The sequence below is a fragment of the Rhineura floridana genome, chromosome 11 (assembly GCF_030035675.1).
Source record: "Rhineura floridana isolate rRhiFlo1 chromosome 11, rRhiFlo1.hap2, whole genome shotgun sequence".
NCBI lineage: Eukaryota > Metazoa > Chordata > Lepidosauria > Squamata > Rhineuridae > Rhineura > Rhineura floridana.
In genome coordinates, this window is record NC_084490.1 from 31,163,213 (window position 1) to 31,235,301 (window position 72,089).

General features: G+C 42.5%; 1 protein-coding gene across 1 annotated transcript; it reads left to right on the forward strand.

The window, feature by feature from the left end:
* The first annotated feature begins 13,956 nt into the window (after window positions 1-13,956).
* Window positions 13,957-38,345, forward strand: LOC133367738 (vomeronasal type-2 receptor 26-like). The gene is made up of 5 exons (XM_061591838.1): window positions 13,957-14,100; window positions 26,061-26,390; window positions 27,546-27,758; window positions 28,340-28,466; window positions 37,447-38,345. Exons 1-5 carry the CDS (start codon window positions 13,957-13,959, stop codon window positions 38,343-38,345), a joined length of 1,713 nt encoding a protein of 570 aa, XP_061447822.1.
* The last annotated feature ends 33,744 nt before the right edge of the window (window positions 38,346-72,089 follow it).

The window sequence follows — 72,089 nt, forward strand, 5'->3', positions numbered from 1 at the left end:
TATAGCAAAGAAATGATTTAAACATCAATATATATATATATATATATAAATTAATGTTATGCTTTTTTAAAAATGGAAATAAATCAGTAACTGAGTGTACTATATACACCACTAGCTGACAGAGGGATTTTTCCTTAGCATGCCAGTTAGGCTCACACAGCCTGTGTTCCTCCAAGGAGGTGCTGCAGCCAGCCAGACCCTCCCCAGCATCAGCCATAGTGAAGCTCAGTCAGTGTGGCTGCCAGCCAGGCAATGGGCACCCACAACAGAGTGAGTGCTACCAGTAGTCCCATAGCTCCCCAAGGGCACCGAGATCCTGCATGTCTTGCCTCCATCCCATTCTTCCCACATGCAGGGCCCCAGACAGGAGCACAGCCAGCAGCTCTTCCAAGGCCACGGAGATGGCTGAAGCTGAGAAGGGTCTGTGAGGAATGTGACTCCCTCTGCCTGTTCTCAGGCTGTGACACTGATGGATCCCCTCAGGAGATGCATCCTCCTCCCTCATGGTATGTCTGCACTGACAACCAAGGATATCTCAAAGAGGGGGGTTGTACAGTGAGCTGGCACCATATGCCCTGAGGTGCAGTTGACCCTTTAGCAGGGCCGGTAGGTGCCAGGCCACTGTAGGAGGTGCAGAGCTTGGAATATTACTTTTAAAAAGTAATAAATTACAGTTATAATTACTTGGCACAAAAAAGTAGTAATTACCATTACAATTACAAGTGCTCTGAAAGTAAATGATTACTTTACTTTTTCTCAAAAGTAATCACTACAGTTACATTTCAGTTACTTTTTAAAAAAAAAAAACTCCTACAAAGTGCTGGCCTTGGCTGCTGCACATCTAAGTATGAGATGAGAGGAGGAGGCTGGAGGGCAGATGGAGGAAAACTCCCAGTGGATACAATTATGCTTTGGTAAGTGCCACCAATAAGTTGTATACAAAAGCGGTAAGGACAGCAAAGAAGCTTTATTTTGCTGCCTCTATTAGATCATCTTTATGCCGCCCAGCGGAGCTTTTCAAAGTCGTGCATGGGCTTTTACACTCTGGCCCCCACGATACTATCAAAACATCTGAAGCCCGCTGCAACGAAATTGCTGGACACTTTCAAGATAAGATTGCATGTATCCGCAGGGATCTTGACTCTGATGTTGTGACAGATGAATCTATTGAAGTGTCCGGAGCACAGCCTTGTCCTTCTTTATTGGATGAGTTTCAGTTGGTGCAGCTTGAGGAAGTGGACAAGGTGCTTGGAATGGTTCGGGCAACCACGTCTGTTCTGGATCCTTGCCCATCTTGGCTAGTGAAAGCTAGCAGGGCTGGGACCACCGGTTGGGCCAAGGAAGTGGTTAATGCCTCCTTGAGGGAGGGAGTGGTCCCTGGTAGCCTCAAGGAGGCAGTAGTGAGACCTCTTTTAAAGAAACCCTCCTTGGTCCCAGACAATTTGAATAACTATAGACCGGTGGCGAATGTCCCTTTTTTGGGCAAGGTTTTCGAACGGGTGGTTGCCAGCCAGCTCCAGGCGCTCTTGGATGAAACCGATTATCTAGATCCGTTTCAATCCGGTTTTAGGCCCGGTTTTGGCACCGAAACAGCCTTGGTCGCCCTGTATGATGACCTTTGTCGGGAGAGGGACAGGGGGAGTGTGACTCTGTTGATTCTCCTTGATCTCTCAGCGGTGTTTGATACCATCGACCATGGTATCCTTCTGGGGAGACTCGTGGAGTTGGGTGTCGGGGGCACTGCTTGGCAGTGGTTCCGCTCCTATTTTGCGGATCATCACCAGAAGGTAGTGCTTGGGGAACATCACTCGACACCATGGACTCTCCATTGTGGAGTCCCCCAGGGGTCGGTCTTGTCCCCCATGCTTTTCAACATCTACATGCAGCCGCTGGGTGTGGTCATCAGGAGTTTTGGAGTGCGTTGCCATCAATATGCTGATGACACGCAGCTCTATTTCTCCTTTTCATCTTCTTCAGGTGAGTCTGTTGATGTGCTGAACCGTTGCCTGACCGCGATAATGGACTGGATGAGAGCTAATAAACTGAGACTCAATCCAGACAAGACCGAGACACTGTTGGTGAGCGCCTTCCCTGCTCAGATGGTGGATGTTCACCCTGTTCTGGATGGGGTTACACTCCCCCTGAAAGAACAGGTACGTAGTTTGGGGGGTCTTTTCGACTCTTCCTTGTCTCTCGAGGCCCAAGTGGCCTCGGTGGCACGGAATGCATTTTACCATCTTCGTCTGGTAGCCCAACTACGCCCCTATCTGGACAGGGACGACCTCGCCTCCGTTGTTCATGCTCTGGTAACTTCAAGATTAGATTACTGTAATGCGCTCTACGTAGGGCTGCCCTTGAAGACAGTTCGGAAGCTTCTGCTGGTGCAGAACGCGGCTGCCAGACTATTGACAAGGACCAGTCGGTCTTCGCATATAACACCTATTCTGGCACGTCTGCACTGGTTTCCTATTTGCTTCCGGGCGAGATTCAAGGTGCTGGTTTTGACCTATAAAGCCTTACACGGCGTGGGACCTCAATACCTTGTGGAACGCCTCTCTCGCTACGAACCTACCTGTTCACTTCGTTCAGAATCTAAGGCCCTCCTCCGGGTACCAACCCATCGGGAAGCCCGGAGGGTGGTTACCAGATCTAGGGCCTTTTCTGTGGTGGCCCCTGAGTTGTGGAACAGCCTCCCCGAAGAGGTACGCCTGGCGCCTACACTCCTATCTTTTCAGCGCCAGGTAAAGACCTTTTTATGCTTCCAGGCATTTTAATCTTTTAATCTTCTTAACCTTTCTAATCTTTTAATCTGTATTTTCTTTAATTTGTGCTGTATTTCATTTTTATTGTGTTGTTTGTTGTTTGTTTGTATATGTTTTTGTGGTTTTTATTATGATATATTGTATTTTACTTTGTTTGTTCACCGCCCTGAGAGCTACTTTTGCTAAGGGCGGTATATAAATCGAAATAATAAATAAATAAATAAGTAGCCTAAAACAATATTAAAATAAACACACACACACACACAGGGGATAGTAGAATAAAAAAAATATCCATAAGATTAACAGAATGGCATAACAGAATCTTACATCCCCCCACCCTGACCTCACATTTCAGGGTAGTTGGGTTGATCCAGTGGGCTGTTACCCCAAAGCTGGAGAGAGCAGAGACAAAGATGTCTCCTCTCTCTCAGACAGTCGAAGAAGAGAAGAGGGGGAAAGGGTGGAAGGAGGAAGGACAGATAAGCTTCCCTAAGCATATCAGTCTGCAAGGGAAGGAAGTCAGGCACAGCATCACAGGTAAAGGCAGGCAAGCCTAGCCAGGAGTTTTATCAAAGAATTATGGCTTCTAAGAGCTGGTTGTTGGGAGAGCAAGAAAAGTTATCTTTTGGAAGCAAGCTTTGTTGTTGTTATTATGTGCCTTCAAGTCAATTATGACTTATGGCGACCCTATGAATCAGTGACCTCCAAGAGCATCTGTCATGAACCACCCTGTTCAGATCTTGTAAGTTCAGGTCTGTGGCTTCCTTTATGGAATCAATCCATCTCTTGTTTGGCCTTCCTCTTTTTCTACTCCCTTCTGTTTTCCCCAGCATTATTGTCTTTTTTAGTGAAACATGTCTTCTCATTATGTGTCCAAAGTATGATAACCTCAGTTTCACCATTTTAGCTTCTAGTGATAGTTCTGGTTTAATTTATTCAAACACCCAATTATTTGTCTTTTTTGCAGTCCGTGGTATGCAAAATGTGTGTGTTGTACCAATCTTTCAGTAACAGTTCCACAAAGAATTTTCTGAAGCTTGCTTTCTTTATTTTGACAGATGCTCATTCACTTGAAGTGATTTTTTTTAGTCAATAGATTCCTACAAGTCTGAACAGAAGGGAGAAATCAATACATCTTATTGTCAAATTAACATTGTCACAAGGTCTTCAGCTGCAGTTTCCCATAATAAAACCTCCATATGAGGAGGGTGTGGAATGAGTTTCTCCTATGAAATACTAATTTTATTTAGCAGAGAATAGACTTAAGCTCAAAGTTCTCTTGCTGAATAGCATCTTAGATCCAGGCAGCAGTGTGGGGGTTTGTCTCTAGCTTTGCAAAAATGCTAGTCATGGTAGTTGGAGGGAAAGAGGTGCAGGTAAGGGTAGAAACAAAGCAGAACTAATCTTAATGATTTTAAGACAGCAGGTGCTAATGACTTACACCTCAGGGTGCTGAAGGCACAGGCAGTGGAAATATCTAAACCGTTAGCAACTATATTTGAACATCTGTGGAAGACAGTATAAATCTCCGATGACTGTGAAAGAATGAACAATATATTTTTTCAAGAACAAGATTTGGTGATTTAGAAATCAATGCATATAACTCATTTGGAAAGTAGTTTGAAAAACTTTTAAGAAACCTAATCATTAGCTTATAGAGGGAAAACAGACAATCACTAGAAACTCAGGGAGGTTTGAAATAGTTACAACTTGCTTTGGAAACATTGACACATCATGTACACACTGATCTTTCCCTATATTCTTTCCTTATGACTTACATCTTTAAAAATGTATTTCTGACCAGTCTCAGGGCATGGTCTGAGATCACATGATGCAACAACCTGAACTGAAAGTAAGCCTGGGGTCTGGTCACTGCCTGAATGGGAATCGTTTGTGAGATCACTGAAAATATTTTTAAAGCTATTACAGGATAAGCTTGCTGTATATTTTAAAGACCTCTGGAACTGTTATCTAAAGTGGCACCCTTGCTTTTCCCATTTTGGTCCAGCCAAAACTCTCTGGAGATGGAGCCAGGAACTATGCCCATGAACAAAATTCTAGTTTGGGACTGAAACAACCTATTGGGCATATTGAAGATGACTTTGTTGAGTGGGTGGGAATTTGTTGATAGCTTGAGTCTTCAGACAGAGATTCTGGCTTCATACACAGACTTGCTTTGTCATGCATTACAAAAGTCTTTTTAGCTTTTGGGAGTGACAAGAGTTTTGACAGCACAATCCTGTGCATGCTACTCAGGTATAAATCCCACTGAGTCCAATCCTGTATATAAGATTCAGCCTAACTACACAAACCTTGGAAATCAGTCTTGTTTTCTCCAGTGGGTCTTACTTCCTAGTAAGTGTGTTTAGGATTGCAGCCTGAGCGTAACTATTCAAACAGCTAACTGGCCAAGTGCACAAAATTCTTCGCAACATCATCAAGCTGATCTTACTGATGAATGCGGGTGTTGCGTTGGAACCAGAAAATGTGGGGGAACACTCTTGATCTTAGCTTTCAAAGCAGACACATGAAAAGGTAAATGCAGAAAATCCTCATATTACATGTTCCCCAATTTGTCAAGTCATGGAATTTGCCAACAAGAATGGAAGCCACTTGAGTGTCTTTAGAAGGTATTTGCCCAGTTCATGGGTGTGTGTATGGATAATATCCAATGCTGATGACACTCTGGTAGACCTATTGAATTCAGTGGACTTAAGGAACTTACATCTATTCATTTTAACTCCTCTGACACACACAAACACACACGTGTATGTAACATCCAACATACAAACACACATACCCTGATTAAAAGTCTGCCTTCCTTATCAACAAAGGTCAACTTGGGTCAAGTTGTGTCACTAAAAGAATATGATTCCGCTTCCACACACACAGAGCCACCCACCCACATCAGTAAAATAAAAAATCTAGGATGAAGCCGACTCCTTGGCACACCCACAGCCCGACCACCTGCCTTGCGGCGGAGACTGCGCAGGGTGGTGGCTGTCTGCGTGTGTTCCCTCACCTGAGAAGAGAGAAAGGCGCACTCTGGCGCAGCAGCCGTGAGGCAAGCCGCCGTGGGGAGCTCTGACTGGGCGAGCTGGGGAGTGGAGGGAAAGCACTGCCGTAGCCTGCTGTTTGCTCGGCCGGCAAAAGAGGCTCTGCGGAGGAGCGTTACGCAGCTCTACATGCCTGGGAGCCGGCTTGGGTTGTTCAAGGCGCGTGTTTCAGCGGCAGCAGAAAGTAGTCGCCGCGCACCACGAGGGGAGACGGCATGAAGGCTGGTGCTCCAGGGCACCCTCCTCAGCCTTCCTGAGAAAGAAGGGGAATGGCAGCGGTGGCTCCAAGAGGAAGTGAGGCATGGCGGCGGCGGAGGGGCGCGTGGTGGCAGGGGCAGGAGCAGGACACTCGGTGGGGACGGCAGGAGCTGCAGGGGTATGAACAGTGGGGGGTGGCAGGACACACGGGGCACATGCGCACACACCATCCTCACTCACCTCCACAGCTCTCTTACCCTCCATTCTGTTGCTGCCTTCTCCGTCCATTTTTTCTCTCTCCGGTACTCCACAACCTCCTCCCTCGTGCCTCCTAACACAGAGCACGAGGGAAGAGTGACGCTGCGGAGACCTCCAGTGTGAGGCACATGTCTTCTGTCCACCAATCACATGAACAGAAGACTTCCTCTTCCTCTCGCCCCTAGTAACATCCAAATATAACGTCAGAAACATTACAGTTACTGCTAAAAAGAAGGGAAATTGCTAGTCGTTCTATTACTAGCAAAATGTAGTGAAGTTATGTCCTCATTACTTAAAAAAGGAACGAATTACAAGTAACTCTTTATTTTTAACGAGTTATTTCCAAGCTCTGAGGAGGTGGGTGCATGGTTCCTTCATGGCTGCAGGGGCATGCACCCTCCACCCCCCGAGTAACACCATCTCCTCCTCCCCACAGTGCCAGCCACAAGTCCTGACCCAGTCTCCCCTCTTCTGCACCATCAGCCTCTGCAGCTGCAACTGTTTGACCACAACCTGCCCATTCTCCTGGTCTATGTGCTGGACCAGCAAATGCAGCGCAGGACACAGAGGGATCACAACATCGCCTTGCCCTGCCCAATTTGCAGTGCTGTCACTTCTTCCATCTGACAGGCCAGCCATCGAGGAGCTGAATGTGATGCTGGTTCCCCACCTGGAAGCTCACGGCAATGCTTGCAGCAACATCCCCATGCTGCAGAAGGTGCTCCTTGGCCTATGCTACGTCACCATGGGAAACTTCCAGTGGGATGTAGGGTGGGGCACCCAACTCATCTCCCTGACCTCAACCAACAGGCACCTTTCTGGATGGCAAGGTCGCCCATGAGCAGGAGTTCATCCACTTCCTTCAGACAGAAGAGTGTGAGCACTTGAGGGATCAGTTCTTTGCCATCACAGGCTTCCTCGCCATCCTGAGGGCCCTTGACGGCACCTTCATCCCAATACTGGAATCTGCCCAGAACTCCCACATTTACAGGAACTACCACCACCAGTATGACATCAACATGATGGGAGTGTGTGATGCCCATGACATCCTCACCTTTGTGAATACCACAATGGCTCCTCAACTGGGTGTGGCTGATGGGTAGGCGGAAGGCTCTGGCAGCCATGGGGGAGGTCTGACTTTCACCAACCACTGACAGCTCTCCTCTCCTTCCCATAGTTGACCGTGTCTACCCCTTGCAGCCCTAACTGCTGACGCCCTATCCTGCAGACCTGCCTGGCCACATAGCATGCTACAACCAGGCCCACTGCTCGACAAGTATGGCAATCACGTGTGCATTCAGGATGCTCCAGTTGCACTTCCACAGCGGTGTAGCCACAGGGGGAGGGGGCAGATGAGGGCATTATTTCCCCAAATAATAATTCTTCCCCCAGTGATGGTTTCCTTCAGTCCCCAAATCTCTAGCATTGCAGTAACATAAAACTTCACTTGAGGTTTTAGAAATACAGTTTAGGCACCTAAAGAGAGGGGCAGGGCCAAGTTACTGAGGGAATGTGAACACAGAGTTGTATTCTGTTCATAATAAGTTTGAGTTTAAGACGTTTCTCTTGAACAGGGCCCAGTAGTTGAGGGGAGGAGCTGGGAGGAGAGGAAAATGGGGCAGGAGGGATCAGGCCAAGAATGGGACCGGATGTGATCAATGAAGTTCTTCTCAAAAATTCACAGTATCTTTGTCTCATGAACCAAAGGGGATAGATACCAAACACAGCAAATGTAAGAGTTACAAATGAACAGAAATCTTGACGGATGGGGCAGCGAGTTGGCAAACCTAAGGATTTGCAATTGGAGGAAATGAAGGCAGATAGGACAGTATTATTCTGCACTGCAGAGCATGTCCCCCATGGTTGCCAATTTAATGATTTTGCCACTAAACTCTTAGTGTTCTTAGGTGCATGTCTGGTGGTGAATCTTCCTGTGAAGCGGCTAGGTTTAAACCTAGTGAATGTCGAACATTTTATGGTCAGAATCTGGTGGTTTTTACAAATACTTCAATTTAATCCCCCTCCCGCAGCCACTATAATATATTTCATGAAACTGTCTAGCCAAAACCTAACCTTTTTTATAAAAGAAATCTACTTTCAGATATTTTCTTGTATTTTTCATTGTTTGCATTTCTGTTCCTGTGTACAGACTCTAACATGCTATTTGACTATAGTTTCATTTTTGCTGTAAGCCGCAGATAGTGGATTGAAAGGATACCAGAGTAATTTACCCCACACAACACAAAGAGCCAGTGACAGAGAAGAGGATTTTAAAGTCAACTGTCCAGATTCCTTGGTGTGCTTGTTTTTAAAGCCATAAAGACAAGGAGGTTCTTGCCAATCGGCTTACTGAGAAGGAAAATGTGCAGGCAATATTCTACCCAATAAAAGTGTGATGGAGCCTAAGCACCACCAAAGGATACAGGATGATTAGGAACTATAAGCCTCAAAATAAATTGCAAGAGCATGCACAGAGTGCACCTGCTTCACCAACAAAGAACCTCTGTTTGTATTTAATAAGGTGATCCCACAATGGATACCCTATGTGTAAACAGTACATGTAATAATCATAACAAGAAGAGCCTGCTAGATCAAGCAAACGCCCATCGAGTTCAGTATCCTGTTCTTAGAGCACCCAACCAAACACACATACATTTTTTTAAATCTAAAAAAACAGGAATGCAAAACTTCCATACTTCTCTCAGATCTAAAATGCACACACACACATATTATATCTGCAGTTCCAAACTCAAATGCAACACTCCAACAGTTGCTAGTACTTTTAAATTCTATGATTCACCTTGTTAAACAATTCCTCATAACAGTGTTTCACAATAACACAAAAATGTTATCAAACACTGTGTAGTGGATTAATGTCAGATTTTGCTGGATTTGGGGTGTGGGTTTGGTGGGGGAAAATCTTGTTGGCAACACTGATGTCCCCCTCCCCTGTCATGCTCAGGAATCCTCTGTAGGTGCTGGGTGCTATTAGTGCATCTAGTGGGTGTGCCTAGGCTTTGGGGCTTAGACAGTGAAACTTCTGTTAATTTTAAAAGTGAAACTTCTGTTAATTGCTTTCCTGGCATCGCAAAGGAGACCACGGTAGTTAGTTCTGGGAAGTAGCTTCCTCAGGAGAACTAGACTCACAGTTCCTGAGCTTACTAAAACATTGTATCTGCACAAGGAAGCCTTTCCATGCATGTACAATTTGTATGCTGCAGGATTCACCTTTGGTGCATCGACAGCTGTGTGTGAAAATTAACTCTCAACTTTGATGCATGCGCTGAAAACATACAGGTGTTCAATGCTTCATCAGAGAAAAGCAAGCTTAGTAACCTTGGCTTTTAGAAGCAACATTTCTTTTTCTTTCTTTCTTTCTTTCTTTCTTTCTTTCTTTCTTTCTTTCTTTCTTTCCTTTCTTTTTCTTTCTTTCTTTCTTTCTTTCTTTCTTTCTTTCTTTCTTTCTTTCTTTCTTTCTTTCTTTCTTTCTTTCTTTCTTTCTTTCTTTCTTTCTTTCTTCCTTCCTTCCTTCCTTCCTTCCTTCCTTCCTTCCTTCTTTCCTTCCTTCCTTCCTTCCTTCCTTCCTTCCTTCCTTCCTTCCTTCCTTCCTTCCTTATTTGATTTATAGCCCACCCTTCCTCCTGCAGGAGCCCACGGTGGCAAACAAAACCACTAAAAACACTTTAAAACATCATTAAAACATTTTTTAAAAAGCTTTTAAAAAAAGGTTAGAACATATTTTTTTAAAAAAGTTTAAAAACATATTCAAAAGCAATTCCAACACAGACGCAGACTGGGATAAGGTCTCAACTTAAAATGCTTGTTAAAAGAAGAAGGTCTTCAACAGGTGCCAAAATGTTACCGATCTAATATTTGAGGGGAAGGAATTCCACAGGGTACGTGCCGCCACACTAAAGGTCAGTTTCCTATGTTGTGCAGAACGAACCTCCTGATAAGATGGTATCTGCAGGAGGCCCCCCCCTCAGAGCGCAGCGATCGACTGGGTATATAAGGAACAAGACGGTCTTTCAGGTATCCTGGTCCCAAGCTCTATAGCGCTTTGTACACCAAAATTAGAACCTTGAACTTGGCCCTGCAGCAAATGGGCAGCCACCGCAATTCTTTCAGCAGCAGGGAGACATGTTAGCGATACCCTGCCTCAGTGAGCAGTTTTGACCCCATCCCAGCAGGCAACTGGTAGTTGTAATCTTTACTTCCAACACTCATCATCACCTCCCCATAAATATAAATAGAGGAAGGGCTCCATTAGTCCCCCTGCAAAAAAAGACTTCACCAAAGCTCAACTCCAAGCTGTGTGGCAATGCGACCTTGGCTGCATCCTACCTACTACTGCACCTTTCTACAGATTTTGTAGCAGTTTCACTGAGCATCTGTTTGACAGGGGGTAAAGTCTGCTGGAGCAAGGCCACACCGATCCTATGCACATTATTTAAATGCAGGTATCCTAGAAACTCACTCAAAGGTAACTGGGTATAGAAATGCAGGTGTAGTTTCTTTTCCTAAGTTTGTGTATGTTTAAACAGAAGTTTACTCTAGCCCATGGAATTATAATGGTTTTAACTATTTCTGACATAAAGTATTCCTTTCAGGTCAGGAAGTTATAAGTAGCACTGATCTCAGTGGTAAGGACTAGTGTGGGGGTCTGGAACCTAACCCGCTGATCTTCTCCTCCTCCGGCATGATCAGCTGTAGTGCAGGGAGCTCCAGCCGCTGTGGTGCAGCTGACGGTGCTTGGCCCCTGAAGCTCCCCATGCTCCAGCTGACTGCATGCTCCAGCTGATCAGCAGTAGCACGGGGAGCTTCAGGAGCCAAGTGCTGAGCTCCCTGCGCTCCAGTTGACAATCAGCTGTAGCGCAGCGGCGGCTGCTTCCCGTGCTACAGCTGATAGGCCGCTGGTGCTACCATATTGTCGAGAGGCAGAGCTTCCTCAGGAGAACTAGACTCACAGTTCCTGAGCTTACTAAAACATTGTATCTGCACAAGGAAGCCTTTCCATGCATGTACAATTTGTATGCTGCAGGATTCACCTTTGGTGCATCGACAGCTGTGTGTGAAAATTAACTCTCAACTTTGATGCATGCGCTGAAAACATACAGGTGTTCAATGCTTCATCAGAGAAAAGCAAGCTTAGTAACCTTGGCTTTTAGAAGCAACATTTCTTTTTCTTTCTTTCTTTCTTTCTTTCTTTCTTTCTTTCTTTCTTTCTTTCTTTCTTTCTTTCTTTCTTTCTTTCTTTCTTTCTTTCTTTCTTTCTTTCTTTCTTTCTTTCTTCTCTTCCTTCCTTCCTTCCTTCCTTCCTTCCTTCCTTCCTTCCTTCCTTCCTTCCTTCCTTCCTTCCTTTCTTTCTTTCTTTCTTTCTTCCTTCCTTCCTTCCTTCCTTCCTTCCTTCCTTCCTTCCTTCCTTCCTTCCTTCCTTCCTTCCTTCCTTATTTGATTTATAGCCCACCCTTCCTCCTGCAAGAGCCCAGGGTGGCAAGCAAAACCACTAAAAACACTTTAAAACATCATTAAAACATTTTTTTAAACGCTTTTAAAAAAAGGTTAGAACATATTTTTTAAAAAAAGTTTAAAAACATATTCAAAAGCAATTCCAACACAGACGCAGACTGGGATAAGGTCTCAACTTAAAATGCTTGTTAAAAGAGGAAGGTCTTCAACAGGTGCCAAAATGTTACCGATCTAATATTTGAGGGGAAGGAATTCCACAGGGTACGTGCCGCCACACTAAAGGTCAGTTTCCTATGTTGTGCAAAACGAACCTTCTGATAAGATGGTATCTGCAGGAGCCCCCCCCCCAGAGCGCAGCGATTGACTGGGTATATAAGGAACAAGACGGTCTTTCAGGTATCCTGGTCCCAAGCTCTATAGCGCTTTGTACACCAAAATTAGAACCTTGAACTTGGCCCTGCAGCAAATGGGCAGCCAGCGTAATTCTTTCAGCAGCAGGGTGACATGTTAGCGATACCCTGCCCCAGTGAGCAGTTTTGACCCCATCCCAGCAGGCAACTGGTAGTTGTAATCTTTACTTCCAACACTCATCATCACCTCCCCATAAATATAAATAGAGGAAGGGCTCCATTAGTCTCCCCACAAAAAAAGACTTCACCAAAGCTCAACTCCAAGCTGTGTGGCAATGCGACCTTGGCTGTATCCTACATACTACTGCACCTTTCTACAGATTTTGTAGCAGTTTCACTGAGCATCTGTTTGGCAGGGGGTAAAGTCTGCTGGAGCAAGGCCACACCCATCCTATGTACATTATTTAAATGCAGGTATCTACCATATATGCTACCATATTGTCGAGAGGCAGAGCTGGGGTCCCGGGGGGTCGGCAGAAGAGGATTCAGACAGATGGCAGAGGGGAGGGGGAGGAACTTCTCCCCTTTGGAGTGAAGATGAAACAGAGGAAATGCCAGTGATAGGGTCGCCTAGCAACGGGGAGCCTGAGAGCTTTGAAGTTTCAGAATCCTCCCTGGACATTCTCACGCCTCCCCTTGTCCGAAGCTCAGAGCAAGAGGGAGGGCTGCCCACAGCAGAAAAGCGGCGAGACAGTTTACCAGGCAGTTTACCATCAACTCCTCCCCTATCCCCCATACTGGAATCGGAAACTTCAGAAGAGGAGGGGCCGATGCTTCCCCCCTCACCGCGCACACGTAGACAGCTGAAAAGATAGGAGAGAAGGGGGGGAAGGCGGGCAGTACCTGAGGAGCAGTTAAGGAGGAGCGAAAGGTTGCGTGCCCGTTTGGCCCCTTCTTAAAGAACAGGCGGGAAGCAGCCCCTTGCTCTGTCAACTCCCAATGCCGCAGGACCTTTATCCCTGTATTGCTTCATGAGAAGACACAGTCTTTGCTTGGACATTACCCTAATAAAACACGAATTACTTACAACCTCTGGTCTGGTTCCTGAATCTCATCCTGGGCCTGACACATATTAGCAGGATGCCGAAAAGCGGGGCCCTACTGTATTAGAATTTTGCAATGCAGTTCACCAACCTAAAATGTTTACAAAAATGCATATGTTAGGGGAAATTTTCATGACAATTTTTTTTAAAAAAAATACCAATTGCTGCAGAAATATGAAGAACTGAATTTAAGATTGGAAAAATGAGAAGTGGAGAGAACTGAAACTGACACATATTTCCATCTCTAGTAAAAGTTTGTGCATGTTTATCTCTGAAGTTATAGTGTGTCAAAGTACTTCACTTCCACTGTGTCATGCAACAAAATTGCAAAGACATGCCTCTCTCAGTGACTTTTCTGCTACTCAAGTGAACAAAACTAAAACCAAATGTACTGTCCCTTTATTTACAATGGTCCAATCCTCTACACATATTCTCAGAAGTAAATCTAATTGATTTCAATAGCCTTTACGCCCAAGTCAGGGAGTATATGACAGCATCGTTAATATTCCTTTCTCATTCTTTTGAGAATCAGAGCTGCAGTAACCTTTGCATACGTGGTGCTAGCAAAATGTGCTCTGATAGTCCCATGTCTCATTGTGAATTTCATTGCAGTCTCGTGCAACAATATTATCAGCATTTTTTCTCATTTCATTTTGCCATTCTGGAGATCAATAACAACCCCAGGTTGTTGCCCAATATCACTCTGGGGTACCACATCTACAACAACTTGTTTAATGGAAGGATAACAAGTGAGATTATCATGGATCTACTCTTCAAACAGCAACAGAAGATATGTAATTATAAGGATGATAGGAAAATGGAAGTGTTAGCTGTCATTGGAGGTTTTAAAGCAGACTATGCCATCCAGATGAATACCATCATGGGTCTCTACAAGTTCCCACAGGTATGCATGTATATACTTTGGAATAAATAAAGGTATGAAATTACCCCACAATGAACGCTGTCAAACCATTTTATTTCCTGGAATCATATAAGTCTCCATTTTCTACTTCTTTGTGGGTAGAATATGTTTATACCATCAATCTGCCTCACTACTCTTACAACTGTGGGTTTTGTGCAATCTCAGTCATATTCACAGTAGACCTGTTGGAAGCAATGGACATGTCTAGTTTAGGCACAATAATTGCATTCTGTCTGCTCTGAGAAAGCCTTACTTTATATTATATTATTTATTTATTATTTTAACAAAATTTATATGCTACTTAATCAAATAAATAAATGACTAAACAGTTTACATGAACTAATATAAAGTATTTATATTACTAAAACAAACACTTTAAAAACAAGGAGAAATAATATAATTATTACAACATAGATCAAATCAATACAGTTTTAAACCTATACATAATAAGGTTACATGCTTGGGTAGGTTTTCATAAACAATCTTCTTTATGAGACATTGAACATAGCAAAATGATTTTTTGCCCAATATTAATAACTACAGAGTTCCAATGAATAGGGGCTGCTACCCAAAAAATTGATTTTTTTCTAAGAGCAGAACAAAACTGATTTGGCACTTCAAAAAGCATCAGTGGCCAAATGGGCACAGATGGGTTAAGGCATTCCGTCAAGTAAACTGATCACAAGCAAAGTCAAAGTATTTTATTACGGTCATAGACCCAAACATTTTATAAACAAATTCACAATAAATGTACAGTTAAGTACATTTAGCTATTTATAAAGTTATACAGAATACAATAAAGAAACACAAATAAGCTGAGGTGGAAGAAAATAGATATGGGTAGAAAACCTTCATTCCTCAGCTAATTGTAAAAGAGAAATTAAAATAAATTGTAAAATCGTCAGTGCAAATTATGAACTTGATTTTTCCGTAGGGATTGAGCTACATAGAGAAATTTAGCTACTGATTCTGTTAGAATTTTGTTTTTGTCTGACAAAAGAAAGAGAACTATCCGATCTGGTGTACTATCAGAAAGGATAGAAATAAAAGGCAGAATAAGTTTGGCTCTTGTGTAATTGTATATCACACAGTTTAGTAGGACATGTTCCAAAGTTTCAGGTATATTCATATTACATATGCAATAGCGGCTTTCTGAGGGGATACCTTGGTAGCGACCTGTTAGAAGAGCAGATGGTAAGCAATTAAATCTTGCTCGAGAGAACAAGAATCTATAATGTGGAAGAGTTAACACTTCCAAATATGATGCTGGGGATGGGAAGCGAAAACTCAGATTGAAGTGGGTTGGAGAGCACGATGTATGTGCCATGGAGATTAGATATTGCTGATCTATGTCTTTTATTCGTTGGGTAATAACCGATTTAGCCAGGGCAAAATCCCATGATGATAAGATTTCAAGAGATAGGCCCATGCGATTTAATTTTCCACTAAAGGATTTAGTCCAAGTGCTATCAAAAGGGTCTTTCCAGATTAGATGTAATAACCCTGAAGAAGGCTCAGAATAGGCTATCTTGAGCCAAAAGGTAAAAGCCTGAATCCATGCTATACATTCGATTGATGAAATTCCCACCTCTAGGCGGAGACCAACTGGAGAGGCACATTTTGGGAGACCAAAAATGGACCGGAGGAAGCCTGAGAGTACTGACTCTATTTTTTTGTTATAATCTATGATCCAAATTGGGATGCCATATAATAATTGTGAAAGGATTTTTATTTTAAAGATTTTTAAAGCAGCAGGGATAAAACAGCCACCTTTGGTGAAGAAAAATCTGATGGTTACTCTAGTAATAGTGTATGCAGCTTGTAATGCAGCTCGAATGTGGGGGGTCTAGGAAAGAGCAAAATATAATTCCTAGATATTTATATTTATTGACCTGCTCAAACAATACGTCTTTTATTTTCCATATTAGTTTCGATCGTTTTTTGGAAAAGACCATTATCTTGGATTTATTAGAGTTGATGGTAAGGGAATTTTTTTCGCAGTAGGATATAAAAATCCGGAGGAGGCTGTGATGTTCCTCTATTAGGGTATATATGGTAAGTGCTGTTTGTATAGGAGATACATGGTAAGTGGAATGAAAGAGGAGGGGGGAGTGAATGGGCAGTAGAATGCTGGATGATTGGCTGAATGTTTAAAATGGCTGAGGGTATAAATGGAAGGATGACAGGTAAATCTGGGTGGATGTGAGGTGGATGTTAGTGGGTTGTTTTGGTGGGTTTATGAGAGGAGAGTGTGGAGTTCGGATTAATACTAAGACCAGTACCTCAGGAATAGATGAAACCATATGCTGACGTGCCTTTTAAAGTAATCTTGTTATCTTTGTTATTTAATAAATACTTTTGGTTTACCAAAGGCCTGATCCTTGGCTGGGGTTTCACAGACCAGAAGGGAGGGTAAGGTAAATACCAAGGCTGAAGGGTAACAAATGGTGGCAGCGGGGAAGGAAAGAATAACACCACAAGTATTCAGAGCAAATCAGAAATATATGTATCTGCATTGATACAAAGGGAGTGGGACTTCCGGGAAGGGTGACTTAGCCTGTGCCTGCTTTTGAGACGGGCTCCTGCCTCAAAAGAAGCTTATTCAGATATATCAGTCAGATTTTTTTTTTTTTTGACTGATTAAACTTCTCCCGGGTAGGGAGAAACGAAGAGATTAACCTCAAAGCCTATTTTTGTTGGGACGACCAGATCTCATTAATTTATGGGACGAGGTCCAGCCGACGAAGGTGGGACGGATTTTCAACAACAAGCTCTATCTGATAAAGCGAACGTTCATCTTATCTTCTAAGAGAGAACGCACTAACAGGCAAGCACCCTTCTTTCTATATTTTTCTTTTACTTGACTTAAATTGTTGCTGTTTAAAAGAGATTTGCCAGATTGATCAGTTTTTGACATCTCACTGGGGAGCCATAACTTCTCTCTGCTACTCACTAATTAATAGCTTATCTCTGTTTTTGTTGCAAAAAGCTGTCCTGGATTTGCATTCTAAAGATATACACAGAAGAGGGATTTCTATTCCAGATTTTTATTTTGAAGAATATTATATTGTCTGAGACTACTCTCTTTTTGGTCTATTTTATTTTGACGAATCTGTTTCCTGACGACCGCCATTAATTGTTTCGATCCTGGGAACTGCATTTTGTTTACTTAAGCATGGAGAGATAAGGCTGTCTGCTCTGTTTATACTGTGATGTCACCAAGTTTGGAGTATTAACCCAATTGTTGCTGAAATAAGAAGTGGTTTTCCTATATTTTTCTTTTAAAATGGCAATTAAGAAAGTGGCTGAGAATCTGGAAATAACTATGTTTCAGAAAATAATGGATGAGATTGAGATAACGAAACAAAACCTGCGACAGGGTTGTAAGGAGCTGAAAATTGAATTGAGTAAAATGAAGCAGGAGATTAAAGATATAGGGGTCCCTGTGAGAGAGGTGACCCTGGAAGGGGTCCCTGTGAGAGAGGAGACCCCGGAGATTGGAACAAACGTGGAACAGGAAAAAGATTTGGAGTCTATGGACTTTAGAAACAAAATCTATTGTTTGGAGACACAGGAGATTAAAGACATAGGGGTCCTTGTGAGAGAGGAGACCCTGGAGACTGGAACAGGGGTCCCTGTGAGAGAGGAGACCCTGGAGACTGGAACAGGGGTCCCTGTGAGAGAGGAGATCCCGGAGATTGGAACAAACGTGGAACAGGAACAAGATTTGGAGTCTATGGACTTTAGAAATAAAATCTATTGTTTGGAACTCAATGTTATCTCTGAAGAAATTAATGAAGATTTTAGAGATAAAGTTATCAATGGCATGGATAATCTTCTGGACTGGATTGATGTGATGGAGCCCAATATAGAGAAAATCTATGGAATTAACTGCAGCCATGTGACAATGGAAAAACTTTCAAGAGATGACCCAGTGTATTTTGAAAAAAAGAACAGAGATATGATTTTACAGCAGTATTTCAGCAACCTATTCAGAATGGATGGCAAGAAAATATTTGGGATAGAGGTAATTCCCATCAGACTCTTACTATATGACTATGGCTTTGACAGCAAGATTATTATGGAATACTGATAATGGAAGATTGGATACTGAAATTACTGGACTTAACAAGACTACTGAAGATGGAAGATGGAAAATGGAACTAATAGGGATAATAGAACAATGGCTACTGAAATTACTGAACCTAACAGATTCTGATGTGATGGATTAATTGAAATGTTTATTTTGACTATGGTTATGACAATAAGATTATCATAATTAGTAATGAGATGGATTAATCGATATGCTTATCTGGGAAAAAAAAATTGATAGATATATTTCTTAAAGAATTGAAACCTCTCTTTGACTTTTTGTGGAAAGAATAAAGTAATGTTTATGAGATTTGATGATTAAGTAAGATAACTACTGGAGGAAAGTGATTTTATAATATGACTTAAGAGACAGGATTGTTATATATTATAGACTTATAACTGATTTGATCTTTGACAAATGGGAAGTCAATATTTTACTCTTTATTTTTTATTTTTGTTTTTTTTTCTTTTTTTTCTTTTTGTTTAACTATTTTTGATTTTGTTTTTTGTCTTTGAATGTTTTATGATTTCGTCTTGTATGTTTTATGAAAATCTGAATAAAAATTATTGAAAAAAAAAAAAAAGATACAAAGGGAGTGGGACAGCTTAAGCACGCAGTCACAGAGGTAACCTGATTGAGAGAGACTCAGGCAGAGTCTCTAGGGATACTGGTTATAGAACATGACTGGTGGTGCTGCCTAGCAGGGGGATCTGGTGAGGTCTATGCTAGAGCGGGGAGAGAAACCATAAAAAAGGACAGTCCGGACTGGTAGAGTCCCTGGTGGTGCCTAGTGACAGGCAGTAGCCACGAGCAGGTTGGAACCTGACAGGGAGAGCCAGGGAAGGACCCTCACAGAGGCGTTTGAGTCCGATTTCTGAAAAGGACATCAAAACCATGTCATCTGCATAGAGAAGCAGAGGGCAGCTCACTCCTGCAATTTTGGGCGAGTGTAAATTCTCTTTATGGCATTCAACACTTAAATCATTAAGGAAGAGATTAAATAGCAAGGGAGCCAATACACAACCTTGGGGTACCCCTCTGTTTATGGGGATGGAGGTGGTTAGATTTCCATTTATTCCATATCTCACTCTCAGCGAAGTACGTTGGTAGAGCTGCCTTATCAAAAGAAGCAGTCGCTTGTCTATTGAAGTCATATTTAATTTTGCCCATAACAGGTCCCTGGGTACTGAATCAAAAGCCGTTTTAAGATCCATATAAGCGACAAATAAGCCTCTTTTTGTGCCACACATATATTTTTCTGCCAAGAATCTTAATATTAGGCAGTGATCAATAGTGGATCTATTTTTGCAGAAGCCTGCTTGCTCACTGCCTAAGATATGTTCCTCATCTAGCCAGGTTTGAAGTCTAACATTTAAAAGGCTTGCATATACCTTACCCACAGCAGAGAGGAGACTGATGGGTCTATAGTTTACAGGATTGCCCCTGTCTCCTTTTTTAAATATTGGTATAATCACTGCTTCAAGCCAATTTGAAGGAATTTTTTCTGTCGAATTAATTTGTGTAAAAAGAGATGTAAGCAGTGGAGCCCACCAATGGATGTTGTTTGATAGCATTTCAGGAAGAATTGCATCAATTCCTGGAGCTTTTCTTCTTTTAAGATTATTAATCAGAAGTTCTATCTCTTCTTGTTCAACTGGAGGCCAGTCAGGAAGAGTATCGATATCCACTAAGGGTGAAGGCCTATAAGGCTTGTCTTTGTAGTTTGAGAACTGTATGGAAAAGTAATGCTCCCAGATCTCAGGAGAGATATTACATTGCGGATGAGCAGTTGATCCTAAAGCATTAGTAACTAGGGCCCAAAATAACTTAGAGTCGTTATTTAGGGAGGCGTTTATTAGCGCCTCCCAACTTTTCTGTTGTGTCAACTTCTTTTTATGAGCAATTATCTTTTTATAGTTCCTTTTTGCTATATAATATTCAGAGGGAAGAGTGTTTGATTCTGCTTCTCTGTTAGTGTGGTATATTCTTCTTAGAGTTTGTTTGGCGTCCTTACATTCTTTATCAAACCATTTTGGATGATTCAAGGAATTTAGGCTACTCGAGCGATGTGGTGTCTTCAGAGAATTTTTTAAAGCTAGACACAAGGAGGAGTAATTTGATAAAGTTTCAGATATTATATTTGATTCTATTATTCGGTTCCTTAATGTAAGAGTCGCTGAGAAAGTTAGGAGTCTTTCGGTCATGGTGATAGTACTGGGATTCCAGTGGGCTCTTTTGTAGCAAAGAGAAGATGTTAAGTTTTCCCTAAGGGGGATTACAGGGAGGTTATGCTCTCCAATTAAAGTGAGGTTAAGTAATAGGGGGAGATGGTCACTTTCTACCCTGTCCCCCACTAGAAAGTTGGTGATATAAGGGAGCAAAGTAGGAGATAGCAGCACGTAATCTATCACACTGCTACCTCGCCCGGAAATGAAAGTCTACTCCGCGGAGTTATCTACTCCCTCATGCCCTTTAAGAATCTCCAGATTTAATCGAGCTGCTAGTTGGATCAGGCATATCCCAGCGTAATTTATCTTCTGGTCTTTGGAATTTCTGCTATATCGTGGTATTAGATCATCAGTGTCGACAGCACCCCATAAGGGGGATAAAGCCAAGGTGTCATTGTTTGGGCCTATTTTTGCATTTAAGTCTCCCGTGATTAAGAAATGAGCTTTTGGATGTTTTTGTTCCAAGCTTATTATATAATTTTCCAGTTGTTGCCAAATAGAGGTTGTTTTGTTCTTAAGAGTAGATGGAGGGATATATACATTTATTATTAGAATAGACATGTTATTTAGTTCTAAAAGGGCTGCTATTGCGATATTATCACAAAAATCAAGTTTCTTAATTTTTACATCTAGTCTGGATGAGATCATAATTGCTAAGCCAGCTTTGGATCTTCCTCTGTTTGATTCTGATTTAGCAAATGTCTCTATAGTTAAAAATCCGTGCAAGGCTATATTGTTTGAGCACCAGGTTTCTTGGATGCATATCACATCTAACGATCTCAAAAATTCTACACAATCAGGACAGACTAATTTTGAGATCCAGCCGGCAACATTCCAGGAAGCAATTTGAAGCTGGCTAAGCTTTTTATTTCCAATTTCCTTCTTATAAGGGAGCAATTCATCGCCAGGGGGGCATGACTTTTCCATCCTTAGGTGAGAAATGATCCCTTGTGTCTCTTTGTTTGGGATTAAGGTTGGGATTTTGGATGTTAAAGGGCAAGTATGTCAGGTTGGCTTAGGGGTCTCATGGACAATTACTTCACATATTGTGCTGGGTCTACATACATTTGAGTAGCTTTTTGGTAATTCATTTAGTGTTGTTTTTGAAGGTATAGGCAAAATGTTAGGAGGCGAGCCCAATTCATAATTCTCCAAAAATCTAGAGCCTGTCCTTTTGGCCCTAAGGTTTTTTAGAAGGTTCTGCAATTTGTTAATTACTTCGTTCTGTTCCCTGTCTGTAAAAGTACGAAAGCAGTTTATTAGTTCTTCCTCGCCCTCACATGAGAAGTCAAAATATTTTTCTTGACTGACCTTAGTAATGCCCGAATTAGCAGGTGATAATATCAAGTTAGTAGAAGGGGTAGAAAACGGGGAGGAGCTTACCGCATCTAGTGTAACAAAATCGCTGTTAATAGAACTCAATGTTTCAGTGCATGATTCTGTTTGTAATAAGGAGGACAGGTAAGATTTCTTATTCTTTGATATAGATAGTCCAGCTGATGAAGGAGTGGTATTCTAGTAAAGCAGAGTGGTTGGAGAAGTCCGGACTGGAGGTAAATCCGAGATTCCAGGAATTAATGATATATTTTCTTCTATCGGGGGGAGATCCTATTGTAAGGTAGAATTTATCAAGGGTAGAGGTTTTGCCAGATTCATAAAATGTCTTTGGACTGTTATTCCTTGTGAGCTAAAAAAAGATTTGTTTGCAATTAATCGAGTAGTTATATCAGAAGATTTCAATGTTAATAAAGCAGATGAGTTTAAAGACGGATTGTACAGAGGCTCCACTTTCAATATGTCGCTAGGCCAAAGGATTTTTAAGCCCAAAGACTGAAGAGCGTTACAGATTCTTTGTTTTCTTATATAATCCTTTTCTTTAATTCTTGGAATTAGTAAGTTCAACATAGCAATTATGTTTGGGCTGTGTTTCAGAGACCAGTTTTCAGATTCTTTAACCAGACGCAAATTATTATCTTTCATGATTTGTTTTCCGCTTTTTGTTGACAAATTAAGAGCTGGCGGTAGGTTTGACGGGTTCGAACGAGTCAAGTAATGAGGAGGAGTTTCATTTTGAGTTTTAAGAGATATCCTCTCTGTATTGAGAGTTGGCGATATTGACAGAGAGGTAGTCAATTTCCTTGTTTGTGGTTCTTTTTGTAGAGTGGCATTGGAGCGAAGAAGTTGATTAAAAAGTTTCTGAAAGTTTATCAGCTGATTTCTTAAGGGATTATAACTTTTAATATTTTTAGATTTTTCCCCTCTAGGTGCCAAGCGAGTGTTTTTGCCTTTTAGTTTTTTTGCTGTGACTTTTAAATTTTGTGAGTTTGAAGATCGGTGTAAAAGGGGGTGGAGTTTGGCTAGTTCTTCCATGAGGAGTTTTAATAATCCATTTGTTTCTGCCAAGAAGATTTTGATGTTCTCCGTCTCTTTGGCTGCAATTGCTAATTGTAACTGTAGACATTGTTGTCCTGTTAGCAAAAGTTTTTGTCCAATTTGTTCCATTTCTTTAGTGTCTGTAATCTCTCTAGGATAAGCTGGAGGAGAATAGAGGCTTGCTGAAAGCAGATTCTGATTTGTAAAATCCACAGCATGATGGTCGGGAGAGACACATGGGGTTATTTGTAAAGCTCTATCCAAGGAGAGAGGCTCTGGTGTCTGCATCGGGAAATCAGTCAGGTTAGAGGGTAAAGACTGGTCAGATGGTAAATCCGTAGTTGCTACGTACTCCAATCTTTGTAATTCCTCCACGTCATCGCTTTCAGTGATTTGTTTGGAGCTCTCGTTCAGACCAAGGTGAAGATGTTCCTTTAAGGTGGTATCAGTGGGTTTCCTTACAATGTGTGTCTCATTATTCTTTGTCTTGTCCTCTTGAATTGGTAGAAAAAAGTTTGTAAACTTAAGTTGAAAGTCCTCTTTACCGGATGTTACTGGGGGGCTGTCTGAATTTTGTTCTTGTTCGTAGCACCTTTTCCGAGTTTGAACCACTTTGGGAAAAATAAAGCTAAGTAAAACTTACAGTCTTCTTAAACTTTTGGTTAAAGTGATGAAGTTTGTTAAAAGTAATTATAAACCTCAGTGCGATGAGACAATGACTCATCAGCCGATAAGGAGTGTGTTCTTTTTCCTCTCCTATAAAAAGTCACTTATCTTTCCTGCAGAGTAAATTTGTTCCTTGATTAAAATATGCCAGTCGGGGTTAAATTTATAACAATAAACCTTGTTTTACTTCCTGCTCAAAGAATCTTCCCTCTCCCATTAGTTTATGCTCTTATCCGTGGGAGTTAGGTCACAGCTTGGAGAAAAAAAACCCAGACCTTCAGAATGTTAACTAACTGATAAACGTCTCCCGTAACTTCCAATTTAAAATGAGAAATACTGGGAGGTCTGTTTGCTGCATGACTTATTCAGAGCATAAAAGCCCCGTTCCTCGATACTTCAAAGAGAGAGATTTTAAAGAAAATATAGAGCATAAATACGGAGCCTTGTTATTCAGCGTCTTTCCTCTCGAACAGCTCACCGGATCACAAGCAGTTGCAGACTTTATTTACTATCATGTTGAATTAGGCCCTGTCACAGCTTGGCAGCCAATGCAGACCTATAAATATAATTCACTAATAGGCAAAAAACCTTGAGGTTTAAGAATGTACCTATAGCCCACAGATATTTCTATCAAACTTTAAAATGCAGGGAAATTGGGCAGCTATAGTGAATGTACCTGGGGAGCAGGAGACCTGACCTCCTCTCTGAGATATTGTACTGTCCTACAAATTTGTCAAAATGCAAACACTATTTGGGTTGGTCTTTCACAGTCCAATCCTCTTGCTGTGTAGCTTGGAAGAATTTGGTAACATGTGCCTCTGAGCATATGGTGAGTGGTGGCAACACCTGCAACCAGCCCAAAGAATAGAAAGAAGACATGTGCTATGCTGATCTTGTTTTAGCAGAGAGAAAGCAACATTATTAAGACAGTTGATGTAGTTCAGATGGTCACTTTAAATATGTCTGATTTACTTTGCAATTGTAGTGAAGTTGCCTATAGGAAATCATTTTCTTTTGTTTCTATTTCTGTGAATATGTGAAGTACAGCAACACTTGGCAAAATTTATACTAAAAAAACTCCAAACATAATAATGGCACTGACTTGTGCAGAATAGTCTCCAGTGGAGCTGAGGAGTGTCTCAATGTGCACAAGATAAAACAATGGGAGGTGAAATATACTCTAGCAAAATGGTAGGTGTGCTCTATGTTTTTAATTGACCGTGCCCACCTTGCCTTAAATGAAGCGGTTTAAACACAGCAGGCTGAAAACATGCATCCTCTTTCTTCCAACAGCTAGAGTCATTGCTGAAGTAGCAACATATTGGTTGTAATCAGTCTGATTTTTCATCAAACTGCAGTTTCAGATTCAACTTTTAATGCACCCAAAATAGAAATAGAATATAAACTCCAATTTGAAACACAAAAGGATGTCTTTGCCATCATATGACATTGACCAATAAAAAGGCTTTGAAATTAATACAAAAAAATTTGACACAGATTTTTAGGGTGAATAATGAGGGAAATAACATTTTCTAGTTTAGATTCTCTATAGAAACATTAGTAACACAGAAAAGAAGCAAAGTAAGAAGAACAAACATACAAAAATATAATTCTTTATCTTTGGAGATGGCAGGTGTTGCCATCACTCACCATATGCTCAGAGACACATGTTACCAAATTCTTCCAAGCTACACAGCAAGAGGATTGGACTGTGAAAGACCAACCCAAATAGTGTTTGCATTTTGACAAATTTGTAGGGCAGTACAATATGTCAGAGAGGAGGTCAGGTCTCCCGCTCCCCTGGTGCATTCACTAGAGCTGTAAAATTTCCCTGCTTTTAAAAGTTTGATAGAAATATCTCTTGGCTATTGGTATGTTCTTAAACTGCAAGGTTTTTTGCCTATTAGTGAATATAGATCAAAATTATTAAAGTATAGATCAAATTAATAAGTTTAAAAACTATACATAATAAGTTTACATGTCTGGGTAGGCTTGCATAAACAAATATATATTTTAGTAGACTTTGAACAAAACAAAATGAAGGTGTTTCCCTGATATTAATAAATACAGAGTTCTAATGAATAGGGACTACCACACTAAAGACTGGTTTTTTTCCCCAAGCGCAGAACAAAAAATATGTTTGCACTTATAAAAGCATCAGTGGACAAATGGGCACAGATGGGTTAAGGCAATCCTTCAAGTAATCCTGTTGCGAACATTATTTATTATCACCTTGAATTTGGCCCTGTCACAAATTGGCAGCTAATGCAGATCTTTGAATACAGATGTAATAGGATCTCCCTCTTGTCAGCAATCGTGCTGCAGCAGTCTGCACTAAATATAGTTCCTGTACCAAGCACAAGGGAAATCCTACATAGGGTGTATTGCAGTAGTCTAACCTTTAAGTTCCCAGTTCACTCTACATTTAAGTTGAGGGGGGAAATGAATCTTCAGAATATTACAAATGTCATTGAAATGTGTGTGCAACCAATCTATTATTGCAAGTTAAGGGAGGTGATCACATCACTCTGGAAAAGAGTTGTTTTTCTCCAAGTACTAATAAATCATGCTTTCTTCATTAGCTCACCTACGGTGCATACGATGCTCCACTCAGGGGGAAAACTGTATTCCCTGCTTTGTACCAAATGTCACCGAGGGAAACGGCTCTGCACTTGGGGATTGTCCAGCTACTCCTGCATTTTGAGTGGACATGGGCTGGGCTCATTGTTTCAAATGATGATGCTGGAGAAAGCTTTGCACAGATTTTGACATCTCTGCTTGCTGAGAATAACATCTGTGTTGCCTACATGCACACATTTGGAGAAAAAATAAAATATTGGCATGAAGATGGCATGAAACTTCATTCAATGGTACATCAAGACATGATATTTACTACAGTCAATGTGGTCATTGTAAGTGGGGATACTAGCTCTCTGCAGGATCTTGCATATATGTTATCAAACATTTTCCGAGGGAAATATTTCAATAAGGTTTGGCTCGCAACACCTCGGTGGGATATCAGCCAAGAATGCATGTCAGACCCCTTGTCTCCTTGTTTCCATGGTTCCTTGTCCTTCTCAGTCCACAGAAAACCAGTTCCAGGTTTTTACAACTTTCTCAAAAACCTAAAACCCGATGAATCCATGATGCACTTTATCTATACATTTTGGGAAACTTCATTCCAATGTTATGTTTTTCATGAAATGCAGGATCTTGCAAAAAAGTGTAGCGGAATGGAAAGAATTGGGATTAACCGCACACCTTTTTTTGAGCTGGATATGACTAGTGAAAGCTACGCTCTCTACAATGGTGTCTATGCCATAGCATATGCATTGCATAACATTCATATTTCAGGGCAAAACCTCATGAGAAATAGAGCAAAATTCAAACAGTTGAATGTTCAGACTTGGCAGGTAAACTCCATCCCCTCTAATTTGTTTGTATGAGTGCAATAATAATAATAATAATATGTATATCCCACCAACTAACACATAGAATTGTTGAAATTGTGTAATAATCTTTTTTATTAGGAAATCATCTGAAGACTGGTGTGTAGAGCCCTTGTATCCAGAGCACTGAGATCATCTGGAAGAGGGCTGTTAGTTGTCCCCCTTGTTACAGAGGTCCAACTGGTCTCAACCAGAAGTCTGGCTTTTCATGTAATTGGTCCTATTCTGTGGAACACTGTTCAAACAGGGATTCATCACGCATTCTTACTTTTGATGTTTAGGCGTCCCTTGAAGACTTTTTCTCTGCAGAGGTCTATGCAGCTGCTTAAAATGTTTTTTTGTCCCGAGTCATTTTAATGACTTTTGTATTGTTTTACATTGTTCTATATTATTCTACCCCACCCTGATGGCAGTATAGAAATACTTTTATAAATAAATATATAAATAAATGTGCGCATGAACTTCAGGGTCAACTATAGTGTACATGATTCAGTGGTAGATTAAGCAGAGGACAGGTCCAATTTTTGAGCTGTGTATAATGTACATTATTGAATAGAAGATAAAGCAGGGGACAAGTTCCATTTTGCAGACACTTGACTGTATTCTCTCCCAATTTAGCTCAACTCTTTCCTGGAAAACGTCCATTTTAACAATGGGGCTGGGCATGAAGTCTTGACTGAAAATGGGAGAGTCTCAGCTGGCTATGATATCATCAACTGGGTCGAAGTCCCCAATGGCACTTACCAGAAATTCCAAGTTGGGCATATTTCAGCAAGCCACGAGCTCACCATCAATGAGGATGCCATTGTGTGGAGTAAGATTTTTAACCAGGTAAGAATAAGCTGCGCAGCCGAACTCCATATATATGGAAACATCCTGTTGTTCAGACGTTGCTTGTATGGAATTCACATGTTTCTGGTATTGAAAAAAACCCAAATAAACTAACAAGACATTTTCTTGTCTCTGAACATTGTAGAACACGGGTAGAAAAAAATAAGCAGAATTTGTGGTAATAATGATAACCTCTTCAAAAGTTCCAAAAGGCATTGTGAAAAAAATGATTTGTGCCAAAACATAAAAAAATGAAGAGAGTTATTACATTTGGGGGTAATTATACTTGGAAGTATATCCAATGAGGTTAACCAAAGTGGCATTATGGATAATTGAAAAGGATCAGTTCAGGTGATTCAGAAGTAGAATTTTACAAATAACGGTTTCAAATCTCCAATGTATCTTTCATTTTGTAGCCTTGTGAAATGTAATTGTTGTGTGCAATTCCATGAATGGCTTCTCTTGTATCACAACAGGGAAACAGATTTCCCTATATTAATTTCAGGACAGGGTTTTCAAGACTGCTGTTCTGCTAGCTTGTAAAGGCTGGTGTTACAGCCTTTCTTCTTTCTCATCTATAGACGAAACCTCATTCCCAGTGTGTTGAGAGATGCCACTTTGGACAGCACAGGATGGTCCAGGAAGGGCAGCCCACTTGCTGCTATGACTGTACTCCATGCCCAGAAGACATGTTTTCTAATAAGGCAGGTAAGTGAGCGGCATGGATTTGCCCCAGGATCTGTTCAAACACTTATATATCCTCATAATCTTTCTGGAAATGAATTTTTAATCCCATAATACCTAAATCTATTATTTTGTCAATCCTCAAGTGAAGGAAAACTGATGCAACCTTTACTGCCACGTACAGATGCTTTTTGAAATTTTGCAGGTAGTTAGTGAAAGTTGAGATATCAAGGGAAGCCCTAGAGTTTTGACTAATGTACATACATTTGCAATGACATTTCTCTAATATAATACATTTTGTATGTTATTTTCCATAATATATTCATTTCAGGTACCCCTTCCCCTAATATATGCAATTTTCCACACATGGTTTGGCTGGAGAACTGCATCACAAAATCCGGATAAGAGTGAATTTCAAAGGTGTTTCACTTCTCATAATGTTGTAGAAAGTGTGAATTTGATAGATTCAGCTGTAAATGTGAACAGAATCAACATTTCTCCCTCATTGCTATCCAGGAGGTTGCACAGCTCTGACTTCTTGTCAACCAGAACCCTGTGATCTCCCTTCCATTCTCCAACAGGATAATCATATTGTTATGACTCTTGACAGCTCACTACCTTAAGCTTTTGTCATATCATGAGACCCTCTACATCTCAAGAAGAATATCATGACAACGGAGGATCCAGATTCCCCATTTATCAACCAGACTGGAAATAGCTGCAGAGAGCTTATCTCCCTCTTCTTATCCTAGATGTTAGAAAGAAATAGATATATTCTTGTTCCAAAAGCCTTTGACCTTATATGCTCATGTATTCTTATAGTGGCATCTTTTTTAAAACCTTTACTTTTCTTTGATCACTTTAAGATTACCTGTTTTTGAGATGTCCTAACTTATTTGCAGAAAGATTGCAGGGAGATTAGATGATGCTGGCTATTGCCCCCACACCCACAAAGAAGACTCAAGACACAAAAGATAGGTAAATATATTTATTAAAATATAACATTGAACTTGGAGAACCTGCAGATCAAACCAACTGAATTAACCAAATTAAACTCAGATCAGGCAGGTGAGGTTGAACCTACTTCTGGCAGGAAAACCTCCCCACCAGACCCCTGGGCATGTCTCCAGCTGAAGGCTGTGGCCCTGAGCCAAGGACAGGGATGAAATACCTCCCTTCTTGCTAGGCAAGCCTTAAATGGGCACCCTCCCTACACCTACTGGCCCTGATGCCCTGGCATTCACCTGAATGCACAAGAAGGCCCAGGGGCATCCCCTAGGTGCATCCCATGCACGAAGCACTAGGAGATCCCCAAATGGTGTCTCTAATGCCCTAACTGCCTCAGGATACCTCATGATAGCCCTCCAACCTCCTCACCTGCCCGAATACCATGCCACAAGAGAAGATCAGCAGCTGCTTGATCACCTTAACCCACAAGAAATATATCAGTCACTGCCATCTGCAAGTCCTCCAAAAAGACATCACAACCCAGCATGGACAGATGAACACCATCCTCTATATAAAACTGAGGGACGTCATGCTTAATCCTAGCATGAGGAATAATGCCCAACCCATGTCCAACACAAATTTATGAACCCTCCTATGCACTCACCTTCTAGCCCTATCGATCCTGTTGGCATGCATAGCTCCACGCCAAACTCGCCTTTCTAAAAGTTCAGACCAGATAATAAACAGGTCTGGGAAACTGCATTTAAACCAAGCCAAGTCTCCAGTCACTCTGTGCAGCAGATCAAGGCCAGTCTGCTGCACAAAATCATTTTCCCCCAGGTATATCACCAAAATGTGAGGGACAGGATCAGCTGATTCTGCCCGGAAGAAGGTCGGGAGAAGCTTCCCCCACAACATACCCTGCCTAGCTACCCAGAGAATAGTTGCCCAAGCTGCAAGGTGCCGGTGGGTCCCAACGGGTGATAAATTAGCCCTCCTCTGAGCCCAAAACAGGATAGAATGCCTACAGAGTGTTAATTGGGCAGCAAAAAGACAGATGACACAAACCTGAAAGAAAACTATTAATAATAAGTAACCTGAATTCACTGCCAAACATATGTCTTAAATGCAGCAGATCACCATCTGTCAATAACAGTATTTGTTCCAGGAGAAAGCCCACGAGGGCTGTGGCAGAAGCTGCCCCAATCCAAAAAGAATGCAAACCATACACCACAGGATCTTGCCCAATAGCAAACAAGGCTCTCCGCAACAGCCCAGACCTGAAACAGGGTGAGGGCAGACCCATCATGGTACACAAACAAATAGCCCTGGCCCACTGGCCTGGATGATAAATCAGCCCACATCACAGCTAGAGGGCACAAATTCAGAAGAGGGCATGAACCCAAAGATATGACCTTTTCCCTGACTCTCTGATCCATCGTAGACTGTCACAAGGTGAGGTAAAGAGAGGAATCTGACAACCTGTAATCACTGTGACTCACAGCCCTACTAGACATGTTGTGCTTTGAACTAACCAGGAACTTGCTAGGGCGAAATGCCCCATAAAATGCTACCAGGGCAACCACCATAAATAAAACAGCTTCATAACCAGAAGAACATAATATGTGAAACTCAGGCAACAGCTGCAATAAGATATCAGGAGTAAAAGGCCTGCATTTATAGGGAATCACAGGGCAAGAGCATGCCCAACCCTCCAGCACCTTTCGAATCCTGAAGTGAACTCAAGGATCCCACCTGCATTAGACAAGAAGGCAAAAGCGGACTAATGACCTGCTATGGTACTAACAGCCCTGCCCTCTGCCTTGAGAGACAGCATGAATTGAATAAGATGTCCCACCAAAGACAAACCCTGAGTCACATGAAAGCTCTGGAAAGCTGAGCCACCGTGCCGATAAGCCCTTGCAGTACTTGGAGCAAGTGCTGATCCAATTGCGGCTTGCACCTCTAATTGCCAAGATTCCAATGGTAGGTCGGCATCTACACTGTGTTGGGAGATGTGCCAGGAGCCAACAGCCAGAAATGCTCCATCTGGAAGTGAGACAGGGCATCACCTACACAATTCTGTAGGCATTGTAAAACAAATGCTTGAACCAGATGTATCACCCGAACCGACCTAGATGTCTGTGCATTCACAACACACACAACAGCTTGTTTGTCACACCAGAACCTGTGGCTATGGCTCTGGAAAGACAACAGCCATAAGTGAACCACTACAACAATTAGAAAAAAAATGTAGAAATGTCAGGTTAGTGGTAAGGCAGCAGTCGTCCATGCTAGAGGCCAGTGCTTGGCACACTACTGGCCTCCAAAGATCATCCCAAATCCCAGTCTTCCTGAAGCATCTGACATCATCTGCAGCTCAGCCTCAAGGAGCAACTCATCTCTCCAAAAGGAAATACCATTATATTCCTCCAGGAAGGTAAGCCACATGCTCAGATGTACCCTCATACCCACTGACACTTGGATAAAATGGAATTTGGAGCACACACTCCTCATGGCATCGCAGAGGCTTCTAAGAAACGCCCTGCCAGGTGAGATCACTTTGGAAGTAAATACTAGGTGACCCACCAGCTCTTGCAACTGTAATAAGGTCCGGCTGTATGCCCAAGTATGATGTGGTCAAGCCCTCTGACTTATCAGGAAACAGAGGGACACCCAGCTCCTCCACAAAACTTGAAAAAACAGACACCAAATGTGAATACTGGGCTGTGCCAGCCACCCCAACCAAAAGAAAATAATCTAAATAGTGAGTGGCAAGGGAGGAACCAGACCTGGCCCTGACAGCCCACTCAAGGAAAGTACTGAAGGTCTCAAAGGCAGAACACTAGATAGAGCAACCCATGGGCATTGCTTTATCTACATAGTACTGGCCTTGGAATTTAAACCTGAAGAGGTCCACATCCAAAGGGTGCACTGGCAACAGGCAAAATGCAGACTTGATGTCGCATTTGGCCAAGAAAGCACCATCTCCCCCCCCACGAACTACCCTGACCACCTCATCAAAAGATGTATAGCGCACAGAGGGACATTCATCTGAAATGCCATCATTAACTGATCCTCCTCTAGGGAACAATAGGTTATGGATGAGATGGTACTCACCAGGTTGCTTCTTCAGGACAATGCCCAAAGAAGAGACCTGGAGTTCTGGGAGAGGGGGGCATGGATAAGGGCCAGAAATTCAGTTGGCCTCTATCTACTTGGCAGGTTTTGCCAAAACAACAGATGCCAGTGGATGCACAGAGGCCTGGTTAGGGCATGAAATGGATGATCTGAGTCCTGAATATGGAATCTGAAAGCCATCAGAAAACTCACACCACAAGTAGTTGGCAGCTTTCCAATTAGGGTAAACCTGAAGAAGACAGGAAAGGGGGGCAACCTAATAGGGCTATTGGCCTTCCGCCGTACCTCCATCCACAGAAGACCATCTCTTGGGATTCTGCTGTTCACCACCCCTGTTTAAATTGTCACAAGTGGCTGGGATGGGCTCTTCCCCAGATGCCGCAGGTGTGTTTAAACCGACAAGGGTTACGGATTCATCGACCTGAACTGTTATAGGCCCAAACGTCCTGCTGAGATTGAACCCACTGAGGCGTCTGACTTAAGCCAGAGGCTACTCCTTGACCCTGAACTAAACAATGCCCACTGTAAGCCCTGTTATTTATCGCTGGCTTGGCCGGGGTCATGCAGTGCAGCCACATCCCCTGGTGTTCAATGTCTCAGCGCATAGTTGGGTGGAGCACCACTCTCTGACAAAAGTTCTCATCATACTGCAACTATGCGGTACTCAATAAATCATAGCTACTTCTTTATCTTTTGCCTCTACCCCAACCTTGGCATTTCCCTCTGAGTCCCGAAAGAGCAGTGTGAAAATGTCCAAATATTCACCACACCATATCTTTTCCTTAGTGGCCTGTGTAAGGTGATCACCCAAAGGGAGAGATGAGTCCCCTTGAGGATACACAACTGGAGTTACCTGCCCCACTGAAGATGTGCACGTTGCTCCCTCTTCCAGCCGTACTACCCTAGCAACCAAACCAGGGATAAGATTAGTCTTAGAAGCTGTCCTGGCCAATCTTTTAGATAAGAGTCTATTACTCAGCCCTGCTTCAGGATCAGGCGGGGTCAGCCGACCCTTCCCCAATGCCTCGATCCGTGAGACCAGAGCACAGGGCATACCCAAATTCTCATCTTCATCCGAAGATGGGACAAGAGTGAATGAGTGTCTGACAGGTTGCTTGCCCACCTTGACCTCTTTCTTTTGCTGTGCCTCCTTTGAAGGCATGATAAAGCTTATCAACCCAACAATATACCAAGGAATGGAAGATTAGTTAGAGTCAGGTCCCTGAAAACCTGTATGCCTGAATTCCCATAACAACCACCCAAAACACAGCCTCAATAGAAATGGGTAAAAGCGGGGGGGATTATTACAGTAGGGCCCCGCTTACCGGCACTCTGCTTCCCGGTGTTGTGCTAATGCGACGGCTTTCGTTTTCCATTTTAAAGCCGCTTTTGCCGCTTTTGCGGCATTTTGGCATCATTTTCGCATGACGCACCCCATTAAAGTCAATGGGGTTCCGCTTTATGGTGTTTTCCGCTTTATGGCGGGGGTCTGGAACAGAACCCACCTTATAAGTGAGGCCCTATTCTATGCTGAAGTTAAGGAAGTCCACCCAGGCCTGGCAGCCACACAAAAAATGGCCACCAAGGCCTAACCTTACCAAGATGGCCACTGTGCCCTGACTACGCCTTAAATGCAGGCCCAAATAGGGCCACTGAGGCCTCGCCCATGACTAGGCCATGTGCTAGCTTCTCCCTCAGACCCACTCCAGGCAGGCCCAAGTACGTGTTGTCCTCACCCCCACCAGGCTGCAGGTGGCACACGGAGGCCCAAACTGGCCTCAGGCATACCCAGGCTGCAGGCCGCTGGCCACAAAAGCCGCTAGGCCCCAGGCACAAAAAGGCTGTCTTGGCCCATCAGGCTACTCACAAGAAGCCCAGAGCCAGTAAAACACCTCCCCAATCCAGTTGAAATGGGCCAAAGCAGCTGCAGCAGACGCCCCCCCCACTCACCGAAAAATGTGCCCACCTTTGGAGGGAAAGGTGGGCAAAGCCCAGACTGGCCGACTTGAGCAGGTACCAAAACTGTAGCTGCCACTGCACAGTAGGGGCCAAAGAAGGCCAAAGGGACTGTTCCACTGCTTCAAGGCTTGAACAGGCTCTGACAGCCACATTTGCCTGTTCCCTCCACCCAGCAACACCCCCCCTCTCTGCAGCAAACACAGAAGAGGTAGAGCTAAGGGAAGAGACGGCTTAAAAGGCAATCTCCCTGCCCCAGCTCCATTGGCCTGAAGACCCCATGTGACCTCCTTCCTCCTTCGGGTTAAACCACCCGAGTCTTCATTGTGTGAGGATAGAGGGTGAAGGCAAAGGTGCCCGCACATATAGTGGGAATGACATCCACTGAGCATTCATTTTGTTATAGAATTTTGCATTAAGCATCTTTCATCCTAAAATACAGACTATTGAAGGGATATGCAAAGAAGATAAGGAGATTCGTTCATATCTTAAGCTCATTTCAATCCCATTGTTACTGTCTGCTTTTTCACCTGGTTTATATCCAAGAACTGTTTCAACTCTCAGTTTTAGGGTCATAAAACAAGTTTATATATTTTGCCTGCATATTGTTTTGACACAATCAAACTCAGTAAGAAATAAATAAATATAAATAATTATAAAAAGACTAGATGATCAGCTAGTAAAGTATTTACTGCTTATGGTAGAGATGAATGAAAGTATAAAGATGCCTTCAGTGGGAGATACTTCCATTGTTTGATTGAGTGATTGATTGTTTGTTTGTTTATTTATATACAGCCCCATAGCCAGAGCCCCCTCAGTGGTTGACAACAGTTAAACCATTAAAAACAATTATACACATTTTAAAAACACATTTTTAAAAAGCAATTTAAAAACACATGCTAAAGTGCCTGGGAGAAGTGGAAATTGTTGACCTGGCGCCGAAAAGATAACAGTGTTGGTGCCAGGTGCACCTCATCAGTCACATCATTCCATAATTTGGGGGCCACCACTGAGGAGGCCTTCGCCCTTGTTGCCAGACTCCCAGCTTACCTCCGAGTAGGCACCCGGAGGAGGGACTTTGATCTTGAGTGTAGTGTTTGGGTGGGTTCATGTCAGGAGAGGCGTTCCATCAGGTATTGTGGTCCCAAGCCATGTAAGGCTTTATTGGTTAAAACCAGCACCTTGAATAGAGCTTGGAAACATACAGGTAGCCAATGCAATTGGGCCAGAATCGGTTTTATATGTTCGAACTGTCTGGCCCCATTAGCAATCTGGCCGCTACATTTCGCACCAGCTGCAGTTTCCGAACCATCTTCAAAGGCAGCCACACATAGAGTGCATTGCAGTAATCTAACTTGGAGGTTACCAGAGTATGGACAACTGAAGCCAGGTTATCCCTGTCCAGATAGGGGCGTAGCTAGGCCACCAACTGAAGTTGGTAGAAGGCTCTCCGTGCCACCGAGGCTACCTGAGCCTCAAGTGACAGAGATGGTTCTAGGAGAACTCCCAAGCTATGAACCTGCTCCTTCAGGGAGAGTCCAACCCCATCCAGGACAGGTTGGACATCCACCATCTGGTCAGAATAACCACCCACTAACATCTCACTAGCATCTCAGTCTTGTCTGGATTGAGCCTCAGTTTATTAGCTCTCATCCAGTCCATTGTCATAGACAGGTATCGGTTTAGCACATTGACAGCCTCACCTGAAGAAGGTGAAAAGGAGAAATAGAGCTGTGTGTCATTAGCTTACTGATGGCAATGCACTCCAAAGCTCCGGATGACTGTACCCAAGGATTTCATGTAGATGTTGAACAGCATGAGGGACAGAACTGACCCCTGTGGAACCCCATACTGGAGAGTTCAGGGGGCCAAACAATGATCCCCAAGCACCACCTTCTGGAGCCAACCCGCCAAGTAGGAGCGGAACCACCACCATGCAGTCCCTCCCACTCCCAACTCAGCCAGTCTTCCCAGAAGGATACCATGGTTGATGGTATTGAAAGCCGCTAAGAGATCAAGAAGAATCAACAGAGGCACACTCTCCCTGTCTCTCTCCTGACAGAGGTCATCATACAGGGCGACCAAGGCTGTTTCCATGCCATAATGATAATGTCACTTTCACTGTCTTCTTCTCTGGCTTATCAGCCTGGCAATGTTAACTTGCACCTGACTCATGAGAGCACAACTCCTGCCTCAGCTGGAGATGCTGCTAACACTGTAGATCAAAAGAGATAAAGTTTAAAGTCTTGCAGTGAAGATGAAAGAAAAGCTAATATTCCAAGATGAGGAGTGCAGCTGGAAATCACTTTCCCTGCTAACTGGCATGTTTGAGCATCGGAAAGATGGACATGTGACAGAAATTATGCAGTGTCAGGTTCCTTCCCATCATATCCTCCCTGATATTTATCAGGAAAGTGCAACTGTTGGCTTCTTTTCTTTTCCAAAGGACAGCTCATAGAGAAAATAATGGTTAAGACTTCCCAAGATAGGCAAGGCCACTTAGGAATAACATTAGCTTTTTGAAATGTGTTTCCATCCTATTGCCTGAGTTCTACATACTCTTGAAACATTATTGATAATTTATAGATATAGTTTGAAGTAAAAAAATGTTCTCTTTTCCCCTTTTGAGTCTTTCCCCTTGAGTTTACTCAGTGTAAAATAGTAAAAGCTGTTAGAACCCATAGCAATGCCCTAACAGCAGCCATAAATCCAATGTAGAACCGATACTGCCTCATTAACAGATAATAGTCAGGATGAAAATTTCCAAAGAAGGGTAGGGATACAAAACTGTCTTGTCCATTTGATCCCTTCGCTTCTGTGTCTTCTTCTTTTCAGTGTGTAAGTCTGATGGCAAGGGCTGTCTCTCAGACATTTAATTCAATTCTTATCCAGCATTTCTTCATTACTGCATCACTATCTGAGCTGATGGATTGATTAATCAGGTATGTATCTCTTTCAGACGCAGTTCATTGTGACAAGTGCCCTGAAGATCAATATCCAAATGAAAACAAGGACCAATGTATTCCCAAGGTTATAACTTTCTTGACGTATGATGAGCCCTTAGGGATCACTTTGGTTTCACTTGCTGTTTCCTTTTCTTTCATCACATTTTTTGTATTCCAAACCTTTCTCAGGAACTGGAATACTCCCATTGTCAAAGCCAACAATCAGAACCTCACCTGCCTTCTTCTCATCTCCATCCTGCTTTGCTACTTGTCTTCTCTCCTATTCATTGGCAAACCTCGGAACGCCACCTGCCTTCTCCGACAGGCAGCCTTCGGCATTGTCTTCTCTGTTGCAATTTCTTGTGTGTTGGCAAAAACAATCATTGTCATCCTAGCTTTCCTGGCCACAAAGCCAGGCAACAGGGTGAGGAAATTTCTAGGGCAGAAAGTAGCAAATGCCATTGTTCTTTTTTCTTCCCTCGTTCAAGTGGGCATTTGTACTGTTTGGGTGTCAACCTCTCCTCCCTTCCCAGATGCTGACATGCACTCACAGACTGGACACATCATACTGGAATGTAATGAAGGCTCCATCACCATGTTCTGCTGTGTACTGGGTTACATTGGCTTTCTTGCCATCATCAGCTTCATTGTAGCTTTCCTAGCCAGAAAATTGCCGGATACTTTTAATGAAGCCAAGTTCATCACCTTCAGTATGCTGCTGTTTTGCAGTGTTTGGGTGTCCTTTATTCCAGGCTACTTGAGCACTAAGGGGAAATATGTTGTGGCTGTGGAGGTTTTTGCCATCTTGGCTTCCAATACTGGACTATTGATTTGTATCTTCCTTCCAAAATGTTACATTATTCTTCTGAGAGCTGATCTGAATTCTAGGAAATTACTACAAGGAAACACATAATTATTAACTTTGATTCTAGAATTGTAGTTTCTTCCCAATAGAGATGGGTGACAATTTTGCCGAATTTAGATTTAGCACTGGATTATTCAGTGCTCTGTATATTCTTCACCTTTGTGGAGTGATATTGTTTGCTCAGAATTTCAGTGCCTTTCCCATAAATATTATCTCAAATATATTGTTCTTTAAATGATGTTACTCACAGCACAGCAGTACTGTTCTCTCTCTCTCTCTCTCTCTCTCTCTCTCCCTCTCTCCCGTGCCATCCACATGAATAATCCAAGCTTCAATCAAAAGGAAGCAAGCCAAGTCTTGCCCATGTTAAGGTCTCAGGGCTTGCGGCACTGAAAGCTGATTTTATTCATTCCTTTCCAAAATGAAAACAGCCAATGTTTGTTAACATGAAAACTGTCCAGCCTCAGTCACTGAGGAGGAGGCAGCAAAGCTACTTTCCTGTATCAATATTTCCTTTCCAAGTATCAATATTTTCTTTCAAAATGTCGATGTTTTCTTTCATTCATTGATATTTCCTTTCAAACTATCAATCTTATGAAAGAAAATGATATATTAAAGGAATTATTAATATTAATATTTCTCGGAGGGAAATTGGGCCAGTAAAAGCGGCAGAGAGTGGGCAAAGAACGTACTCAAATCAATACTGCCTGTTAGGATGCTGTCTAAGCGGCACTGGCCAACAGATCCCATAGAAATATTACAAGGACATAGGAGTTTTTTGAAGTGCCTTTGCTGAAATCCTTTCTCATTAAGTTCTCCATTTGGGTTATATGGAGAAATTCTGTTTTTGTTTATCATTTGAACTTTGGCAAATATTTATCTCTTGTGATGTAAAAATGTTAAGTGTCCATGTTCAAGTTCTTGCACTGTTTCTACAGTATGTCGCAGGCCTGTGTAGCAGTAGCTGTTTGGTGATGATCTGAAAGTGGGGAAAGATTATAACATTTAGTATTTTCATATGGAGTCTGAGTGATGTAAAATTTCATTTTCACTGGACTGACAAACAGACTCTGCCAGGCTGAAGGTTTTAGTTAGTGACAAGAGGGTGATAAATTGTCACTTGGGAGAAATCTTTTCCATTGGAGAAAGCCCGTTCGTGTTGGAAATGTAAAGCGAACACCATCGAAAGCTGACGTGAAGGTGGATAGCTGTGGCCTGAACGTTAATATGTCCTTCTTGATGAGATCACTATCATGTGCTGGTGATGATAACAAAAGGTCTGTTGAATCATCTTTTGAATTATGCCACTGCATGGGATTAGGGGATGAATTTTCAGATTGAATAGAGATACTTGACCAGCAGGGCGAACCGTAGGATAAATATTACCCTATGCGAGGAGTGCATTTGGTGCTCCCACCTCTGGTCAGCTTTGCATGGCCACCCAGAGGGTTTATGGGGCCTGGAGCAGGTGTCATTTTGTGGGCCCTGCTGCTGCCCCCTACAATGACCCATGCAAGCATGTACAGAACTGGAGGTGGCATACAAGAATTATTGCACACATGGACCACATGTTAGAATTCTCACCTGAAGCTCCTCCTTGTCCTGGGATGAAGCAGAAGGATAGATATGCTTCATTTGTTCTTACATGCAGATAAGGGAATAGGGATCAGGCTGTGTTTTCCCTGAGTGCCACCTCCAAATTCCAAACCTCCTTTGGCAGTGCTCAGTCTGACAGGTCTTCTCGTTGTGGCCTGCTGCTGGACTTCTTCACTACTCACTAACTCGGGATTCCTCCCTCAAGGCCTGGCCTCACACTATGCCTCCACCTATCCTTGTGGTAACTGCCTATCCATGGAGAGCAACATTGCTCAGAATCTTCATCTCTCAGCTGCCGTGCTACTGTTTGCACAAGCCAATGCTCTAAAAACCACATTCTGAGCAGTGACAGTGCACTCTGCAGCACAGCAGAACGATCACAGGTTTTACCTTTAATGTATTTGTTTTGTTTTGTGGCAGTTCCTACCTTTCGGAAAGCAGTCTTTATGTTAGAATATCCATTATTTATATATTTAAACATAAGAGAGAAAAGTTATAAATAAAAAAGCTACCCAGCTGACCTCTGTTTCTAGCATTTGAAGTGGTAAGTGCTCGGTAACGTTGCCTCAAAGGAAAGCTGTGTTCCACAGTTTTGAACCTAGCACATAGAGAGTCAAGGTACTCCTTTGTGGCCACAGCATGGTGTTCTGGTCCAAGAGGATGGTGTCCCAGACCAGGCATGGAACACAGTTGGGGTTCAGCCATTGTGCTTTGGTCCAGGGGCTGGGGAGATACGGCATGCTGTGGGAACGCCTCCTGCCAACGCTTTAATATGCTTCATTGGTACAGCACCCGCCACAGGTTTTGGTCCTTCATTTGGGAGGCAACGACCTGGGAATCTTGAAGAGAAAAGCCCTTATCATTCAGGCTTGCTTGTTCTTTGAGGCCATACGTAGAAGGTGGCCTGGGACTGTCATTGTTTGGTCCGATATTCTCCCCAGGAGGATTTGGAGGGGTGGGATTGACCCCGGGAGCCTGAACAAGGCTAGTCGAAAAGTAAATAGGAAAGTCTGGCTCACCCTTGCTGATAGGCAGAGTGAGGTAATACATCATCCAGAGGTGAAGTGTGACAGGGCTGATCTTTACCGGCCAGACAGTGTTCATACGTGTGACTTGGGTAATGATCTGTTTCTGACTGATCTGCAGAGTGCCCTGCATATATTTATTTGGTGCAGGTGGGAGAAGAGGGACTAAGGTGAGGCTTGTCCACTTCTGTGGTGGATATATGTGGGGATTTCACAGGGCAGGGTTTGGTGAGCACCCTTAGGCACCCTTTAAGGTGATCGGTGGGTTCTGAGGCCTACCTTCCGGGTAGTGAGGCTGGTTGGCAGGAAAAGGCTAATCTTTGGGGCTAACCTGTAACACCCACTCAGAGTTGTGTGGCCCTGAGGGGAGGTGGAACAGGAATACCTCTCTAACCACCCTGCAGGGATGGCTTCCAAAGGAGGGGATTGGGCTTGGACCACCCCCTTTTCCATGGCAGGGTGTCATTGCCCAATTGGGTAAGATTTACGTCCCACATTTTTCTCTGCAGATCATTTATTATAGAATCAAATACTTAATTGTCTTTATTTGAATAAACATGGCCCTTGATATACCCACATTTCATCTTGTGTTGCCTCTTCATTTCCTGGCTATGGCCTGCAACTATAGACCACTCTTCATCCACAAGATTTTGTATTTTATTTATTTATTATTTGATTTATATCCCATCCTTCCTCCCAGCAGGAGCCCAGGGTGGCAAACAAAAATGCTAAAAATGCTTTAAAACAGCATAAAAACAGACCTTAAAATACATTAAAACAAAATGTTAAAAACATTTTTAAAAGCTTTAAAAAAGCTTTAAAAAAGGGTTAAAATATATTGTTTTTTAAAAAAGCCATATTAAAAAGCAATTCCAACACAGATGCAGACTGGGATAGGTCTCAACTTAAAAGGCTTATTTCCAAAAGTTCTCCTTGATGCCCATGACACTTCATACCGACAAGATGGAGGCACTGTTGGTGTGGAAGCTGGCTGACCTGCATGGAGTGATATGACTGGTCCTGGATGGGGTTGTAATCTTCCTAAATGGCCAAGCTTGTAACTTGTAGCTTCTCTTCGACTTAGCACTGACTGTAAAATTAGAAGTGGTACTTGTCCCTATTTTGAAAAGTTGCTGGGGACACAAGTCACAAAATGGCTGTTGTGGTGGTGTAGCATCACCAAAACGTGGGTGTGACATCTTAAATGCATAAAAAGAGACAGGACCACAAAACAGTGCAGGCATGCCTGTCATCAGTGGGGAAGAGGGCACCTATGTTATTCATTGCTGCATGTAAAATGAAAAGCTACATGCACATTTCATGTGTTCATAAAGGAAGGGAGGGTGTCCAACGCCGGCATCCAATGATATATAGGTATGTCTATGGCAGTCTGTGCTCAATATAGGTGAGGGCAAGCCAGTGCAAACAGGAAGTGAGGAAAAAAAGCACACAACATCAAATACATTCTAGATTTCTGAGGGGATATATTGAGAACTTTTGTGGACACTATAGGAGGAACTGATGGAAATAATGGGGCCTGTACACGCCATGTTGTCAACCTCTGCACTACTGTATGTGGGACTCGATTTCAAAATCCAACAGAAACCCTAACTGATGAAGCATGTGGGCACTGAATTGCTGGAGGTGAGGGGGTCAAGGTCATTAGAGCATAATACGCTAAATTGGTACCAATTGCACTTTCAGAGGCCCATCTCATGTACCTAGCTACTGTGGTGGCTGGAGGACAGACCAAATAAAGAACTTCTTCATGCAATTGTTACACTAGAATTAAGATTTGTGCCACTGGATGAGGTCCAATATCAAACAACGGAGACTCAGTAACAACCAAGGCCTTTTATTGTCACTTGCAAGTGGAGAGCTCACATAGACTCATGTCATTTTGTGAGGTCTGAAACAGTCATGATTCTACAGGCAGTTATACACTTTGCGCTTGATGCATTTGGCATTATACACAGATTCCGAAGGTGGGGGTAATCATGCTCTGTGCTTTTGCACTGTGCACAAGGCTACAAGATAAGCAAACTGCAACCTCTGAATCCTTCATTGTATTACTCAGTTTTGCTGACTTCTAGCAAATGGTCAATGGCCTCATGTTGCCAACTTACCAAAGATCATTGTCATCTTTCTATATGTGTTGTCAGCATTTCTATAGGTACAGGAAAACTTCCAATTTCTCAGTATAACACAATGCAGAGTTAAACTATGGAATTCATGGAGTTTAAGGCTGTCAATGGCTACTAGCCATGATGGTTATGCTCTGCCACCATAGTCAGAGGCAGTTTGCTTCTGAAAACCAGTTGCTGGAAGCTAAAGGAAAGGAGAGTGCTCTTGCACTCAGGTGCTGCTTGCAGGCTTTCCCTGGGCATCTGGTTAGCCACTGTGAGCACAGAATGGTGGACTAGATGGGCCACTGGCCTGATCCAGCAGGCTCTTCTTAAGTTCTTATGTGGCTCCATGTCAATGGGGCATTTGAATCTACTCTGGGTTTTAGTCTAAACTTCCAAGGAGCTGGGGTAGTGGAATCCACTCTGGTTTATAGTCTGAACTTTCAAGGAGCTGTCTAAGGTGCTGAAACTTATTCTTGCATTGGATTCAGCTATAATGGTAGGTAGGTATGAAAGGCAGGGCTTTGGCAGTGAAACCCCCATACTAGGAAACTCCATTGTTTCAGGGTTATGCATGGTCTTGACCCTGTTGGTTTTTAAATGCACATCTTGTTTCCAAAATCGCAAATTATGTAAATTAACCTTTAAATGTGAACAGCTGCAACACTGAGGGACTGGGGAAGACCAGATCTGGGGGTGAGTACCTGAGCATCTGGGTGGTTGCTTGCTTGCTCCTTGGGGTTGCTGTCTCTTGAGACAGCTGAAGTCGCTGATAAGTGCTGCAAGGACTAGGAACCCCTGCCTGGCCCTGACTCCAGAGAAAGGCTGCAGTCAATCTTGTAGCCTCTTGCATCAGCTCCTGGCTGGGTCAGGGAACATAAAAGCCTGGCTGCCCTTGGGACACCAAAGGGGATCATCCCTTGGGGAGCCCCATAGGGAGTCCCAAGAATGAGGGTGCTACCCCTTCATTTTTTTTCTTTTTAAACCAATCTAGAGGAGATTGGTTTTGGGGAGTGTCTATGGCACATGTGTAGTTCCTGTACAGGGCAACAGTTTGTGCAGAGCTTGGAAAAGTTACTTTTTTGAACTACAGCTCCCATCAGCCCAATCCAGTGGCCATGCTGGCTGGGGCTGATGGGAGTTGTAGTTCAAAAAAGTAACTTTTCCAAGCTCTGAATTTGTGCAGTGAACCGAATAATATGAGAACATCGCCAGATGCCTTTAGCATGAGAGTCTGCAACTGGCAGAAGGTTGGTCCTCCCTGAGTGTGAGATGGGGGCGGGAATAGATGTGCCCTGCGTGAAAGACATTGAGTGGGTCTGACTGTTCCCAATTCTTTCAGAGGCCCCCTGGGATTACTGGTTTGGGTAGGTTTTGTTGGTGGGCTCTGTTGTGCCTATACCAGTTTTGGAGGAGTCTTAGTAAAGCGGAACAACGGTGATACCATCCCAATTTCAGTGATCATGATTAGAGGGAAATATAGCCATGGGGAGGTGGTGAGCTACCATAGTAGATGAGAGTAAGTGTATATATGCCTTGTTTCTTGCTCCTACTCATGGATGGGTTACTTGTTGCTCATCTGCTGTGCCCACTAACCTGTGGGGGCACCATTGCTTAAATCAGATTGGTACACAATCAGTACACACTAAGAGCTGGGTAGGTGAGCTGGGAGGAGTTGATCGGACCCAGCTATGCCCATCTGGATACTCAGTGCAACACCAGCACAGGCTGCCAGGATGGTGGGAAGTTGTTATGGTCTACAGAACTTCAATCTCTGTCAGCAGGAAACCAGTCTGTCTGGGAGCTGGCTTTGAGGGCCTGCACCTGGTATCAGGCCAAGCAGTAAATTAGGGTTGCTGCTGGTGTACCATCCACCCTGCTGCGTGGCAGCTTCTCTGACTGAGCTGGCAGATGTCATCTCAGCTGTGGTACTGGAGGAGCCCAGAATGATACGCCTGGGTGATTTCAATGTCCATGCTGAGGCTGCCTCTGGTGTTCTGTCATGAGACTTCATGGCCTCCATGAAGACGGTGGGGCTGTCTCAAGTTGTCACTGGCCTGACACATGGGGCAGGGCACATCCTTGACTTGGTTTTTGCTCATGATGGAGGAATTGGTGGTCTGGAGATAGCAGGGATATATATCACCTCATTGTCATGGTCATACCACTTCCTGGCGAAGTTTAGACTTATGGCTCTGATCCTCCCATGCAGGAGTGGTGGTCAGATAAAGATGGTTTTCTCCCAGAGACTAATGGAATCCACTGGATTCCTGAATGCCCTGGGAGAGTTAGCAGTCGATAGAGCAGGTGATCCCATTGAAGCCCTTGTCACGCTGTGGAAAAGCAAGGCTCATCGGGCTCTTGACACGGTTGCCTGTGAGTGCTCTCTCCGGCATTGTGGAGCTCAGTTTGTGCAACTCTTTGTAGAACTCAGGTCCTGCTTGCAGGATGCTGGGCTAGATGGGCAATTGGCCTGATACAGTAGCCTGTTTTTATGTTCTTATGACAGTCTGACAGGGTGTCCGCACAAAAAGCATTGTTACAGGTGTCCCAATCTCTGTGGGCTGTGTTTCCCACACTGATTTTCCACAGAGAAATCAAACAGGATCATTTAACTTATTGATTCCCACCACTTGGTTTCTGAAACACCCTTCACCTTGGCTGGTGTGTGTGGGTGTGTCTATCCAACAGAACATTTTTTAAAAGTGTATATGACAGTGCCTGGATCAGGTAAATACAGTTTGATTGGTCTGGGGAAAAACCCAGAGTGATTGGGTCTAGGTTGTGCTCAGTGAAGAAAGTGCAATTCACTGTCAGATGGGAGAAATAACTTCAGTTTGGGAAAGTCAGTTGAAGTTGGAGATGTGAGGCAAAGACCAGAGAAAGCTGAGGTGAAAGTGGATAACTGTGGCCTGAATATTAAGGTATCTAGATCTGTTTGGAAAACTGCATCAGAAAATTTGGATAAGTGCAAATTATGAAGAATGGCTGCATTATGGTTCTCATATTGTTTTGGAAAGTGAGAATTTGAAAGTTTCAGCTTTAAATGTGAATTGTATTGAATTTCTCCTCCATCTGAAGTCAGCACTACTATTTGCGCTATTTAAAGAACCCCTAGTGGTAGCCATTAAATCTGACAGAACAATAAAAGGATTTGCTAAATGAGGGGCAGAATGTAAGATCAAGCTTTGTGCACATGATGCGGCCTTATTTCTGCAACGTCTGTCACCTCTACTGTGGAGGCTGCACTGAGGCAGGAACAAGACACAAGGAGCAAGCATTCCTCACTGTGATGACTCATTTAAATTACTTCAGGAGCAGAGTTCTAGCTTTCAAGATCACATAAGTAAACATCTGGTTGGCCACTGTGAGAATGGGATACTGGACTAGATGGGCCACTGGCCTGATCCAGCAGGCTCTTCTTAAGTCCTTATGTGACTCCATGTCAGTGGGGCAGTGGAATGTGCTCTGGGCTTTAGTCTAAACTTCCAAGGGGCTGTTTAAGGGGCTGAAACCTCTTCCTGCGTTAGATTCAGCAGCTTGAAAGTTTCGACTAAACCTCAGAGTAGTTTGCACTGTCCCACTGATATGGAGCCACCAGACACCACTGCCTAGCTATGATGCTATGATGGTAGGTAAGTAGGTATGAAAGGCAGGGCTTCAGCCGTGAAAACCCTATACTAGGAAAATCCATTGTTTCAGGGATATGCATAGTCTCTATCCTGTTGGTTTTAAAATTGTTTCTGAAATTGCACATTAGATAATTTCACCTTTCAGTATGAACAGCTGCATCATTGGGGGACTGAGAGAAGGCCCACCTCTCTGCCATCATCATATCCTCATGTAGCAGTCCAATGGAGCTTTTCCATATTGTCAGGGGTCTGTTGACATCAGCTCCAAGAAATGTAGTTTTACACCCTTTGGAGGCCCACTGTGAATTGTTTGCAAGGCACTTTGAGGGTAAAGATGCTCGCCTCCATAGCAATCATGATGCCCTGTCCAAATCTACTGAAGTCTCCAGTGAGGTGTCCAGTGCAATGTCTGGTGCAACTTCTTGGGATCAGTTTCAGTTGATGTGGCCTGATGATGTGAACAAGATGGTTATAACAATGTGGCCAGCAATGTGTCCTCTCAGCTTGCCCTTCTTGGCTTATTAAAGCTTGCCGAGGGGGTTTGACTGAGTGGATCCAGGGTGTGGTCAATGTGTTGTTGTGGGAGGGAGTGGTTCTGGCTGCCCTGAAAGAGGCGGTGATCCAACCACTCCTGTAGAAACCCACCATGGACCCATTAGTTTGTGACAACTACTGTCTGGCTGCAAATATCCCCTTTTTAGGGAAGGTGATTGAAAAGGTTGTGGTGTAGATATTGCAGGTACTCTTGGATGAAACAGTTTACCTTGACTCATTCCATTCTGGATTCAGGCCTGGTTATGGGACTGAGTCAGCCTTGGTTGTCTTGATGGATGACCTTTATAGGGAGAAGGACAGGGGGAGTGCAACCCTGTTATTCTTGATCTCTTGGTGGTGTTTGATACAATTGACCTTGGTATCCTTCTGGGCCAACTTGGTGAGATGGTTATTGGAGACACTGTTTTACATTGGTTCCAATCCTATCTTCAAGGTCATTTTCAGAGGATAGCATTGGGGGATTATCTTTCGGCCCCCTGACAAATGTGCTGTGGGCTGCCTCAGTGTCCCATCTTGTCTCCCATGCTGTTTAATATCCGTATGAATCCCCTGGCAGCAGTCATCAGGATATTTGAGGTGAGGTGTCAGCAGTACGCTGACAATATCCAGTTATGTTTCTCTATAACATCTGAATTGGGAGAGACCATGCAACCCTAGACTGGTGCCTGGACTTGATGGTGCGCTGGACGTGGGCCAATAAATTGACACTGAATCATAGCAAGACAGAGGCCCTGTTCACATGTTACAGTCAACAAGTGTATAGTCTGTGTACCTGGGTACAGAAGTAGTTGGGCTGTACACTCGTACAGTTATTCACATGTAACATTCAATGAGTGTACAGTCTGTTATATACACATTTGCTGCCAGGGAAAGAAAATGGCTTCAATGACACTTATTAAATGCGCCATTGAAGCAATTCCCTTTTACTGGCAACAAGGCAAGGCATGCTGGGACTGTTATACCTCCTGAAATTGTTTCCTGTCAAGGGGTACATTCAATAGAAAGAGTGTTGGTAGAAACAGGAATGTAGTTTTACTCTTTTCATTTTTCCTGCAGATTCTCAATTTTTAAAAAAAATCAGAACACCAACTTTTAAAAAGAAAATACTAACCTGTAACTATCATAATGATAGTTATTAAAATACTGTATTTTCATTGTCTGCTATTAGAGTATGTATGGTTTTTGATGTAGGCATTCATGGAACAATCCTATACATGTCTATACAGTCCTATAGAGATCAATAGGACTTACTCATAGATAAATCTGTGAAAGTGTAAACCTAAATATATTGAATATTTATATATGAAAATATTTTGAGGAGGAGGGGGCTGCAACAAAAACAAGCTGCTTAAGATTATGAACTGAAACTATTCTTCCAACATGATACACCTGATTCTTTCTTGAGGATATCATGAGTTTTAATACACAAAACTACACTCAAAATATAATTGTGGGGGAAATTATTTATCAGTTGGGCTTTCCAGCCTGCTGTTCCCACTGTAACATACTCTGTCCCCTGGAAAGCCTTTCCTGGTATTTGGGAAACAGGAAAGCTCTGGGCTGTGGTTTTTTATGGTTTTTCAGTTGAAAAGTCTGTAGCTCAGTATCAAAAAGTGATCATCAGTATCTCTTTTTATGATCTATGTCAGTGGTTCCCAACCTTTATGAGTACGGGACCCCCTTTATAAGCTCAAAACATTTTGTAACCTCCTCCCTCCAGGAAGGCAGGAATGAAGGAAGGGGGGAAAGCAGCCTTTCCTTGCAGCCTTGCTTTTTTTGCTTCACTAAAAGCCCTCTCGTTCTGAGTAAGGGCGTCATCAGCAGTGGTAGTGTGAGGAGACAGCAGTCAGTGATAGTAATTCCCTCTTCTTTCTGGTAGCTCCACCCTCAGCCTCCTTTGGTGTCTGCCATGTATTTTATAGGCAGATGCCTGCCTTTAGTGCACCTCAAAGATACTCTAGCACGTCAGCAAAAGTCCTCCCTTCTCATTTGGAGCAAGGAGGTGTCATCTGCAGCGGCAGTGGGAAGCAGTGTCCAGGGAGTGAAGACATTTTTTTTTAAAAAAAAATAATTAATTTATTTACTGTTTGCAGCCCCCTTTGGATTACTTCATGGCCCCCAGGTTGGGAACCACTGATCTGTGTCATAATATTTAGCTTTTGGATAGCACGTTAAATGCAGGGTGGGCAGAAAGTAGATAAAAATGTATTGGTGTATCTCAGGATGACTCACAGAAGATCAGTGAGGATTTCAGACTCCTGTTTCACAATGAAAATAAGAAAATAACCACCCCACCATTATACTGCTGAAATGAAGAAAGAGGGGGGTAATCAGAGTGGATTTTTGTGTGGAAATACTGTGAGCTCAGTTCAATTTTGGAACTCAAAACAAATTCCTGGGCTAAGAATTATATAACTCTAAGTGCAAATATTTTGTGGCAAGCTCCGGTTGGTGGCTGTGGGATTTTGTAATAATAATTAAAAAAAACTATACAAAAAACCTGAAGTATAACCATCCTGATCTAGATTATTAGATCCTGATCTAGTCTAACCATGAAGTCTAACCATCCTAACCATGGAATATTTGCCTCCCTGGGATCCTGCTGGGTGGAAGGGCAGGATATAAATAAAATGATAAATAAATAAACAAAACATTAGAACCCTACCAGGCAGGTTTGTGTTACCATAAAACCATGTGATGCAGCTACTTCTGACAGCAGTTTCTAATGGAGGCAGCCATTATCATGTGTTTGACCATTAGGTGTGTCTAATTTTGATGCATGACACTTGACATAGAAGGTAAGAGCTGCACAAAGATGAGCAAATCCACCATTTTTCTCTTCTCAATTTCTGGATACACAGTAGAAAGGTGGCATTGCTTTTTTGAGAATGCCTTCTTTGGCAATGTTTTGAAGACCCTTACCTCTGCTAAAATGAAGATGGAAGCAATACACTGACAAACTCTATAAAAGAGATGCAAGGATGACAGATTCATTCACAGGGGAGCCATATGACGAAGAACCAGAAATTTTAGAATGTGAGGTAAAAGCTGCTCTTAAAATACTTGGAAGAAACAAATCAGCAGGAATAGATGGCATACCAAGGAGTTGCTACAAGCTACTGAGACAGAATCTGTCCAAATTTTGACAAAAATCTGTCAAGAAATATGGAAAACTAAACAATGGCCCACAGACTGGAAGTGTTCCGTATACATCCCAATTTCAAAGAAAGGGGATCCCAGGGGACTTCCGGGAAGGGTTGCTTTGCCTGTGCTGCCTCTGAGTCGAGCTCTCGTCTCAGAAGAAGCTTTTTCAGCTTTAAAATCAGTCAAAACGTTCTTTTTGACTGGTAAAGATTTTCTCCCGGACAGGGAGAAACGTAGAGATTAACCACAAAGCCTGTTTTTCTGGGGAGGACTGGATTTCATTTATTTATGAGAGAAGGTTCAAACTGCAATGCCGGACGGACTTTCATCAAGCTCTAGCTGATTACAGCGACACGTTTATCTTTTCTTCAAAGAAAAACGGACTCTAACAGGCAGATAAGCATCCTTCTTTCTATTTTCTTTTTTCACTTGGTTTAAATTGTTGCAGCAAAAAAGAGATTTGTCAATGAATCAGCTGTGAAGAACTTCTGGGTGAGTTATGGCTTTTCTCTTTCACTCACGAAATTAAGGAAAGAAATCGAAAAAGCTTATCTTTGTTTTTATTGCAAAAAGCTGTCCTGGAGGTGCATTCTAAAGATACCAACGGAAGAGGGATTTCTATTTCGAGGAGGGGAAAAAATTATTTTTTTTGAGTCTATTTCATTTTGACGAATCTGCTTGTTCATGATGCCACTAATTGTTTTGATGTTGGGAACTAAGTTTGTTTTGTATTCCTGAACACATAAAAGATAAGGCAGGCTGTATTGTCTACACTGATGTCAGCAAGCCTGTAATATTAACCCAATTGTGGCTGAAATAATTTTTGTTTCTGTGGTTTTAAGAATGACAACCAGGAAAGTGATTGAGACCATGGAAGAAATTATGTTTCAGAAAATAATGGGTGAGATTGAGATAACGAAACAAACCCTGAGACAGGGTAGACAGGAGATGAAAATTGAATTTAACAAAATGATGCAGGAGCTTACAGAAATAGGAGATTCTGTGAGAGACGTGTTTGATGAGATTAGAGATGAGAAAAGAAAAATTAAAGGGAAGCTACAAGCCCTGGAGATTGGAACAAATGTGAAATTGGAAAAAAGATTTGGAGTTTATGGATGTTAGGAATAAAGTTTACTGTTTGGAGATTTTGGTGGTAAAGTTATCAATGTCTTGGATAATTTTCTGGACTGGAATGATGTGATGGAGCTTGACATAGAAAAAATCTATGGAGTTGGCTACAGATATGTGACAGTGGAGAAACTCTTAAGAGATGAGCCAGTGCATTTTGTAAAAAAGAAGAGCAGAGATGTGACTTTACAACAATATTTCAGCAACATATTCAGAATTGATGGCAAGGACATATTTGTGATGGGGGAAATTCCCATCAGACTCTTGTTATATGACTATGGCTATGACAGCAAGATCATCATGGGATACTGATAATGGATGAATGGATACTGAAACCACTGGATTTAACAGGACTATTGAAGATGGAAGATGGAATTAATATTGATAATGGAAGAATGGTTATGGAAATTATTGGACCTAACAGATTTGACGAGATGGATTAATCAATATGTTTATTTGGACTATGGCTATGACAACAAGATTATTATGGGATACAGATAATGGAAGAATGGCTATTGAAATTATTGGGCCTAACAGATTTGAATCAGATGGATTAAGCGACATGTTTATTTGGAGAAAAATTGAAAGATATATCTCTCAAGGAATTGAAACCTCTCTTTGACTTTTTGTGGAAAGAATAAAGTAATGTTTATGAGATTTGATGATTAATTAAGATAACTACTGGAGGAAAGTGATTTTATAATATAATTTTAGAGACAGGATTGTTACATATTGTAGACCTATAACTGATCTGCGACAAATCGGAAGTCAACATTTTATTTTATTGTTTAATTTTTTTGTTTTGTTTTGTTTTTTGTCTTTGAAAATTTGAATAAAAATTAATGATAAAAAAAGGAAGGGGATCCCAGGGAATGCAGTAATTATCGAACTATTGCCTTAATATCCCATGCAAGTATATTAATGCTCAAGATTCTACAACAGAGGCTCCTACCATATATGAAGCAAGAAATGCCAGACGTCCAAGCTGGATTTAGAAAGGAAAGGGACACCAGAGATCATATCGCAAACATACGTTGGATAATGGAACGGAGCAAGGTATTTCAGAAGAAAATCACCCTGTGCTTTATAGATTACAGCAAAACCTTTGACTGTGTAGATCATGAAAAACTATGGAATGCTTTAAAAGAAATGGGGGTTCCACCGCATCTGATTGCATCTGCAACCTATATTCTGGACAAGAGGCTACTGTAAAGACAGAATATGGAGAAACCGATTGGTTCCCTATCAGAAAGGGCGTGAGACAGGGGTGTATTTTATCACCCCATTTGTTTAATCTGTATGCAGAACATATCATACGGAAAGCAGGATTGGACCAACATGAAGGAGGTGTGAAAATTGGAGGGAGAAATATCAATAATTTAAGATATGCAGATGATACCATACTATTAGCAGAAACCAGTAATGATTTGAAAAGAATGCTGATGAAAGTTAAAGATGAAAGCACAAAAGCAGGACTACAGCTGAGCGTCAAGAAGACTAAAGTAATGACAACAGAAGATTTATGTAACTTTAAAGTTGGCAATGAGGATATTGAACTTGTCAAGGATTATCAATACCTCGGCACAGTCATTAACCAAAATGGAGACAATAGTCAAGAAATCAGAAGAAGGCTAGGACTGGGGAGGGCAGCTATGAGAAAACTAGGAGAGGTCCTCAAATGCAAAGATGTATCACTGAACACCAAAGTCAGGATCATTCAGAGCATGGTATTCCCGATTTCTATCTATGGATGTGAAAGTTGGACAGTGAAAAAAGCGGATAAGAGAAAAATCAACTCATTTGAAATGTGGTGTTGGAGGAGAGCTTTGCGCATACCATGGACTGCGAAAAAGACCAATAACAAATTAAACCAGAACTGTCACTAGAAGCTAAAATGATGAAACTCAGGCTATCCTACTTTGGAGACATCATGAGAAGACAGGATTCACTAGAAAAAACAATAATGTTGGAAAAAAACAGAAGGGAGAAGAAAAAGAGGAAGGCCAAACAAGAGATGGATTGATTCCATAAAGGAAGCCACAGACCTGAACTTACAAGATCTGAACAGGGTGGTTCATGACAGATGCTCTTGGAGGTCACTGATTCATAGGGTCACCATAAGTTATAATCGACTTGAAGGAACATAACAACAAACCTCTGCTATTGTAGTTTCATTCTTGCAAGCACTCCTTTGAACCATGCTACGACAACCCTGCAAGGTAGGTCTGTGCCCATACAAATGATTTAGTGCAGGGATGGCCAGAAGATAGACTGTAATCTATTGGTAGATCCCTGGGAGATTTGTAGTCAGTTGGCAAGTGCTTCTGGCTTCCAGTTGTTTAACAATAGCAACAAAAGGACACACATCCGCTTGGAAATTTGACAACTGAAATTAAGAATACTTGTGGAAAGTAGGAATAGATCTATGTGTGGAAAGACTGTGAGCTCATCTCACTTCTGATAACCCTGTGCTCAGCAGCTTCTCAGATGCCATATTCTTTCATACTAGACATATGTCTTTTGCAGCTGGCTGCCATTGGTGGTTCTTGAGGTTCTCGTAAAACACAGGGTGGATCGCAGACTCTGCAATAGCAGTGCTCTCTCAGTAATGGCAACATGGCCACTCACTGAATGGGGCAAGGTGCCTGCAAGTTCAGGGCTGGTGGCACCAACATCCTGCAGCACGTGGGCACACACCTGCAAGCTTGTGCTGCATTCCACCAAAGTACCCCCAACCTTGCCATCTCTGTGCCACTGCCATTCTCCCTCCCCTCCCCATGTATCACTGCTGACCCATGTCATCAAATTATTGGAAGAGTCTTGGCTATATTTCTCTTTCTTGACCTTTAGGAGGAAATAGAAAGCACACAACAGAATTTACCTTACCATTGATTTCAATAGGTTTTAAAAGACCAAGGAAGAAAAGTATAGTGGGTAATTTATATTGGATTTCTAGAGGTAATGTAGTGTACAAGTTCTGCAAAAGCCAGTGTGGTGTAGTGATATGAGTACTGGGCTAGGGCCTGGCAGACCTGGATTCAAGCCCTCATTCAGCCATGAAACTCACTGGGTGACTTTTGGGCTAGTCACCTTCTCAGCCTAAACTACCTCATAGGGCTATTCTGAGGATATATTTGAGAGGTGCAGGACTACGTATGCTACACTGAGCTCTTTGCAAGAAAGTTGAGACGTAAAGGAAATAAGGCATTAAATAAGATTAAGGCTACAATCCTTTGCACAATTACTTGAGAGTAAGCTCCACTGAACTGTTAAAGTTACTTTTGATAAACATGTTTGGGATTATGTTGTTAAGATACAAGGGATAACTGTTACCCAAAATTTCTATTTATTGATAACTATCATTTCTGAGCAATGTGTTACCTAGTCATTAAAAATAATTTTAAGATGAACGTAATTGTGATTAACCAAACAGAAGTTTTCATTATATTAACAGAACGTTTCAGCTTCCGCCTGTTGGGCTGTTGACCCATAGGCATTACTGTCTCTAGTAGTTTTCCATAAAGCCTGCAAGTTTGGAGAAGTAACACTGTTATCTCCTGGCCTGAGAGAGAGCAGACATCCAAGGCCAGCGGTTGTCATGGTAACGTGAGATAGCAACTGGGAAAGTTCTAACAGAGTCTGTAAGTTGTGTCTTCTGTATATTGCCTCTGAACTGAGAGGTTGTCTTCTGTGTTTACCTTTGGAGAGAGATGTACTAGAAAGGGAGGGTGACTGAAGAAACTCTACATGTATTTACTCTTAAGCCTGTTGGCCCTAATATCTTAATAAAGACTCTTAACCTGATTTAATGCATCTGAGAAATTTCTTGCTCAACTTAACTCCAACATAACGTATGCTGTGTCACGCAAGAACCGCCACCATCAACAGGGTTATGGGCCCAGATCCACAGCACGTTACACAGGAGTAAGTGGCTGGTCTGAACGGCAGACGGAGTTCAAGAGAGGGCAGCTTGATTGATTGTGCCAGACAGAGGTGAGCAGGATGGCTGCAGTAAACATGTCTGGAGGCTTGCTGATGGAACGACTTAATGAAAAGAATTATGGAAGCTGGAGGCCAAGGATGTGTGCTTTCTTAATAAAAGAGGATTTATGGGAAGCTATTGATGGAACACCCCCTGTACCCCTTACAGTGGCTTGGACTAGGAATAACGAGAGAGCTCAAGCTTTTATTATTCTGGCTCTATCAGACTCTCAACTTCTACACGTGAGAGATGTTACAAACGCCAAACAGATGTCGGACCGGTTGGAAGGCATTCATGTGCAACAGACCTAAGTTGTATTTGGCAAGGAAGCTGTACCAGATGCGCTTCACGGGTGAGTGCAAAATGAGTGAGCATCTCACGGAATTCAGGCGCCTATTTGCTGAGTTGCAGGATCGAGGCATGGAACACTCTGTCCTTCAGAAGACCTATTTGATCCTGGCTTCACTCAATGGGACTTGGAATAATTTTGTTATGGGAATCGAAGCCATGCCTGATGAAGGCCTGAACGTTGAATTTATTGAAGAAAAACTGACCCAGGAATGGCAGCGGAGAAAGGAGGCGAAAAGTGCCGTGCCGAAGGAGGCAGTCGGAAACAAGCAAGAACAACAGCGGCTAAAGGCTTGTTATTTTTGTGGAGATCGTGGGCATCTTCAGAGAGACTGTGCAGTCAAGCGAAACTCCAGGGATGGAGGCTGGAAACATAGCGGCAGTGTGAACTTTGTTTGTAAACAGAAGTCTCAAGATGTAGGACCTGTTAACTGGATTCTTGACAGTGGTGCGAGCCATATATTAATCACAGACAGAAGTTTGTTTTACACTTCAGAAGATGTGCAGGACTTTGTTTTACTGGCGGATGGATCGCAGAAGAGGGTGGAGGCCCGAGGACTGGTGAGATTTGATAAACTTGGAATACTGTCAGATTGTTTGTATGTTCCTGAATTGTCAAATAATATTTTATCAGTCAAAAAACTGGTGAGTTGTCAATTTGCAGTCTTGTTTGACAGAGGGAAATGTTTTGTGCAAAGAAGAGGCAAAGTTGTCTGCCAAGGATTCATGACACAGGGGCAGTTTAAAATGACCATGGGTGTGAAGTGTGCTGATGCCTTGAGTTTAATGGGGCAGAAAGGGAATGACTGCCAGAGCTGTAAAAAGACAGCTGTAAAAGGCACACAGTCAGTGTTTACTGCTCACATGGAATCTTCATGTAATGCAGTCAGGCTGATGCCTGAAAGAGTGCATCGCAGCCGAATTTACAAGCCACAGGGTAAGAGACGTGGCAAACGTGCACCTAGAGCACAAGAGAATGCATATTTCAGAGTTTGGTGTCCAGAAACACAGCAATTAATCCTGAACAGAAGCATTAAAGTTGCAGAGAAGCCTTGGGATCAAAGGCAAACAGTCATTCTCACAGTGTCAAGTGACACACAAGCACAAACACAAGCGCAAACATTTAAACCAGATGTTGACATCAAAGTGGAAGGCACACAAATTCCTCTCAGGGATGCGTTAAATGAACTCATTTGTGGGAAACGAAGATTGAAGAAACGTAAGGCTGAGGAAATGGAAGATCCTGGGCACGCTGTGCCAAGCACAAGCACAAATGGGGGGGCAGAGAGAGCAGAAGCCCTAGTGCCTTTAAGACGTTCTACAAGATCAAACATAGGGAAACCGCCTGAAAGATTTACTGTGGGGGTAATTACCAGCCCAGGCATGCATAAACAAGTTGAATTGGATCCAGAGACACTATATTTGACCTGTGTTCAGCTGAAATTTGATTGAATAAAGTACTAGCTAAATGTACAGAGATGTTCTGAAATGTACTGCAATGTACTGAACTATAAACTGGAAATGTATGATGCAATGTAATGTATTACTGTATTCCAATGTATTGTGGAGATGTATTGCTAAATTTCATGTGTATTTTGCAGTCTTGATGGAAAAAAGGGAATATGTTGGGCTGTTGACCCATAGGCATTACTGTCTCTAGTAGTTTTCCATAAAGCCTGCAAGTTTGGAGAAGTAACACTGTTATCTCCTGGCCTGAGAGAGAGCAGACATCCAAGGCCAGCGGTTGTCATGGTAACATGAGATAGCAACTGGGAAAGTTCTAACAGAGTCTGTAAGTTGTGTCTTCTGTATATTGCCTCTGAACTGAGAGGTTGTCTTCTGTGTTTACCTTTGGAGAGAGATGTACTAGAAAGGGGGGGTGACTGAAGAAACTCTACATGTATTTACTCTTAAGCCTGTTGGCCCTAATGTCTTAATAAAGACTCTTAACCTGATTTAATGCATCTGAGAAATTTCTTGCTCAACTTAACTCCAGCGTAACGTATGCTGTGTCACGCAAGAACCGCCACCATCAACACCGCCTTCATCAGCTGCCAACATACAAATGCTGTTACCAAGGTGGCAGTTATAGAGCTTTGAGGATGGAATGCTCAGAGGGGCTTCAGTTGCAGAAGCTAAGTAGTGGTGGTACTGTCCTCCAGGTTCAGGCCATGTGGTGCCAATGTGTCCAGAGAGTATATCCAAAAGTTCTCCCTTTTAGTCAATGCTGCTGGATCTGCTGGCATCTCTATCGCCGATATGGAAAAGTTCAACAGGCTGTGACCCTCGATGTAAAAATGGTTTGCAACTGGTTGCTCCACTTTTTTTTTCAAGGTTGCCGACTTGTGGTTCCTGAAGCATGTGTGTAGGTCAGTTGTGGTTTTTCCTACATATTGGATATGACATCCTGGTTTTTTGCACTCGATGATGTAAACTATATTGCAGGACCTGCTGGTGATGTTCTGTTTGATGTAATAGGTCCTGCCTGTCCTAGTGCTTGTTAAAGTGGTTGTCTCCCTGAGGTACACACAGGTGATACAGCGTTTGGAGTGACAAGGATGAGACCCAGGATTGGTGATAGGTGGCTTAAGCACAGCTCTCACCAACAGTCTGCTCAAATTAGGAGGTTGGTGAAATGCTACAACAGGAGGCCTGCTGATGGCTCTAGGAAGATGTTCAGAGTTTGCCAGCAATGGGTAGCTCTCCCTGATTATTCAGTGATAGTTAGGAGATGCTGGATGGAAATCTACCACAAACAAAATCTGTTGCTCTCTGCTTCAGTATGATGGAGGAGGTTTTCTCTGGACAGAATGGAGGCTCGGTGGATGTTGCAATTGATAATATGTGGAGAATATCCTCTTAGAAGGTGTTCTTTAAGTTCACTGATCCTTCTCTGGTATTTATCTTTAGTGTTGCAAATAAGTTTGATTCTCAAAGCTAAGCTATACACAGTGTTCTTTCTTATATGCTGAGGATGGCAGGATTTCCAGTTTAAATAGGTGTGGGCATCAGTGGGTTTGCTGTAGAGATCAGTGGCTATTTTGTTGTTTTCAATGATGAGAAGGACATCCAGAAAAGGGATGTGCAGATTGTCATTTGTACTATTAAATGTAAACTTAACAGAGGGATGGATAGAGTTGATGTAATTTTTGAATTGTTCTAAACTCTCTTTACCATTTGTCCAGACCATAAAGATGTCATCAGTGTATTGCCACCATATAAGTGGCTTGCTGAGTGCCTTTTTGAGGATCTCCTGTTCCAGTTTACCCAAAGAGTCGCATATGATGGAGCCATGCGAGTCCCCATAGCTGTGCCTTGTAGTTGCAGGTAGTGTTCTCCATTGAATGTAAAGTTGTTACAAGAGAGTCTTTACTGACAAAATACAAAACACAGTTCTCTCACTCCAAACGACTGCGAGAGCAGCTTCTTATCTAGCAGGTTGCCCTTGCCAACCACCTGCTGGCCTTGAGGAACCTGGCAACCCCTCTTGCTCTGTTTAACCCGTTTATTGCAGGTTTCATTCTCCTCCGAACAAACCTCTGTCTGTGAGTCACATAGATTGCACTACTGGCCAACAGCCCCCACCTGGGACTCACAGATCACAAACTACATTTATCTTCAGTTATACAATACAATTCCAATACATATATATATATATATATATATATACATATCTTTTTGTTGTTCATTACAGTTTCTATTTCCAGTTCAGTTTTGTTTCTTTATTCATACAAGTTATTCAGCATTAACTTTATTTTACTCAAATTCTTTTACATTTCATTCTTCAATACAGTATTTCCACATTAGATCCATAGTTTCTTTGTCTATTGGCCCTTCTTTTTCCCATTCTACAGGATATTCATCTGTCTCATCATTCTTTTGTGTAACGTTAAATGTGAATCTATGAGGTGGTTTTCCTTTCGTTTTTCTTTCTGACCGTCTAACACTATCTATTTCCATTTCTTCATCACTCTCAATTTTACTTGGTCCTGCACCTGATTCTGCACTTGTTCCTGCGCTTGTACCTGGCACTTCTTTATCTTGCATTGCTATGTCTTCACTCCTCAGTCTTTTCACAGTACGTTTGCCACTCTGAATTAAGTCAGTCAATGTGGTTCTTAATGGTATTTGATGACCAAAAGGAACATCTGCTGCTTCCTGCTTGCTTGCATCATCAAGTACTACTGTTTGACTTTCTTTCCAAGGTTTGTCTACCACCTTTATGCTTCTACTTAACACTAATTGTTGTTTCTCAGGCAACCAAATTCTATAATATGAATTCTGAAATCCCCAAATACGACCTGCCTGAGCTCTTGGGGCCAATTTTCCATGTCTTTTCTGCTTTGAAACATGCACCCAGCATTTTGCTCCAAAACGCTCTATGTGTTTTACCCTGGGTTTTCTTCCTGTCCATTTCTCATAGGGAGACATGCCTATTGTTCTGTGCACAAGGCGGTTCTGAATGTAAGCAGTGTACAGAATACATTCACCCCAATAGGTGTTATTCAAGTCTGCATCAGCCAGCATGGCTCTCAGTGAATCCTGCAGAGACCTGTTCCTCCTCTCTGCAGTTCTCTCTGAAGGGAGCAGTGAGACTTTGGATTATTCCTTTCTTTTCTAAATATGTTTTAAATGAATTACTGGTAAATTCCCCACCTTGATCTGATTTGATATTCCTGATAACAACCCCATATTGTGTCTCTGTCCTCTGTATAAATGCCTTTAATTTATCTTCTGCTTCACTTTTCTTTTTCAACAAGAATACATGTGTAAATCTGGAAAAATCATCTACAATCACTAAATAAAATCTTGCCCCACCTTTTGAACACTGGAAAGGTCCAGCCAAATCCACATGTATAAGCTGATAAGGTTTAGTGGTAGTACTTTCACAGCTCTTATTGATAGGTGCTACTGTCATTTTTGATTTATGGCATACCTCACATTCATCCACATGCTCACAATGTGTTAGTTCCAAATCTTGACTATGCTTTGGGGTATTTTTCACTTTCTCAAAATGTGCGTGCCCTAATTTTCTGTGCCATTCATGTATACAGTTCTCATGTATGTTTTTATGTACTCCTATCCAGGCACATGTGGGTTCATCAAGCTTGCTCTCTACCATATACATTTGGTTCTGTAATTTCCCTTGCATACAGATTTCACCATCTTTTCTCACAAAACATCTATTCCCTTCAAATGTAATTTTACAACCTATTTGAGCTAGTTTTCTCACCGATAGTATGTTATATTTTAAACCAGAAACTAATAACACATCTGTCAATATAGTTCCCAAATTACTTAACCTGATCGTGCCTCTTGCAATTGCGTTCTGAGTTGATCCGTCAGCCAGGTAGATCTTCTCTTGCACTGGCTTTGATGTGTAAAATAAACTAGAGTCTGTGATCAGGCAATTAGATGCTCCACTGTCCAGAAGCCATTTAGAGTTAATTAGTTTATTATCCTCCTTAGCAATAAAGTTCACGCTTGGTTTCCGATGTCCAAAGTCCCTGTTATTTCTCTTCTTACTTAAACAATGTCTCTGTATATGTCCCCGGGACCCACAAAAATAACATATTTTATTCTCTTGCCTGTTTCTTTGATATTGTTGTTGTTGTACAGCCTCAATCTCTTTTATCTCAGTCCTCTTACTCTCTTGTCTCCTATTCCATTCTTGTTGAAGTTTCTGCTCTACAAAGTCCAGAGATAAAGTTCCGTCTGGTAAAGTCTCCAAACTAGAGACCAGTACATCCCATTTTCGATCAAATGATGATAACAGTATATAGACCATCTGAATGTCACTATGATGTACTCCTCTATCTTGAAGTTCAGCAAATAATCTATGAAATTCAGCCAGATGCTCTGTCATAGTCACTTCATCTGTAAAACGCATCTGATAAAACTTCCGCGCTAAACACAGCCGGCTCCCTGCGGTTTGCTGCACATGAGCGGCTCTTAGCTTCTCCCACATTTGATTAGCTGTCAGCTCATTACTCACCAGCAACAGTTGAGAATCAGACAGCCCCAGAGTAATACATGCTTTTGCTTTCTCGTCTTTCTTCGTCCACGCTGCCGAAGGAGCTGCCGGAGGGGGGTTTTCTACAACATCATTCAAATCTTCTTTAATCAGAACTGCTCTCATTCTCCATTTCCAGCTGGAGTAGTTTACAGCATTCAGTCTCTCCATTGGCATCCCGGATGACAGGTTTACAGCCATGTTGTCCACTCTTTACTTGCCTCTTTCTTGCACTTTCTTTTCTCTGCAGCAACGTCACGTAAATGACACTTGAACCCCTTACTTTGTATGATAAGCTGGGCCCATAACCCCTGTCGGTGTGTGCGTATAGATATCATACAAGTAAGAAATTCTGGTGTCGAATAGATCCAGTAAATAAGCCAGGCCAGGCAAGTTTCTTGTAAGAGTCTTTACTGACAAAATACAAAACACAGTTCTCTCACTCCAAACGACTTTCCCCCACACCAGAGCTTCTGCGAGAGCAGCTTCTTATCTACCAGGTTGCCCTTGCCAACCACCTGCTGGCCTTGAGGAACCTGGCAACCCCTCTTGCTCTGTTTAACCCATTTATTGCAGGTTTCATTCTCCTCTGAACAAACCTCTGTCTGTGAGTCACATAGATTGCACTACTGGCCAACAGATTGTTGGCTTTGTGGATTTTAGGCAGCATGTAAAACCTTCCAGGGGTGGGATTTGGATTAACAAGGAGATCAGCAGTCTCCTCTTTAAGAAGTTTCCTACTTGTAAGGTTTTGTATAGATGTAATGATACAAGTATTGAGATCTGTGGTGATGTCTTTGTCAAGAAATCTATATGTTGTTCCATCCTTTAGTTGGCTTTGACCTTCTGCTATATAGTCTGTAGTGTTAAGTACCACAACAGCACCACCCTTATCTGCAGGCTTGATGACAACATCCCTTCTCATCTGAAGGTTCCTTAGGACTATTCTTTCTTCTTTTGAAAGGTTGTTGTGAGTAGGAGTTGGTGTGTGGTTGTTGATGACCCTGTTTATTAATAAGAGAAAGGTTTCTAGGACTGGATTCCTGGATTATATATATATAATTTCTGAGCAATGTGTTACCTAGCCATTAAGTTAATTTTATTATTGCAGTTGTGACAGCAGCTATTATTATTGATTACCTGCACAGGGGGGTTGGAGCAAGTTTTGGAATCTATTTGTGGCACTATCCTGAAAAGTAGGTGTACTAGCAACAAACCACAATAAGAGTCACATAATGGCACATTGAACAATTAGCAGGCATTATAAATTTTATATTTATTGATAAATCACCTAGTATTTAAAGGAAAGGATTGAATTTAGAAGTTAAAGGCTGTAATTCTATATTCATTTTCACTTCAGGAGTAAGCCCCATTAAACTCAGTGGAACTTACTTCTGAATAAACCTGGTTAGGACTGCACTGTAACTTCAGATTCCTAAGTCTTTCTCCCCATCCCCTTTACTAGATTACTGATACATCCTCCCACCTTCTCACAAGATAGCAATTTTCACTTGTTTGAGCCCACAGGGGTCACACAAGTTCTGCCTCAGGGTCTTAGGGGGCCCCACAAGCCTTTTCTCCCTTCATTACCTCTCTGTTGTTCTTTCACCTCCTTCTACATTCCCCTCAAAATGATGCTGCAATCCTATCCCAACCTCACTTACCTGGGAGTAAGTTCCACTGAGCTCAGTGGGACTCACTTCTGAGTAAACATGGCTAGGACTGGACTGGACTGTGAGCAGGCACATAGACAAACTCCCCTCCCTTTCTCTGCCCCCCCCAATTGTTTCTTCTAAGACGCTGGAATCCTAATGCTTATTACCTGGGAGTAAGTCCCACCAAACTGAATGGAATTTACTTTAGAGTAGGCATGGTGTTAGGATTGTACTAGGAATGTAATCAAACTTAATTTTGTAAAAATTAACAATGTAAACAGACCTTGCCTAGCTCTAGCTTCTCTGACAGAACACTTGCTTTTTTTAGGCAGTCCTAACTCCACTTACCTGTGTGTAAGCCCCATTGAACTGAGACTTACTTCTGCGTAGATGTTTTTAGAATTATATTGCGAGCCCTCAGAATCTCTGCCCCTTCTCTCTCTTCACTAGCTTTCCGATTACTACTTCCTTCTGCCCTTCTCTCAAGATAGCAGTTTTCACTTGTCTGAGCCCACAAGAGGCTTAAACTCCATTTAAGATTGTAAAACAAACTTATTTTTTAAACCTAGCTCTAGCTTTCTGACAAGTCTCTCTCACATTTTTAGTCACTCCATTTATCTGGGTGTAAGCCCCACTGAACTCAGTGGGATTTACTTCTGAGTAGACATTTTTCCTCCTTCATTCCCTTGAAGCTCATTGTTCACACAGCAGCTCTGCACCACTCACCTGGGAGTAAACCCCATTGAACTCAATGAGACTTACTTCTGAGTAGACTTTTTCAAAATTGCAGTGAGTCCTTCAAAGCTTTCCCCCCCACCCCCATTTTTTGTCTCTTTCCTTCCCTCAAGCTCATTCCTTGCTTCAGGCTGTTCTCCCTTCCCCCTTTCTTGCCCTTGCCTCCATTTTAGCTTTATTCCTCTTTCCCGCTCCGTGGCTCCAGCAACTGATGTTTCCTTGAGCTCATCTCTGATTGGTAGCAGCTCCTGCTGCTGCTAGAACAAAGGCCCAGGCTGTCCCCGAGGAGAAAAACTAATTGCTCGTGATCAGCTCCACATGGACAGCATGCAAGGAGAATCACCACTGAACAAAAGACATTCTTTTTCAGGGTACCCCTTTTTCAAATCACCATCTGTAGACTCTTTCTCAAGAGCAGCTGTACCCAGGTACAGGGGACTTCTACCTGGGTACAGAGTAATGTGTGAATACCCCCAGAGGCACTGTTGGTTGGTAGTTCCTGAGTTCGGATACTTGGTCAGTTGCCTACTTTCTGAAAGAGAAGGTCTGTAGTCTAGGGGGTGCTCCTGGATCCATCTTTGTCTCTAGAGGCCCAGGTGACCTAATGGCTAGGAGTGCTTTTTACCAGCTTTGGCTGGTAAGACAGCTGCAGCTGTTTCTGGACTAGGTAGCCTGATCATTGTTCACCATGCACTGGTAACCTCCAGGCTGTATTATTGCAACACACTCTATGTGGCGCTGCCCTTGAGGTTGCTCCAGAAAGTGTAGCTGGTGCAAAATGCAGTGGCTTGACTGCTCACTGTGGCAGGGTACTGCCAAAATGTGATCCCCCCGCTGAAGGAATTGCATGGGCTGCCTATTACATACTGGGCTAAAATCAAAGTTCTGGTTTTGGTGTATAAAGCCCTATACAACTTGGGACTAGGATGCCTGAAAGTCTTATCCTTATGTATCCAGTCAATCATTGGAGAAGGAAGGGCAGAAGGGAGGAGGGGGTGGGAGCAGGCTGAAGGGGAGGGGGGAGGGCAGCTTTGATCATTTGCATGTTTGTTGAGTTCAGTTATATTTACTGCCATGCAGTCATGCTTAGGATAGGTAAAACTGACCGGGGGAGGAGGGGGGAGGGCGGGCTGGAGTGGCCAGGGGAGGAGGAAGAAGGAAGAGGGAAGGGGAGGAGGAAGGGAGAGGAGAGGGGAAGGAGGGGAAAGACAAGTCTGATCATTTGCATGCTTTTTGAGTTCAATGAGATTTACTCCTGTGTAATCATGTTTAGGATAGGCAAAACTGACCATGGGGGGAGGAGGGGAGGGGGGAGGGGAGGGGGAGCAGAAGGAAGAGGAGGAGGAAGGGAAATTGAAGGTGAGGGGGTGGGAGGGGCAAAGGAAGGGGTAGTGGAGGTGCAAGAGCAAGGTGATAGGAGGGAGGAGGAGGGCAGGCCCGTTTGATCATTTGCATGCTTTTTGAGTTCACTGGGTGTTACTCCTGTGCAATCATGCTTAGTATAGGTGAAACTGACTTGGGGAGGGGGAAAGGGGGATGGGAGTGGAAGGGGAGGAGATTGTGTGGGTGGGCACTGGGCAAAGGGGAAGCACCTTTCTTTTCCAAAAGCAAAACACTGTGAACACTATCATTCTTTTTCAAGGTTTTCCCCAACTTTTTATTCTACAGCAGGCACATTTAGTCTCCCTCCCAAATTTAACCCAAGCTGTTCCTGGCCACATCCACACCAGAGGGATGCTACGAGTTGCTAGGAGATGCCCTGTTCCCCCCACAGACCTTCAGTCAGAGTGGCTGACTGTAAAACCACTCTGGTCTCTGGGGATCTGTTAGGGGAATATGAGTCTCCTCTCAGCACCTTTCACAAACTACCCAGGATTCTCTGAGGAAAGCCATGACTGTCTAAAGTGAAATAAAGGTCTGAGGTGGGTGTGGCCACCTAATTAACCAAGCCAAGCAGCTGTGAGTCTATCGTTTAGAACACTGACAGTTGGTTCTTACTGAGCATGCCCAACGTTATCATTGAGTTCAAGCCAAAATTTCTTCAATTAATTAAAAATCAGTGAGACATTTTTTAAACATAAACTGCAGAGGATGATGGTCAGAGTATGGGGCAAGGTCAGTATTAGGATTACAGGTACTCTGTGAATATGGTTGATTTTTAATGAATTTCAACAGATTATGAGAACTCGCAGAGAAAAAAGTCCAAAAGGGCCCTGGGGTTTTTTTGTTGGACAGTGACGTAGGTTGTGAGACTCACAGACAAGGTTTTTAGCAGAGAGAGAGAAACCTGAAGCAGAAGGGTTAAGCTGTGAGAACAGAGTTCCAGACAATCAAGGTCAGTGAAGTGTGATAAGGTGGGAACAGGCTGGAACTCGAGTGTGGGGGAAGGAATGCCAGTGGAGACGGACGTGTCTAATGTCTTTGCCTAGTAAAGACTCTTACATGAAACTTGCCTGGCCTGTCTTTATTCCTGTTCTATACGGCTTTTGAACTCATACCATGTCTCACCTACACACGCACGCGCCAACAGGGGTTATGGGCCCAGATTACCAGGCGTGGTAGCGGGTTCGAGAGCTGGTGAAGTGGCGTTGTTGTAGAGAGAAACAAAGCGCAAGAGAGAGGCAAGTAAGAGTGGGCAAAATGGCTGTAAATCTATTATCCGGTATGCCAATGGAAAGACTGACTGCTGTAAATTACTCCAGCTGGAAGTGGAGAATGAGAGCAGTTCTGATCAAAGAGGATTTTAAAGATGTTGTGGAAAACCCCCCTCCGGCAGCTCCTTCAGCAGCGTGGCTGAAGAAAGACGAGAAAGCGAAGGCTTTTATTACTCTGGGGCTATCAGATTCACAACTGTTGCTGGTGAGTAATGAGCTGACGGCTAATCAGATGTGGGAAAAGTTAAGAGCTGCACATGTACAGCAAACTGCGGGAAGCAGGCTGTGTTTAGCACGGAAACTTTATCAGATGCGTTTTACAGATGATGTGACTATGGAAGAGCATTTGGCTGAATTTCGGAGATTAATAGCAGAGCTAAGAGATCGAGGAGTTCATCATGATGACCTGCAAATGGTTTATCTCCTGTTATCTTCATTTGATCAAAAATGGGACGTGCTGGTATCTGGTCTTGAAAGCCAGCCTGATGGGAATCTAAATTTGGATTTTGTGGAACAGAAACTTCGACAAGAGTGGAATAGGAGACAAGACAACAAGAAAATGGATTTAAAAGAGACTGTGGCTAAGACTGTGTCTGTACAACAAAGAAATCAAAGAAGCAGGGAAGAGACTAACACATGTTATTTCTGTGGAGCACGTGGTCATATCCAGAGACAATGTTTACAGAAGAGGGATTACAGAAACTTTGAAAGTCAAAGAGCAAGCGTGAACTTTGCATCTAAGGAGAGCAATAAACTCATTAACTATAAATGGCTTCTTGACAGTGGAGCGTCTAATTGCCTAATTACAGACTCTAGTTTATTTTACACTTCAAAGCCGACGCAGGAGAAGCTTTATCTGGCCGACGGATCTACTCAGGATGCAACTGCGACAGGAACGCTGAAGATGAGTAATTTGGGAATTTTAACAGATGTATTATTGATTTCTGGTTTAAAATATAACATTCTATCAGTAAGAAAATTGGCTCAAATAGGTTGTAAAGTTACATTTGAAGGGGATAGATGTTTTGTGAGAAAAGATGGTGAAATATGCATGCAAGGGAAACTACAGAACAAAATATTTATGGTTGAGTGCAAGATTGATAAAAACGTGTGTGCATGGATAGCAGTAAATAAAGAGAAACATGAGAATTGTGTCCATGAATGGCACAGAAAATTAGCACACGCAGATTTCCAAAAGATATAAAACACCCCAAAATATAGTCAAGACTTGAAATTAACACACTGTGAGCATGTGGATGAGTGTGAGGTATGTTATAAAACAAAAATGACTGTGAATCCAGTAAATAAGAGCTGTGAAAGCACGACTACAGAACCCTATCAGCTTATACACGTGGATTTAGCTGGACCTTTTCAGTGCTCAAAAGGTGGAGCAAGGTTTTATTTAGTGATTGTGGATGATTTTTCCAGATTTACACATGTGTTCTTATTGAAGAAGAAAAGTGATGCAGAAGAGAAATTAAAGGCATGCATACAGAGAACAGAAACACAACATGGGGTTGTTATCAAAAATATCAGATCAGATAGAGGTGGTGAATTTACCAGTAATTCATTTCAATCATATTTGGAAAAGAAGGGAATAATTCAAAGTTTAACAGCTCCTTTCAGTCCTGCCTCCAATGGTACGGCAGAGAGGAGGAACCGGTCGTTGCAGGATTCCATGAGAGCAATGCTAGCAGATGCAGACATGAATCAATCATATTGGGGTGAATGTATTCTGTACACTGTTTATATTCAGAATCGCCTAATGCACAGAACAATAGGCATGTCTCCTATGAGAAACTGACTGGAAGAAAACCCAGGGTGAAACACATAGAACGTTTTGGGGCAAAATGCTGGGTACATGAAGCAAAACACTCAAGAGAACAAGCAGGACGCATTTTAGGATTTCAGAATTCATATTACAGAGTTTGGTTACCTGAGAAACAACAAGTGGTGTTAAGCAGAAACATAAAAGTGATAGATAAACCTTGGAGAGACAGTCAAACAGTGATACTTGATAGTGAAAGCAAACAAGAAGCTGCTGATGTTCCTGTCGGGCAGCAAATTCCTTTAAAAACTGCATTAAAAGATTTAATTCATAGTGGCAAACGTACTGTTAAAAGACTGAAAAGTGAAGACATGACAACACATGATATAGAAATGCCAAGTACTAGTGGTGCTGGTCCAAGTAAAATAGAGAGTGAAGAAGAAATGGAAATAGATAATGTCAGGAAATCAGAGAGAAAAACGAAAGGTCAACCTCCTCAGAGATTTGCATTTAATGTTACACAACAGAATAATGAAACAGATGGAATTCCAGTAGAATGGGAAAAAGAGGGGCCTATAGATAAAGAATCAATGGATCTAATGTGGAAGTTTTGTGTTGAAGAATGAAATGTAAATGTATCATCAAATAAAAGTGAACAAACATGAATCTGTGAAACTTGTGTAAATAAAGAATAAAGAGAAACTGAACTGAACTGAACTGAAACTGTAAATGTAAACTGTAAGAACACAAACCATGTACTGAAATGTATTTGTAATGAAAAGTTAATGCTATAGAAATGTAATAATTGTAACATGAAACTTTGTGGTCTGTAAGTCTCAGGTGGGGGCTGTTGGACAGTGACGTAGGTTGTGAGACTCACAGACAAGGTTTTTAGCAGAGAGAGAGAAACCTGAAGCAGAAGGGTTAAGCTGTGAGAACAGAGTTCCAGACAATCAAGGTCAGTGAAGTGTGATAAGGTGGGAACAGGCTGGAACTCGAGTGTGGGGGAAGGAATGCCAATGGAGACGGACGTGTCTAATGTCTTTGCCTATTAAAGACTCTTACATGAAACTTGCCTGGCCTGTCTTTATTCCTGTTCTATACGGCTTTTGAACTCATACCATGTCTCACCTACACACGCACGCGCCAACATTTTTCTCTCTCGTTTTAGACTCTGAACTCTCGATTCTCTCTGACTCTTTTGTGTATCACCATGAAAATTGAGAGGGTTGTTAAGCAAGCGCTTCTGAGTTCAGGACTGTAAGTTTTGTAAGGTTTTGTTTTGAAATGAGCTTATGGGAAGCATCAGAATGGCATGGGGGTATTTTCAATTTAACATTGCAGAATGTGAAAAATCAGTGCTGGCTATAGTATACAGCAGGGTCAGATTAAGCTGGGGAGGGCCCCTTGGCTGATTGGTGTTTGGGGGCCCCTTCTCCCTACCTTTCTGCTTTTTTTCACACAGGTTTGCCATCAATCAAGATGGAGGCCAAGGTTCCAGCCCCTTAGGGAAACCTCGGCCGCCATCTTGATTGCTGGCAAACTGCAAAAAACAACAGAGAAAAAGGGACACAGAAACTGTGTGTGAGAATATGATGAGTCAGTGATGTCAGCAAAACAGACAACCCCAGAGTCACACAGAGATGCAAAGGGCAACCACCTCAGAGGGCGGTTTGTTCATACGATTCATTTGTATGCAACTCCAAAGTCTTACATTTTGTCTGTTTCCTCAGAAGAAACAGATAGGCAACACCAGAGCAGTGAGACACGGTAGGTTAACCTCCTCTGTGAACAGCTATTTTGTGACTCAAAAACACCATTAATTAGTGTGGTGTAGTGGTTAACATGTTGGACTATGACCAGGGAGACCAGGGTTCAAATCCCCACATAGCCATGAAGCTCTCTGGGTGACCTTGGGCCAGTCACTGCCTCTCAGCCTCATGAAAACCCTATTCATAGGGTCACCATAAGTCAGAATCGACTTGAAGGCAGTACATACACACACACACATATATATATTAAATAAACAACTAGAAACTTTGGTTTGGAGGAAACTCAGAAACTCTTGTCCCGAGATAATTTTTTTTAGCTTATACACGGCCCCCAAGAGCTCCAGGCTCCTAGGCTTCAGCCTACTAAACCTAATGGATAATCCGGCCCTGGTATACAGCCACTCTTGTGGTTGTATAATAAACAAACAAGCAAACAAACTGAATCAAATGTCTTCCCCAACCCTAAATGCAAACCAGATTTCCCATTTTTTTCCTCAGAATAGTATTACTGAAATGCTCTAAACATGCTTGTTTTCATGAGCAGACACAGAAATTCAGTAGCTTCAGGAAGGTGTCTAGATAGCCTGTAATTTTCAAAATCACTGTTATTAATTTTAATCCTAGCAGTGCCAACAACAAGAAATAACACATGGCTGATGTAATGCTGAGTTTACTTCTGTGCTGAACTCACAATGTGCCGCTAAGTGCTGTGGAGTTGCTCTCTGGAGCAGTAGGGCTATTATGTATCACCTACCAAAACTGTTGTATATCCACCCTCTGTGCTTTACTGTATGTGATGTTCTAGCCAGGGGCATATTTTGGAGACCTCTCTAGCATACTCAAAATGTCAGTGCATTGCTCCAGCTTGGGGAGACATGTCATTTCACTCTGTAGGTTGTCAGCAGTGCTGCTGCTGCTGCTGCTGCCTCATCTTATGTGTGAGGAAAGTGAAGAAAGTTCCACTTATGAGCTTTGCAATAACTGTTCTGTTTGCTGTACAAGCTACCAAGACAATTTGTACAAGCCTGGAGAAGCCATAATTGGTGGGGTCCTCTCTCTAGCATATCCTCATGATTATGAGCTACAGTGGAAAGAAAGTCCAAAGGGGATCTATCAAATTGCACAGTAAGTTCTTCCTTCTTGTTGACTAGAAAAAAATGATTTGTATGATGATAATTGGGTTTCTGATCCACAACTAAAAGGTGGGTTTTCAAGCTATGGTATGTTTTTAAAAGGCTCAGAACCTGCTATTAGTGAGGGAGTTTGCACTTCACGTGATGACAGTGATTTAAACTACCTAAGGAACTTTGCAAACAAAAGTTTTAAATCAGAGCGTTACAGAAACGTACACAACTAATCTCAATCTTTATGTTGCTTTGCATAAAATGCCTGATTAAAGGCAGTCGCCACCGAGATCATATCACCCCAGTCCTCAAGGAACTGCACTGGCTGCCGGTGGTTGCTCGGGACAAATTCAAGGTCTTGGCCTTAACTTTCAAGGCTCTTTATGACACCGGCCCTCTCTACCTAAAGGGTTGCCTCCACTCTCATCAGGGGTGCTGGCCTGCAAGATCGGCCTCAAAAAGTTCACTGCTTATCCCCCTATTAAATGTAGAGAGATTGGTGAGGACCAGGTCTAGAGCTTTTTCTGTTGTGGCT

What these genes read in the sequence shown, in the direction of transcription:
- LOC133367738 (XM_061591838.1), top strand. Translation starts at nt 13,957, where the DNA reads ATGGATCTACTCTTCAAACAGCAACAGAAGATATGTAATTATAAGGAT. An exon ending in GTCTCTACAAGTTCCCACAG is followed by an intron (nt 14,101 to 26,060) that starts GTATGCATGTAT and finishes TTTCTTCATTAG; the next exon opens with CTCACCTACGGTGCATACGA. An exon ending in CATGTTTTCTAATAAGGCAG is followed by an intron (nt 28,467 to 37,446) that starts GTAAGTGAGCGG and finishes TATCTCTTTCAG; the next exon opens with ACGCAGTTCATTGTGACAAG.